This window comes from Emys orbicularis, chromosome 2 (assembly GCF_028017835.1).
Source record: "Emys orbicularis isolate rEmyOrb1 chromosome 2, rEmyOrb1.hap1, whole genome shotgun sequence".
Classification (NCBI taxonomy): domain Eukaryota; kingdom Metazoa; phylum Chordata; order Testudines; family Emydidae; genus Emys; species Emys orbicularis.
The window spans coordinates 96,635,300-96,707,388 of record NC_088684.1 but is presented as its reverse complement, the minus strand read 5'-3'; positions in this window follow the sequence as shown (position 1 = coordinate 96,707,388).

Sequence of the window (72,089 nt, the reverse complement as noted above, 5' to 3'; positions counted from 1 at the left end):
TTCAAGTAGGACTGAACTTTACACATGTAGGACCAGGTTGTAATACCTTTACTCAGACTGAATAGTACCTTACATGACAAGCAGTCCCATTGGACTTCAATGGGAGAACTTGTGGAGTAGGGTTTTGCAGGTTAGCTGATAATATTGGCTATCACTGCAGTGCTTAGAAGCCCCAGACATGGACCAGGACCCTATTGTGCTAAATGCTGTACAAAGACAGAACAAAAAAGAGTCCCTGCCCCAAAGGGCTGCCAATCCAAGTACAAGACAAGAGACAATAGGTGGATACAGACAGACAGGGAGTACAAGGAAACAGTGAGACAATATTGGTCAGCATGATAGATTGTCATCCCAGTGCTCTATAAGCCTTCTGTCTAAAGTCGATATTGAATCAGAAATAACCTCTCCAAGCTAATTTAAATCCCATTGCTAAACCAAAACCTTTTGGCAAAACTGAGTTATACTATTCATATCAAATAAAAACTCTACTTAGAGTTAAACAGAGGTAGTGCTTTTTCTGTCTTATTGGTCACTGGGAGGGGTGCACCATTCATCACTTGTCTGGCGCTGCCTCCTGATCACTCTGGGGATTAGCTCTCAAGGCTGACGCCCCTTCCCATAGTCGTACTCTGTCTCTCTCTCAGGTCTGCAGCTCCTCTCTCATCCCAGGAACTGCAGCATCCTCTTAATGACTCAGCCTTCTGGTTAGGTCACTCAGCGTTTTCCCCCTTCTGGGATATATCACAGCCTTTTCTTCAGCAATACTAGCCAGTCTTCCCTTTCACTGCCTCAGGTGCCACTCCTTCAGTGATTGGTAGGGGAATCCGGACCCGCCCTTTACTCCAGGTTCCAGTCCAGGGAACCCTATAACTAGCAGTTCTGGGCTTTCCTCTCCAAGGCCTCACTGCTCCTTCCCTGGCCTACTTCCTACTCTTCTGGTTCTCCTCCTTACTCTGGGTGTACAAGCTCCAAATCCTCCTCCCTCTTTCCAGGGAGTGACTGCCCTTTCCCAGCAGCAGCCCTTGTCTGTTGCCAGCTTCCTGGCTTTATAGGCCCCACCTACTCCTGCACAGCTGAACCTGGCTCTATCTCCAGGTGCAACCTGTGGAGTTAATAGGCCTATTTAGGCACCTGAACCCCATTACTGTCACCCATCTGGTTATTATGGAGATAATAACTCTTAAGCAGCTTTTATAAAGTCTTTTTTAGGAGGTGTATAATATAATAAAATGTAGCTCATAAACCAGAAATAATTTGGGGGAAAAAAATGCTAGAAAACAGTATAGGCGCCGTCTTCCTCTCTCCCGGGGGGTGGTTGACCCCCCCACCCCCCGCCCCAGGCCTCATCCCCACTCCATCCCTTTCCCCAAACCCCCACTCCTGCCCTCCTTCCCTGGCTCTTTCCGCCTCCTCCCCTGAGCACGCCCTGTCCTCCACTCCAGGAGGCTCTGGGAGGGAGGGGGAGGAATTGATCAGCGGGGCTGCCGGTGGGCGAGAGGTGCTAGGGGGAGGGAGGGAGCTTGGCTGCTGGTGGGTGCTAAGCACCTGCTAATTTTTTTTCCGTGGATGCTCCAGGTCTGGAGCACCCATGGAGTTGGTGCCTATGGGAAACACCCTTGTTAAAAATCAGACCACGCCTCTCCAGTGCATCAGATGCTAAGGCCGTTGAGTCCCAGAACACGTCTAAGTGCTTTTTCTCTATGACACTTAAAGGCACATATTGCCAAGAGGTAGAGATTTCAAACAATGGCCAGGAACAAGAGAGGTTAACATGGCACCCTGAGTCAGGACTGTCTAACAGGCGTGGTACAGGGAGGAAAGGGCCTCCAAAGAAAGAACATAAGAGGAGCCTCACAGAATGATCCTATTCCAAGTTTTCTACTATTTCTCTCCAGCTTCTGGAAAGACAGGTTTTCACTCAGGCTGTAAGAGCCATCTACCCACACCCTTATTTAACACATATATTTGATTTTGTTTCATGTTTAAGCCCTCATTTGAGCATACCTGTTTCTTTGCCTTGGTTATCTGTAAATTGGGTTTAATAATTGTCCACTCCCAATGTAATAGTCCTCACTGCTTTCAGCTCCTTAGATGAAAGATGCTGTTAATACAAATTCATTTTTTTTTAATTAGAAACTTTTGGGTGTGTTCTGCAGCAGTTTTTCAAGTAAGTCAGTCCACAGTGACTCACTGCTGTAATTTGGGAATGCTGAATGTCTGACATGTTGGATGAATACTCATCCCAGCATATTTGGAGTTTCAGATCAAGTAACTCTCTGCAGAGTTGCACTAATCTTAGATTTCCTTGTAGCTTTTCATATTTGCTCTATAACCTTTAATGGCTACACATGAATCCTACTGGGCTATTGGGAGTGGATGGGGATGCCAGCTGACAACTTCTTCCAATATATCTTCTTGATATGGAATTTATGTAGTTGTGTCAGTTAAAGGAAGTAAAATGTTTTGTTGCCAAGTCACAGCCGTGCTGCACCACTCTACACAACTTGCAGCTTCTAGAATGTGAGGCATAGTGCAAACAGTTTCGTTTACTGAAACAAGCCACTAGATGACACTTTCAACGAAACACATTAAAATCACAACCCAGGTATAGTCCGATGCCTCCTTTAATATCCCACATTGAGCTGTCATTTTGTATTCTTTCTCTTGAAAGGCTTCGTTGGATTCTTGATTACTCTGACTTTTCTATTGTTCCTGAATACATTAGAGATACTATGGAATTGCCTAAATGCACTCCACAGGTATTCTTGCTGTGATTGCACTGTCCTATTCTTCAATCCTTGGCCCGTCTTAATGTTGTAATGGGCAATTGAGAGCTATGAAAGTTTTCTGGACTCTAGCAGGAACACTACTTGACTTACCCAAGGCTCAGTATGTATCAGTCAGTCTAAAATGCCACATTATCAAAGTCCTGGGAGTTTCCAAAAATAATTGTTATACAAATATCTTTTAATGGGCAAAGGTAGGCTGGATGTGTCTTTTTGCCTAGGCAACAATATTTTTAATAGCAAGGCCATGATGGCGAGCCATCAAGCCTCTTCACTATTTTGTGACATAGATTCCAGTGCTCTCAGTTCCAGCAGAAGTCAGTGACTCACATCCATGCTGGAGATGCTCTGCACCTGACAGGATCAGACTGATAATCCGCTGCCGTTCTTCAGTTATAACTAACACTCTTTGAACCTGAGCAGTCCAGCCATTTCCTGCTGCTTATTTATTTTCCTCTATTTGTCAAAGCTTTCTTTTATGTATTTATGTATTTATTTTTATTTTATTTAGGCAAGTGAGTAGAGGTATTGTGGGGACTTTAATTAGTCTGTTCTTTAGGACTGCACGCAGCTGTACTATTTTTTTATAGTGCTCTTCAGTCATTAATTCTCTGGTGACAAAAAACAAAACCTTGTTGCAGATCAGAATATTTCCATCTATTTACAAGACTCTGGCTATCACTTCATTGCTGGGGAATCCCACCAATGCCAGATTTGCTGGTAGAAGGCCGGTGTCAGTCATGCTACTTTGAATCTGAGTATGCCACCGATAGTCAATTTTAATGTTCCTAAATTGGTCTGGTCATCCATTGCAAATGTAGCCCTCTTTTCCCCTGTTCACTGAATGGTTTTAAATCAGTTCTCATTTTGGTGACTAAATCATTTTTAAATACTAATTTAATCATTTATATGAATCCACATTAGCTAGAGGTGGTTGAAATATTTTTGGTCAAGATATTTTCCTACCAAAAAATGGGACTTCATCAGAAACAAGACCTTATGTGGGAAAATGTAGATTATAAAGAATTTTTGATTTTTAAAGGAAATTTCAAAATTTGTTATGAATACGAATTTTAGTTCTGGTGTGTTTTTTGAAAACCAATTTTTATACATTCAAAATGTCAGATTTTAGATTTTTGTTGTTTTCCTCTCTTCCTCTTTCCATTGTTCCTTTTTGCTGCTGAATTCAACATAATGAAGGCTATCTACATTTTTTTTTCTTATAACTTTTCAAAGTTCTCAAAATTTGGAAAGGTTATGAAGTGGCAAAAGGAAAAATGAAAACGAATTACAGACTTCCCAAACTATCACAGAGGTAGTACAAGGGAAATGAAAAAAAGAAAGGGGAAAGTTGGAGGGTGAAATGTAAATGTTTTTTGTTCTGTTGCAAAAAAAGGAAGGGGGGGGAAACAAAAATTTGAAGTTTTCAAAAAATATTTCATTTTCAAAACTGTAATGAAAAGTTGAATAGAAATGAAAAAAAATATTCAAATCAAATTGAGATTAAAATTTCCAATTTAGTTTCATTTCCAAAAGTAGAAAAAATATCAAACAACATTTTCACTGAATTTTTTTTTGGCAGAGAAAAAAATGGCTTGTCAGCCACCTGGGATATTAGCCTCTGGATTGTCTGTGAATTGTACACTTGGACGCTTTACTAATTGCCACTTGTTTGTGGTGTTTGAATGGCCACCTAATTCACATGATATTATTTCTGCCCTCTGGTTAAATGACTACAAGTTTTTAAATAGAAGAATGACAAATAATAAATAGAAGACAGCTTACATTGCAAAATCCGTCTGAGTCTTCAGATGACTGATCATTCATGCTACAATTAATGAAACATTTGGGATTCACATACATTTTCACAAATGCCCAGTGGCCATCCAAATGCTTGTGAACAACAAATATTACCCCACAAATAAGATCCACTTCCACCTGTGAAATTGTCAATTTCTCTATTCTTATTGACACACACTGGTGCTAAATCGTAGTTGTGGTGCAGATGAAGAAATCTTTCTTTTGCTTTGTCATGAAATCTATGAAAACTGGACCAGCAGAGCTGTTCTGAGCAGCCTGCTAAATACAAGCTGCTTCCATTCAGTATCACCAACAACGGGGCAACACTCCTCAGAGTATTTCTCTTTATGCTGAACTTGTTGTTCACTGATAAGATTGATCAGATTTAGATCGGTTTGACGGGGAAGGGTGTCAGAGCAGGATTAGCCACTGAGGGCTGAGTTTTCTTCAGTCTCTTAGGGTATGCTGATACTGCAAAGAAATATTCACAGCATGGAGTCTCAGAGTCTGGGTCAATTGTCTTGGGCTTGAGCTGTGGTGCTAAAAATAATAGCATAGATGTTCCTGCTTGGGCTGGAGCCCAGAGTTCAAGACCCTGCCCCCTTGCCAGGGTTCGGAGCTCAGGCTCCAGTCTAAGCCTGAACAGCTACACACTGCTAATTTTTAGCCTCACAGCCCAAGCCCTGTGAGCCCGAGTCAGTTCATTAGGCTCTGAGACTTGGTGCTGTGGGTTTTTCTGTGCAGTATAGAAATACCCTTAGCATCTAATTCAAATCCCACTGAAGTCAATTGGAGTCTTTCCACTGATTTCAATGGGCCTTGGATTTGGCCTTACTGAAGTTCTACAGATTTGCTGGGGACCTGAGGCTAAATCTTTGCATTGGTGAGAGCTAGCAGGGAATCCTTGTACCAAATTTAGATGACAATTGTCGCTCTCTATGGCAGGACAAACAGTAGTTGGGCCTTTGTTGAAACAATGACTGCATCCCTCTTTTCTGAAGGCTCTACAATAGATTCTGGTGGGCTAAATGCAGGACTATATATAGGATTTTTTAGCTGCTATCAGTCTGTTTCCAGATCCTGTTATAGCGCAGAAACCATATGGATATATCCAACAAGATCCAAACTATCTGCAAAACTTAGGAGTGCATGTTGAATTTGCATTAAATGAGTAATCAGCCATTTATATCATTGACCATGAGGTGGTGTTGAATTGACCTACAGAACTTGGCAGGAATAAGCAGCGCTAATCTTCATTGGCTTTCTTCTTTCCTTTTCTGAAAAATTAAAAACATAATGCTCTAAAGTCACATAATGAAGTTAGATGAATTGAAGAATCATGTTGCTTTAATGATTCACTAGATGAAAAGAAAAAAAATATATAGGCCTTAAAATTAAAAACGGGTGTAAGTTGGTGTCAGTGGATGATTGCTGTAGATTACACCAGATTTGATTTTTGTCTCATTAACAGTTTTTATAAGCTTTCTTTTGCTCTCAGCGAATGGTTACTAAAGATATTTTGTCAAAAAATCAGTATGTAACTTATAATTTAAATGTAATTAAGGATATAGTCCAAAGAGGAAAAAAATCAAAGCATTTTATTTAATTAGAAAGTTTAGTTACTTCAAGACCGATGTGGTTTATTGCGACTATTCTGTTAAGATAAGCTTTTACAAAAAAGTGATATATGGAATCATTTTATTTTAAATAGTGCCACTAGAATATCTGTTAGACCTAGTTGAGTCAGATTGCATAACTACTAAATGCAACATATCATGGGTGGACAGGCGGGAGATTTGTGAAGCATTCACAAACCAGCTTCCTTAATAGTGTATCTATTAAGTGTTTGAAGATATTTGACTAGTATAGAATGCAAACAAATACAAGTCTATGCATCAATTGCAAAGTATCTGATGAAGATGATCAATACTTGTGCTTACCTAACTTCCTTACCCTCCACCTATTGCTATGTGACAAAAGCCCTAATATGTCCAGGTTGGAGGGTGGAGCTTTGGCACTAGCAGCTCAGATACGTATATTCAGTGTTGAATATATGTATTTTATCACAAATATATGTAAGCGTTCAGTGTCACATACATGAATCCAGACCGCTTCTGGAACTTTGTGAACATCTAAATATTCTATTGGGCTCAAATATAGCTATATCAAGGTGAAGCCCTAGTATTAACATATTCTCAATTTTTGCTCCCTGTATTTGAATAGTGAAGGGTTGAGTTCTTTAAATTATACATGCACAATTTAAATATATATACACACACACACAGCCATCTTTGAAGGAACAGTGTAGTTTCCAGGTAGAAATTTACTCTCATTTCCAAAATCAGTTATATTATGGTTTATGATAAGAAAGTTTCCACAGGGGTATATTGCACTCTGAGCCTCCACTCTGGCAAGTAATGCCACACAGTAGGCTGTACTGTGTGCCTACATTCCACAGGAAATTCTTGATGTTATCTGGCTATGCTGATTCATTCCAATTTCTGTCCAGTAAATTCTTTGTTATAAGTAAAGGTGGGCACAAAGTGTTCTCAACTTGTGTGACTTATATCACCACATGATTTTCTACGCTCAGGTTTTCAGATTCATCATTGCACTGAAGTATCCCAGAGACCTGGGCCACTGGAGACATCTATGCTATTGGCAAAGAACCAAAATTCCTCCCTCACTTCAGCAGGACTCACTCTGGTAATGCTTGAAGTGAATATTACTCTGAGATGTTTATGAGCATCAGTGAATATGTGGGTGAGGCCTCACCCTAAACATGTTCTAGTTAATTGGCATTTTGTTGATGCAATATGCATACGCGTATTGTAGTTCTGAGTATAAATACTACTGACAGGAGATGAGGTTTACAGTCACAGATGAACTCAACCAGATCTTGGGGTATAGCATCGAACTTGCTAAGGAGCAATTGGACTGGGTGCTAGTCTGCTTAAGAAACTGGTCTGTGTGCAAGGAAAATGGAAGGTGAGTGCTTTGGAGCTTTGTTATCATGTGACTAACATCTGAAAGCAGAGGTGGCAGACAAGGCAAGCAGACTAATGAATCTGCCAGAAACATGGACAAAATCTGTGTAAACTACTGCATAAATTCAAGCCAAGAGATCATTTTTGTGGTTTAGATACTCTTTGTTGTGAATATTGTCATAAGAAGATAATATTTTCTGTGATAATTACTTTATATTTGAACTCAGTTTTTCCCCTTTAAAAAACAATAACAAAAAACAGCCCACCCCCTACAGATATCAAAAGTGATTTTAAACCTTGAGAATGATGGGAAATATGATGAGGAGATGGTGTGATGGCCATTTCTGAGAGGAATGAAAAGGCAAATTATAAAATAAACTACATGTAAAGCATAAAGTAAAAACAATTAATGTTCTGTGTTCCCAGTGATTTAGAGCTAAATTCCCATTGGCTGGAGAAAACCAATGGGAGGTATTAGAGTTGATTATCAGTGGCTCTCTTAGCTGACAGCAAGATACTGGCTTCCTTTAAAGAAACAATTGTTAGATCATTGCTCCAAACATGTTATCTGGCTATGCTGATTAACTCCAGTTATTGCCCTGTTTAGAATCTCCTACTTTTAGGGAGTTCACAGAAAAGGTTTTGGCAAGGCAGCTTAAATGGCATCCGGATTATCCTGGTTTCCGTGTCCCCAATTAAATTGGGCTTCTGCCTCAACGTCGTGTAGATGTGCTGGTTGTGTGTGGGTTGTCAGTCTCCATCAGTTGATAGATGAAGATCTATTAGTTGACTTTGATACTGCTAACCATGAGTTATAGATTCATCTACAACCCCTAGGAGGGGTTTACATGGCTCTAGTCTTTTCTCACTTAGAGATGCTTTTGGTTAGGGTTGACAATAGCTGTAAAGCTTTCCATAGAGTTCAATTCTGTCATTTTCTTAGTTCAACATGTGATGCTTTTAGGAGCAGAGGTGGGCTCTGTATATCCCGCAAAGGGAACTAACTTCATATGGGCATATGCCCTATCTCCTTCTACTGACCAGTTCCTCAACGCTTTTGAAGATTTGAAATATTTCTTGTTCTTTAACTAGTTCTTCAGAATTAAAATATATTGCTTTGATTAATTGCTATGCTCTCTATTTGTCTGTCCTCTTTTCCCCCTCCTGCAGGAAGCCTTGGCAACAGCTGTTAAATAATGAGTCCTCAGTGATATATTTTTTTTCTCATTGGGTTCATTCCTCTCTTTTCCTGCAGCTATTGCAACAGGAGATGTAGACCTGAACTGTCCTCACAACTGCAACAACCATAACACACATTTCTTTGGCACTGACAAACAGATAGTGAGGAGAGGCCAGGCCTTCAACTTTTATGTGAACTTCCAAAACCGGGAATGGGATGACTCCAGGGATACCATTTCCTTCACTGTGGAGACAGGTAATCACTTCCAAACTGCATGAAGATGTGTGGTCTTCTCCCAGTCCTCTGCTAATAAATAATCTTTCCCCATTCACCACCTGTGCTGATAGATACTTTCTCCAAGCCCCCTTGCATTTCATGTGGAGTTTTAATTCCCCCCCAACCGTGCTGTGCATTATTCACATAAATAAGAGACCTTATATCTTAGAAGCTTTACATTGCAAATGTCATTTCGACAAAGTATGTGTCTGTTGAATATGATTTGTCCATTTCTATTCAGACTTGTATTTTTCCTTTCCTGAAAAGGCCTCAGACCCTGTGAGTCAAATGGGACGAAGTGCAACTTCTCTTTAGGCAAATGTATAGATCACAGCTGCTGGAGTGCTTGCTACAAACCTCATCAAAAAAGGTGCATGAACATCACCCTGTTTCCACCAACCAATGCCAGTATTGGCCGCCACATTCTCAACATGCACGTCACATCTTGTAATCGCACATATGACCGGTGCCTAGGAGACTTTTACATCCTCTTTAATCCTTGGTGTGCTGGTAAGAAACCCATAGGAAATCTGTGGTAAGAGAAATGCTGGAGATATTTATTATTTTGCTTTTAGAAGGAGTTCGAAATTAACAAAATTATAAGGAACAGTTGCCTCAAGGGAGAGGGTGTTTGGGATAGTAAAAAATATTCTCAGAAGAGATGGACTTGAGATGCACAATTCAGGTTCAGATTGTGCATGTTCATTTTCTCTCCTGCAAGTGCTGGGATCTCCCAATCTAGATATTGAAGACTACAAAATCCAGAGAAGTTAGGAGCTCATTTTTTCATTTGGTCACTTAATGCCATTAGTTTTAAAGTATAATGTTTTTTCCCCCCACTTCTACAGCACTTTCCATCAGAATATTAAAGTGCCTCATGATACCACCGTGAAGTAAATTAGTCTGAGCTGGGAGGCCACTATCCTGTGGATAGAGCACAGGACAGGAGTCAGTAGGTTTGGGTAATGTTCCTGGCTGTTACTACTGACTCTGTGGGTACACCTGCACAACAATTAAACACCCATGGCTAGCCCATATCAATTGACTTGGGCTCATGGGGCTTGGCCATGCAGGGCTGTAAAATTGCTGTGTAGACTTTCAGGCTCAGACTGGATCCCAAGCCCTGGGACCCCATGATGGGGGGAGGGTCCTAGATCCTGGGGTCCAACCTGAGCCCGAATGTCAACACAGCAATTTTTAACCCCACAACCTGAGCCCCATGAGCCTGAGTCAGCTGACACAGACCAGTCACAGCCAGGCTGTGTAGACGTACCCTGTATGGTCTTAAGTGAGTCAGTAAGTGCCAAGTATTCAAAAACAGTCTGTAATTTTGCGTACCTTGGTTTTTAGGTGCCAAATTTAAACACACACTGTTTGAATTTCAGATGTGCTTAGTAACTGCAATGTCAGTGGAAGTCAGAAGTTCTCAGGATCTCTGAAATTCAGGTTGTACATATTTAAAGTTGGGTGAGACCTGTTAAAGGAAAAACGATTTGACAAAAATCAAGCTTCTAAATATACAGTGAGTTATTAAACAATTTATCCAAAACTCTAACAATATTTCCAAGGAGATGACACACTTAAAAATGTTGCTTAAGTTTAAGTTAAAAAAGACAGGATTTGTAAAGAAAGAGAGAAGGGAAAGAGAAAGTGAGTGGTAGAGAAATTAGAGTGATAGTTCTGTCTCTGCTTCTTTTCCAGATGACGCTGTGTATATGTACAATGAGGCCCACAGAAAAGAATATGTCCTGAATGAACAAGGAATGCTGTACGAGGGAGTTCACAAGCACATTACTTCTAGACCGTGGCACTTTGGACAGGTAAATGTCACACTGTGAGACTTGTTCAGAACTTGTAGAACCCAACAATAATTCAAAAGATGATGTTGACAGAGCCTAGCCAGACTGATCTTGCCTTTCTGTAGCACAGGTGCAATCCAAAATTTACATAAATATCTGGTATATTACAGAATTTCATGAGTTTTTCTTGTGCCAATCCAGACCATGCTCCAGTCTCAATACTTTAACATACAGTAAAAAAAAAAAAAAAAAAAAAAAATCCACCATGCAACCACTAGAGCAGAGAGACGTGTTAGCCCAATGGTGAGGGGCCAGGCGTTCACCTAGGAAACCCAGACTCTGCCTGATTCAGAATCTGTCTCCCCCACATCACAGGGAGTGTCCTAACCACTGGGCTATACAGTCAATCTGTCAATCTCTCCTATTGGACCTGTTCCACTTTATATCAATATTCATTGGGTCAGGGAGAGAAAATGACTCCAAGGCCTGGAGGTTAGCACACTTACCTAGTATGTGGGAGATCCAAGTTAAAGTCACTGCTTTGCCTCATTCAGATCAAGAATTTGAACCTTTCACATCCCAGGTGCGAGCCCTAACCATCTGGCTACTCTGGGTGGGTGTCTCTTTCTCTCTCTGATTTTCACAAAACAAATTCAAAAGGAAATAGCTACAGAACAAGAAACATTTTGAAATCTCAAAAGTTTTCACAGGATGGGAAAACCACTTCCCACCCAGCCCTAGCGAGGACTGCAGGATAGACACTCAACTCTGGGGAAAAGGTGACTTAACTTCACTTTGGCCCTACAGGGGTTGGGAAGGTTGTAGAGACTTCCCTGGAAGAAGTGGGGGGACATACCTCATATTAAGCCTCTGAATGAAAGGTGGAAATGATTCCATTGGCCAAGCAAGGAGTTACCCTTACACGTTCTAACAGGAATCCTTTCCTTTCTGCCAGTAGATATGAGATACAATGCAAAGCCATGGGCACTGGCCTTTAGAAAAAGGGGTCTGCTCACTTGCATGAAGAGATCACAGAATAAAAGGAAAACAAAAGGAAACTTATCAAAGCCAGCATTCTATAGTGTCTGTAACAGCCTTCTTTCCTTGTGCACATAGTTTGAAGATGGCATTTTGGATATCTGCCTGAAACTCCTGGATATGGGTGCAAATTACCATCATGACTCTGACCGAGAAAGTAGTTGGCGCAATGATCCTGTGCATGTCAGCATGGTGGTAAACCACATGGTAAGTGAATGGTTAATCACATATGACCTCTGAATGCATCAGCAGCAGTGAGCTATGTTGTAGGAGAAGAGTGAAACACACAGGAACCACACACACACATATACCGCGTATGGAGCTAAACAGGGAGGAATTTAACTAACCATGTAAATCAGAATTTCCACAGTTTCAATAGCTCAGTGCAGAATTTGTATCTTGGAAAAGTCTTAGGATGTAGAGAAGTGATCAGGTATTTAGATTTATTCTTGTCTGTTTTCCAGATCTGTGGCCATAGCAGTAACAGCATCATGAAGCTCCCACAGAACAATGATTACCTGCAGGGGGCTAAACCACTGTCATGGAATGGAAGTGTTCCCATCCTTCAGCAGTGGTATAAAGGGAGATGCAGGCCGGTCAGATATGGAGACTCTGCGTCTCTTGCATCAGTAATGTGCACAGGTAAGCTAGCCCCCCCAATTTGGTGGGGAATGATATATCCACACCTGTCAAGGAAAACAACCCTCCCCCAAAAGCCTATAGCAAGCAGCTCACCTGATCTGCATATCACCAGAAAAAAAAGTGGATCTATTTTTTGTTACAAAAATAAATTCACTATAAAGTGGCTGACTAGGGTGAGATCCAGCTTTGTCTCAGCAGTGATCAGAGCAGGAAGAAAAGCAGTACTCACCCTTCTGGCCCTGACTCCAGTCAGTACTATATGCTCCAGCGCTTGCTGAGCATTTTTCTCCAGTGATAAAAAGCAGAGTAAGAACAGTGTACTGTATGTGGTAGTATATCCTTCTAGCACAAGGTTGGATGATGAATCAGAAGAACAAGCAGTGACAATTACAATAAAATGCTTGTCTGTATCTCTTCCTAAAATCTGGGAGGCAAAGCAATGAGCTGCAAACTACAGTACTATCCTTTCCTATGAAAAGAGAGGATATTTTAGTGAGCTAAATATCCATTGCCAAGGTTATAAGTGATTACTTAGTGAGGTAAATCCGTTTCTAAGTTGGTTGATGGGGATGTTTTGTAACATAGTGAAATTGAATCTGTGCTTCATTTGCAATTAACATTATAGAGGACTCTTGATGTTTTCAAGATGTTTGATGTTAGTCAGACACCATTATTGTTGAGCCTACTAAAGGACCCAGGAAGAAAGCCTAACATCCTATTTCCTACTACTAGGTCCCCCTTTGCTACTTTGCCAACTCCAAAATGAAGTCCCCTAGAGAAGCTGACTTTGCACCATTAGTGTTATGTGCACTCAGTGTTTGTTGTTGGAGATTTTAGCTCAAACTATTTACATGCTATGTGTCAATTATAGGAGAAATTACTTGAAAAATAGGAAGGAAAGGAATTGGCTAATCTTATTCCAGATTATTCCAGGAAAGCATTCTTTATAGGGACTTTTGAGTAAGTGTTCTGGACTCTGGAGCACTTTTTCCCTTACAGTGATGAGGTGTTTGGGAATCCCAAGCCGTGTTGTCACAAACTTCTATTCTCCTCAACGTGCTGAGAACCCCCTTGTTGTCAATGAACTTTTTGACTGTACTGGCAAAACCCTGCGTGGCAAAGACAGTCTTTGGTAAGTGTGAAATCAACAATGAGTGAATGCTATTACTGATGTACAAGAACTCACATAAGCTGATCATGGACCATTTCTTTAGTGTTGCAAGACTGTTGCAATAATTCAGTTTCATGATGACACATTGCAAGAAGATATAATTATACACTAGTAGTACTTGCTTGACTGCTGAATCTACATGAGAATCAGATGCTTATAAAACATTCACCAGATTTGTAAGTACTTAATACTACCTGCAAATGAGGCCATCTATCTTGGAGTGGCTCCAAAAATACTGATTGGATCATGTGAAACAAATCCATCAGGGATCAGGGCCATCATCTTCCATCATGATCACCTAGTTGATAATCATTTCTTTGATAGCTGACTTCTTGAAGCTTCTTTTCATTGGTGTAGAGCACTATGGTTATAGTGTCTGGTCCCAATACAGCATTCACACAGCTAGATCACTATCACACACCAATGGTAGTTTTCATATTCCCACCCTACCCCTGTTCCTAGTCTGATTGGTCTAGAATTTTGACTTGTACCAAAGACTGGTCCCTGAGAGTTCTTTACAAAGTCTCTGAACTTTTACATGCTACAGGAGCTACCACTGCTGGAATGAATCTTGGATGGCCCGCAGAGATCTAAATCAAAGTTGTGGTGATTGGCAGTGTCTGGCTCCAACACCCCTGGAGACTGGTAGAGGTAAATGAACCCTATGTTTCTGTAAATGTCATTACTGTCCTATTCTTCAGGTTGTACAGTAGGCATGCTATGTTACATAATGTAGTAATATGGTTGACTTGATCTGTGTTAGGTTCAATATGCTGTGGTCCTACTTGGGTCAGAAGCATCAAAGATGGAGATCTGGACTTGGACTATGACGGCCATCATATATTCTCTCGGCTGAATGCAAGCTGTGTCGGCTGGCTTTCCCAAGGCTCTGTCTCAAAGACAAAACTATACTATGACACTTGGCCTTGTGGGCAATACATCAGCACCAAGTGCATTGGTAGTGACCTACGTGAGGATATCACCAGAGCTTACAAGTATGAATTAGGTATGGACCAAAGACTTTACTTGGATTCACAGGAATTTGAAATGCTGATCATAAGAAATATAAACAAACACATTCTGTTAATTGTGAAAGTTCCTAGTTTTAAAGTAAAACTTCTCCAGACTGATCTAGTTTTTGGAAAGTAACCTTATTCCAAAGGCTTCTAAATATAATTGATTTTTTAAAGATTGTGCTTAAAGTCATTCACTCCCACTATTTCCATTCATATTCTGGCCCTGCCTGTTCCTTAAGTGGGTAATAGAGATCAGGATTAGGTTTCTTAGGACCTCTGAAAGGCCCTAAATCATTCTTCAAGCAAGAGTTAACCTCTTCATTCTCACATGCTCATCAGTTAGCTACCTGACATATCTAGTATACCCTCATATTCATTTTTTTTGTCAGTATAAGTTATTACTGGGATATATTCACCATCCAACAGTATTTAAGGGATTATACAGCACAACACTTACAGGAGTGTGAAATGTGTTGGAGCTAACTGTAAAAATGAAACCCCTGGCTGACTGTCTGAAGGACAACAGGCGCAAAGTTAAGAAGCTGGACATTTACGAGAGTGTCTTCATATGGATATCTCTAGTGTTTAGACAGATATATGTAATGTGGTCTATTGTATACATTCTGGTCCTTGTAAAGCTGGTTCTGAGACTTACGCTGAATGCCTGTTTTATTATTTATTTACTCTACAGATATAAAATAAGGTAACAAACTGCAACTAAGCATGTTTTCCAAGTGATTTTCTTTCAGCATTCCTGTCTCCTTGAACTGCCATGTCTTGGAGAGGAGGTGCATTTTCTTTACGTTCTACACTTGACTGTACCAGATTAAGCTCTAAGGAGAGGAGAGAAGAAGAAGGAATGTAATCACTTTTGGGACTGAGGGAGTTATTATGATCTCTCGCATCTCCAACAGGTTAAATGTCCCATATCTTCTTCAACAGGTTCTCTGAAAGACAAAGAAGCATTTTACAGAGCTTATAGAAAAATTCATTCTGGATACTGTAATGCTCCCAATTCAGATATAGACAGAGAGGTAGCATCTCTCCGAAGCCCATTCCTAAGTGATGCTGGTATTGCTATGAGGCTTAAGATGGCTAATTGTCCTGTATATGGCCAAGATGTCTGTCTGCAATGGGTGCTTGAAAATTTACGTAAGGAGCCCAAGAACCTGAATTTCAACTTGTGTGCTCAGGTGATGACATGCAATGGATGTCCATTGGATCAGTTCTGGAAGGACAATATGAATGTCATTCTGGGTCCAAGGGAAGGTAAGAAACATTGGAGCTGTATAATTCACTCTTGTTGGTCCAAAGTCAACACTATCCTCAGGAGATAGGTCAATACTTGTGATCAGGATTAGTCAGAGGCCTATTAACAGCCCCAGGAGATTAAATTAATGGGGATCTCTTTCCTTTAATATTGATAGTTGGCTTGCTTTTGGTCTGATCCTCCAAAGATCAGCAAATTCACTGCGCGGCTTGTATACTTCTGGGTGGCTTGAAGGCCCTGCTTGGTATTTGGTTTAATTTCTACCAGAGCTAAATTCCAAAGGTTAGGGATATTGGTGAGCATTCAGAAGTTCATTACCATTAAATCTTCAGGTCCAGGTTTTAACTAAGGAACAGTTTTATGTTAAATACACTGATGTAGCTACAGTTCTCTGAAAGCTATGATAGCAGCCAAAGGTTTGAGGAAAGGTGTGTATATCTTTGACTAGAGGAGATTATGATATCTCTCAAGGGAAATGGGATGCCTTGAACATTCCAAGCATTACTACTAGATAAGCCATGGAATAAAGAAGACAGGAGGGATGTCACATCACAAACACTTAGCTTTTGCTTTCCAGAGACAACAAGCTCTCTCCATATACTATATGAATATCAAACCATCACCTCCTTAGTGTTTGGATTCATTTTTACTAACTTTAAATTCTCGAGATTGGGATATCACTGAGGATTAGGAAACATAGCACAATAAAATGTTCTGCTTTAAAGTTTTAATTAAGGAGGAACTTCCTGGTGAATGCAATGATATACTTAAAGATCCTTGAAACTGGCCACAGTGCTGAGGATAGTAGTGCATCTCCTTTAACCAGCAGATGTCATGTCTGCACTCTAAGACAATGGGATACCATGACATTCAACAAGCTGCTGTATAACCCGTATTGTTTAGTGCCAGTCAAATTACAGGATGGAAATGGCAGGAAATATCAGATGAGAGAAACAGATTAGTGATTAAAATAATTTTACTTTGCAGTGAAAACAATTCCACTACACATACCATTTGACCAGTATGGGTCTCATCTCTCTGACTACAACATTATGAGAGTAGTAGCTGTCTCAGAACCAGAATGTGGTGATGAAGTCCTGATGGTGAACAGAGATATTGTGATTAACAAGCCTCCTGTTGATATTAAGGTAAAGCACATTCCTTAGTTGCTCCACATACACATGGGACACCCACTGGTCTAAGAAACTCTTTTACACACACACACACACACACACACACACACACACACACACACACACACACACACAGCTATTCCTAGATCACCGTGCGTGATTGTAGTGCTGAAAAAATCGGAAGCAACAGAACTTTCTTTTTCATTTTACCAACAGAGAATTTGATTTTGAATCTAATAACAATTGACCCCATCTCATAGGAGAGATGTCTGCCAACTTTAAACCAGGAAGGGATTTTTAGGTGAATAACTCTCCCTTTTTAAATCTCCATTTATTTCCTTATTTATATTTCAGCTTTGTTAAAATCCTAGTCTAGTCTAAATGCTATTTTTTGGAGGGATGCAAGAACGTAAGAACAGCCATTCTGGATCAGACCGATGATCCATCTATCCCAGTATCCTGTCTCTGACAGTGGCCAGTACCAGAGCTTCAGGATACATTACAGGGCAATTCTGGAGAGAACCACTCCTGTTTTCCCCTTCCAGCTTCTGGTAGTCAGAGGTTTAGGGTTGCCCCAAGCATGAGGTTGCATCCATGATCATACTGGCTAATAGCCATTGATGGACCTATCATCCATGAACTCATCTAGGGTTTTTTTTTTTTTTTTTTTTTTTAACCCAGTTATATTTTTGGACTTCACAACATCTTATGGCAATGAGTTCCACAGGTTAATTGTATGTTGTGTGAAAAAGTACTTCTTATTTCTCTTAATCCTGCTGCCTGTTAATTTCATTGGGTGACCTCTGGTTTTTGTATTATCAGAGTAAATTACACTTCTCTATTCACATTTTCCACACCATTCATGATTTTATAGACCTCTATCACATACCCCCTTACTCGTCCCTTTTCTAAGCTGAGCAGCCCTAATCTTTTTAGCTCTCCTCGTATGGAAGCTGATTCATAAGAGAGTTCCTGTGTCTTTCATCAGCTCCTAGGTAAACCCAGGGTGCATGCTACGTGCACTGCAGAGATCTCCTTCTGCAATCCCCTCCAGGAGAACCTGAGGAACTGTGTACTGAACCTGGAAGGTTGTGGACTGTTCAAAGAGCCAACAACTATTGAGTAAGTTCAACAAATATTTAAACAGAATTCATCAGTTGAATATGACATTGGAAGATTTCAGTTGTTCTATTGCTGAATAGGACTTTGTCTCTCCACCAGTCCATGCCTTTGCTGTGAGACTGCATTGAGAGTCTAGTTGTCCTTGCAAATAATAGAGCATTTAGTGCTGGGAGAATATGCATATTGTTTCATTTTTTAAAGAAATAATTTAAAAATAGTTAAGAGCTACTGTCCATTGGAGGAAACACATTATTTCCTTTGAGAGAAATGCTAATTGGGTACCCATATGTTAGGCAGAGCCTCTATTAGTGGGGAGGGTACAATAATCCCTTTTAATCTGTGAAGAGGATCTCCCTAAATATACATTGCTAAACAGTCACTATACCCAACATTTTTTTCTTTAACCTACAATTCATTCAAAATTGGAAAAAGGCAGTGTCAGTCACCAGGGTACCTTATAAGCCCATAGTTTCTCCACTGGGGAAGGGTGGCACCTAGTACCTGCTGTGTTTGCCATCCTACCCCAAAAGGAGTTTAGCAACTGGTTAGTATCTGTTGCTATTTCTGGTTGTGAGGAAAAATTGACAAAGTTTGGGACTATTTAGTCTTGAAAAAAAACTATTAAGGTGCATTCTCATTGAAGTATGTACAACTCATCTAATAAAGCTCAATGAACTTGAGGTAGTCAGACAGACCAGAAATAGAAGACCTAAAGTGAAGTTAGAATGGAATATGCTATCTTTACAAAGAATTCAAGGGGCTGGTATTTCTCAGAATAGGTGGAATTGGCTTCCATTTACGGTGCTGAAGTGAAAAAGTATAAAGCATTGTTGAAACAAATTTTGGATGACTCTGTGGGATTAATAAAAGGGCACTGGTAAATTCTGGTAATAACCTTCCCCTGAATAAGAAGGAAAGGTCATGTTATTTCATTATATGATTTTTTTTTTTTTGCCTCCCTCCTCTGGCACAAAATTTTATAGTCTAGGATAGAGATGGCATATGGCAGAGTTATCACAAAAACAGATCGAACATAACAGGCATATAGCCAGTTTCTACTGCTGCATAAGTATAAGCTATGTATGTGACAAAGAACATTTTCCTTTCTATCTCTTCATTCAGTTTGGGAACACTGGCTGCTAATCACCAGGCACGAACCATAGTGGAGTTTACACCTTACAGGGAAGGCTGTCACCGGCTCCTGGCCAACTTCAGATGCCACAAGTTTGGCTACTGCAAAGGATATGCCAATGCTGTTGTGTGTGGCCCTGCCCCCCAAGTTGTGTGCGGCCCTGCCCCCCAGGTTGTGTGCGGCCCTGCCCCCCAGGTTGTGTGCGGCTCTGCCCCACAGGTTGTGTGCGGCTCTGCCCCCCAAGCCGTGTGCGGCTCTGCCCCACAGACTGTGTGTGGCTCTGCCCCCCAGATTGAGTGTAGCTCTGCCCCACAGGTTGTGTGCGACTCCGACCCCCAGTCTGCGTGCAACTATGTGTGCATCCCTGTGTGCAACTCTGGGTATGGCCCTGCGGGTGACTCTGGTGGCCCCCTCGTATATGATTATGTGTGCCTCCCTGTTGGCCACCCCATGTGCGAGTCTGTGTACCGTGCTGCGGCTGCCAGTGCCCCCTACTCCATGAGTGACAGTGTGTCCCGCTCTGTGTGTGACAATGTGTCCCGCCTCTTGGGAGTCCCGGTTTCTTTCTCTATGAGTGATCCCAGGTCCGCTCCAGCATCCCACCCCATGTCTGCCCAAGTGGTTCAAGGCATGTGTGGCTCTCTTCCCACTCCAGCATCCTACCCCGTGTGTGCCCCAGTGGTTCAAGGCATGTGTGGCTCTATGCCCACTCCCCCATCCTACGCCATGAGTCTCCAAATGCCTCCAGCTATGGGTGGCTCTGTGCCCGCTCCACCATCTTACGCCATGAGTCTCCAAATGCCTTCAGCTGTGTGTAGCTCTGGGCCCACTCCATCGTCCTACTCCACGAGTGTCCCAATGACTGAAGCTGCGTGTGGCTCCATGCCTGCTCCAGTGCCTCACCCCACGTGTGGCCCAATGTCTCAGTCTGTGTCTGGCTCTGTGTGTGCCCCAGTGTCTCGCTTTGCATCCCAATCTTTGAGCCCCCCAGTGGCCCACTCGGTGTGCGCCCCAGTGTCTCGCTTTGCAGCCCGCTCCGTGTGCGCCCCAGTGTCTCGCCCCGCAGCCCGCTCTGTGAGTGTCCCAACGGCCCGCTCTGTGTGTGGCTCCAAGTGGGGCCCTTCATGCAACACAGTGTCCCGCTCTGCGAGGGGCTTGGCCTCCCATACTATGTGGAACTCCACATGGGTCCCTGCATCCTACTCGGCACGGAGCTCCACATTGCGCTCTGCATATGGTACTCTGCCTCATACTGAGCCTCAGTCTGCATATGGCACTCTGTCCCGCTCTGTGCCCCTCTCTGCCTATGGCTCTCTGTGCCGCTCCGATGCTTACTCTACATATGGCCCCCTCTCCCGCCCTGCCACCACATCTACATATGGCCCCCTCTCCCGCCCTGCCACCACATCTACCTATGGCACACTCTCTCGCCCTGCCCCCCACTCTACGTATGACACTCTGTCCCACTCAGCGCCCCGCTCTAAATATAACACTCTGCCCCGTTCTGCCTGGGCTCTGACAAGGGCGCGCTAAGCTGTTCTGAATGCAAATATCTATAATCAAAAATAGACAAATGGAGATTGAAGCAACTAAATGAAGTTATGCAGGAAGATATTTTGAAGTAGTAATTGTATTCTTACAGTGAGAGGAATAGACAAGATAATAAAGAACAGGATTTGTGGTTCTGGCCATTTATACACACTTCTGAGGAGTGCCAGGATGCAGCATGCACCCAGCAACAGAGAAGTGCAATTGATACTGTGTTAGAACCACCTGGAATATGATACTTTCTTTATGACAAATGAGCATGCTCCCTGTCAGGACCGCTGGGTCTCATAATCACACAGCTCAGAATCCTCATCAGCCAATCAGGTTGCTTTCTTAGTCTAATGACTTTATAAAAGACATCCTCTCTCCCATTGATTTCTCAGCAGTATGCACTGCTCACCTAGTTGTGAGTCCTGCTGAGCTTCACTGCTCACACCAGATTTAAATCTCTTTCTCCATCTCCGTATCAACCTCAGGATTATTTAAGTAGATGTAACTCTGGTAGTATATCAGTAACAGAGACTGCCACCTCTTTTAAGTCTTGCTTAAGAGGCATTGGACCCTTAGCTGCTGATATTAGTATGTTACAGGTCAGCTTTAAATGCTGCCATCAGGCAATTAGAATTGTGGAGGTCACACCCAAACCCTCTCTGCCAAATTTGCCCCTGCTTCAAATAAACTCAGGTTAAAAGAGTTACTCTAGGGATATATTTGGATTCATAGGTCTGGCCATATTCCATTCCCAGTGTCAAAAATCCAGTGAGTCCAATTATAGAGGCTGCAACTTTAACTGCTTGGTCTTTGCAAGTGACCATATAGTTGTTGTACAGTATATTCTGGTATGGTCCTTTTCGTATATATTTTGGGTGTTCAGGCCTATGGGAGAATGCCCAGTTCTAGGCCCACATCATGGATTTCATGAGTACAGAATAAAGCATTATTGCTAAGACATTTCTGACACAGTGTTTGAATTGGGGAAAGAAAACAGCCACCGAAAAATTGAGGAAATCTTATACCACTACTACCTAAATCTCTCATTTCAGCACGGATCTCCTCCCACAGCTTTTGGGAATCTAAGGCTTATTCCCAAAGGTTTATTTCATCCTTATTTTCATTAGGATGAAAACTCCTCTAAGGGCTACTGTGGCATCTCCATTTATTTTCCTCTTAGCAAATCATTGAATTAGCTGAGGCACCTCCCACCTTCCCTCTTTTCCTCCTTGATGGTACAGCATGGAATATTTGCTAGGGATTTGGGCTCAAACAATGTTGCTGGTGCCATGGATGCTAGAGCACCTATTAGTTGCAATATTATGCTATGTAGCCCACCTCTCCATGTGTCATGATGAGATTTCAGTCATACTACGGGAATCTGAGAAGTTGTACCATCAACCCCTATGTATGAACAGGGTAAAGTATTTCAATGTCAGGGATATGGTACTGCGTGGAAAAGGTTATTTTGTGTTTGCCAGGAAAAAAGAGATCATTGCCTGGATATTGTATTGTGGTAGGCATGATTCACTGTCTCCAATGCAGTTTCCATTGTCTCCATTGGCTTTTTTACTGGAATTTTCTTCGCATGATGGACTATAAAAATACAAGTTAAAACCCAACAACTAGTAATTGTCTTTCTTTTCAGAGCTTTTCAAAGGGGGGAGGAAAAACTCTGCAGAGACTTTGGACTGTGGATTCTTTTTTTATCCCTCACAGCACCTGCCACAATCCTTTATTCCATTTCTTCCTCTAATCTTCTCTCCCAATTTGAACTCATGTCTCCTGAATAAAAGATCCTAATTTCCCATCACTGGAGGCTCCAGCCCCCACCATCCCTGAATTACCCAATCTGTCCTCAGTATAAAATGGATAGCTTCTTACATGGGCAATTAAACCAAATCCTATCTTCACAGTAAATCTCTCCACTCAGCCACTACACTAATTCTTTTCTGCTTCCATGGTCTTCAAGTGCCATGATCAATGGAACACATCACTACTGGAACAAAGCCTGGCTGAAAAACAGGAAGAGGGATTTAAAGGATACCAGCACTGTGTACTTAAGGTGGAGCAATTCTTAAGGAAGTACATTAAAAACATGTGACAGCTACATCATTATCTGACATGACTTCCATAACAACCAGTTATGATCCTGTGAACAGATGATTTGGACTTCAAATGAGGGATAAGTACCATGAAGTGAAATCTCTTTAGGAAACAAAGTTGCTCTTTCCTTGATGTCCATACCAATAAAGGTAAAGTAATACAATTAAAAAAGGTGTTTATTTTAATGTTCTAATTATGTTTTTAAAAGGTTTCAACATGGTGACAATATGTAAGAAAAAGGAGAAACATTAAACTGTTAAGTAGTGTTAAAATAATAAGCTTTGAGATATCTATAAAAGCTGCTTGGTAAACACAATCGCCTTTGCATGCCTCTACTCACGTAGTCATATTAGGGTATGTAAAACTCTCCAATTCGCAAATTCACGCAAGTATATTTACGAATATACTTACCCTCTGCAACCGCCATGGTTATTCAAATTTGAACAGCCACCTGCTGAACAAATGTTTCTGATTAAGCACTGTCCACCTCAATCCTCACTGTCCATTAGGATATCTAGAAACATTATTTTTCATCACAATTTAATTACAGAATATTTTATTCCAAGCTTTACCCAGTCAGAAACTATGCAACCCCACTTGAAATGAGTTGTAAGGAAATCTAATATAATACAGACACTTGTAACTGGTCAGTAGTCAGCTGGTTGACACTGTTAACTGCTGTGTTCCTGTTGCACTAGAATTTCCAGTTTGGTACACTGTGCCTGCTGAGGAGGCAGGCCCAGAAATCTGGAGCGTTTATGCAAATAAGACAATGCCCTCATTTTCATAATTTAATTTGCATCACTTCATTTGCATCAATAATTCTTCCCAAATATTCCCCCTTGACTTCCCTTTCACCACACCTCCCTCTCTCTGGTTGGCTCTCCACCTCAAATTTCCTCATGTGCATCCCTCAAATTTCCACATCCCATATATGGTTTTCTTCACCCTGCCTCTCTTCCTTGACTTTCTCCATGGCTCCACAAAAATGCACTCCCTGATCATAGAGATCCTGCCTAAAGTGTGGTTCCCCAACCCACGTATTGCCACTGAGACACAACTAGAGTAACTGCCTATGTAGTGCCACTCCATCCATCACACTCTACCACATGTTCTGTGGCTGGGACCATGTTGGGGGCTATGTTCTAGGTAGGTTCTCTATGGTTAAAACCCTGGAGGACAGCTAGGACTTTTTAAGATTCTCCATGGCTCGAATCATAGAGAAGAAGCCTAGATTGCCTCTGCCACATAGCTCCCAATGAGAAGGAGAGACAGAATCTGCAGCTAAGGGGGATGAGTCTCTGGTCATGAAGGAGATGTAACCACTCAGGCAGAGCTTCATCCAGTATTGGTAAAGCCCAGAGGGTTTTTTGCAAATGTGAAGTAATTAAAAATAATATGAGAACCAATCTATACTATGAAATAAAACAAAACAAAAATCTCTGGCACAATGCCACTCAGATTTTGCCTGGCCACCCCACCATCATGATGATGGAGGGGTGGCTGGGCCAAATTTGAGTGAGTAGAGCTGCGACGCCCCCGCATACTCAAAGTTGCAATGCACACAGTGAGGAGCCTGGCCCAGCCCACATTCAACCCTCTATGAGTGGCTGGTGGTGGTTGAATACAGGGCAAGCTTGCTTTCCACTCCCTCCCCTCGTGGTCTCCCACTCCTACAGGCAGGAAACCCCAGGGCTTCCCACCCTCCAGGGAGGATAAAATAAAACAAAATTCCTCTCTTTCTCTCTCTATATATATCTATCTATTGTGGCAAACCCAGGACAAACAGCTACAAAGGGGGTAGTAATCAGTCCCAGGGGGTTAAAAAGGCCTCTCCCAAGCCACTGAAGAGAGAGAACCATGGGGAAATAAGGTTCAGCTGGGCAAGGGGTTACCAGGGAACTAATTAGGTTCAGCTGGCTCCAACTGCTTGGGACCTTTTTAAACCCTCCCCGGTGTGGAAGGGGGGGGGAGAGAGAGTGAGAGAACCAGGGAAGCTGCCAGTAAGTTAGGAGCAGCAAGGCTCTGAACCCTTCCTGCAAGGAAGGCTGCACTCTGTCCCCAGAAGGGAAGATAAACAAGCACAAGGGGCTGACTGAGAAAAGGAATAGCCAAACCCTGCGCTACCTGCAAGGATTTGCCTTGCCCAAGCCTGTGTCTCCAAGGCTAAAAAGGACTGAGCCTGCTGAGGAGAAGAAGGTACTTTGCCACACTTGGTGTCAGAAGTGGGATGGAGTGAGGCGTTGTGGCAAGCCATCTCAGGGCAAGGTAAATCGCACACGCACACACACGCACACGCACACGCACACACACACAAAATGGAGGACGTAGTGAAGGCGTTGATTCAGGCCACTGCGGCCCAACAAGAGGCTACCAGAGTACAGATGACAGCCCAGCAAGAGTCAGTACGTGTCCAACAGGAGACATATCAATTGCTGATGAACCAGGCGGCCCAAGATCGAGCCACCCTGAATGATGTAGTGAACCAGTTGAAAGCCCTGACCGCGCTGACGCATGGGCCCCAGGGGACCCGGCCGCTACGCGCAAGCAACTATTTACAGAAGATGACAACGGATGACGATATAGAGGCGTATCTCCTTGCATTCGAGAGGACGGCACTGCGGGAGGCTTGGCCCCAAGATCAGTGGGCAGGCCTCCTGGCTCCATTTCTGTGTGTGGAGGCTCAGAAGGCCTATTTCGATATGACCATAGAAGCAGCTATGGATTACCCCCAGCTGAAGGCGGAAATCCTGGCGAGGTCAGGGGTGACGCCGGCCATAAGGGCCCAGCGCTTCCACGAGTGGAAGTACCGGGACGACAAAGCGCCGAGGTCCCAGCTATTTGACTTGATCCACCTCGCCCGGAAGTGGCTCCGCCCTGAGACCCATGGGCCGGAGAAGGTGGTGGAAATCCTGGTGTTGGACAGGTACATGAGGGGGTTGCCGCCGGGCGTACGAGGGTGGGTCCGCCAAAATTATCCCTCCTCGTATGATGAGCTAGTTGCCCTTGTAGAGAGACACTTAGCAGCCCAAGAACTTTCTCGGACCCCCGGGGAAGGAAGGCGCCAGAATCGGAGACCAGTCTCTGCACCGAGGCCCCGGTTTGCCCTAGCGCCAGGCCAGACAATGGAGGGGAGGAAGGAGGCAGAAGAGCAGCCCGTGGTCCCGGAGAGACTTGAGGACTGGGGGAGAAAGACTCGAGAGATAAAGCCCAGCAGCCCGAAAAATAGGGGGCTGCCCCGAGCGGGGTACCGATGTTATGCCTGTGGCGAAATGGGGCATATCGCTGCCCAATGCCCGAATCTAGGAGAGCCTATGCAATGCGAACTGGGAGATATATGGGGACCATGTGATCTAATAAGTCTAGTCGGGGTTGCGATGGTCCCTCATAGATACACTAGGCCAGTTAAGATGAATGGTATAAAGACCACAGCCTTAGTAGACTCGGGAAGTGCAATCACGTTAGTCTCAGGGAAGCTGGTCGGACAAGACCAACTATCCCGGACCAAACGCTTGGGAATATCCTGTGTGCATGGGGATGTCAACTATTATCCAACCATCCCCGTAAAAATAGAAGTTTTCGGAAGCCCCACTAGGTTGACGGTGGGAGTAGTTCCAAAACTCCCCTACCCTGTCCTTATCGGACGAGACTTCCCGGGGTTTGATAGCCTACTCCCTGGGGAGAAGCTAGAAGAAAATAATGACCCTGGGACCCAGGGCGTGGCCCAGATCGTTAACCCTCCCCCAACCTTCCATGAATTTAGTCAGGATTTGTTCTCCCCGCCGGGGAAGTCCAGGAAGACTAGGAGGGAACGGAGGGCGGATAAAAGGAGGGGGACAAGGGTCCTGACCCAGTGCCAGAAGTCTACGCTTGTAGGGGAAAGAAGGGGCTCGACTGACAGTGGGACTGGGTCGGCGATCAACAACCCTATCGCCGTACCTGGTTCCCCAGGGGCTTTCCCTGAGGGGGAGACGGAGGTAGACCCCCCCGAGTTTAGACAAATGGGGACTGCACGCGGGAATTTTGGTCAGGATCAGGCCAATGATCCCATATACCACAATATTCTCAAAGAAGTAGTCGAGGTAAATGGGGTACCCGTGGAGGGGAGAGTTAAGGGCGCGGGGCCATATTATATGATTAAGAATGACCTGCTATACAGAGTAGTCCGGGTCCAAGAGCAAGTCATACAACAACTCTTGGTCCCACGGAAGCATCAAAGAGCCGTAATGGAGCTGGCCCACAGCCATCTGTTCGGGGGCCATCTAGGGGTAGATAAGACCCTGGATCGGATTCTACAGAGGTTTTTTTGGCCTGGCGTTTATGCAGCGGTCCGACGATATTGCACATCCTGTCCAGAATGCCAGATACATGGGCCCCGACCCCACTTAAGGGCCCCTCTGGTACCTCTGCCAATTATCGAGGTCCCATTTGAGCGTATAGTTATGGACATAGTGGGGCCATTGGAAAAGTCAGCCCGGGGCCATCAATACATTCTGGTAGTACTAGATTATGCCACCCGATACCCCGAGGCCATACCCCTACGGAATACCACGTCCAAGACCATAGCCAAAGAATTAGTCCAGATTTTTTCCAGAGTAGGAATACCTAAGGAGATCCTGACGGACCAAGGGACCCCCTTTGTGTCTAAGCTGATGAAGGACCTGTGTACAATGCTCCACATACGGACCCTTAGAACATCGGTCTACCATCCCCAGACCGATGGCCTGGTCGAACGCTTTAATAGGACATTGAAGAACCTGTTAGGTAAAGTGATTAGTCGTGACGGGAAAGACTGGGACGCCCTGCTGCCTTACTTGCTGTTTGCCGTACGGGAGGTACCTCAGGCTTCCACTGGATTCTCCCCCTTCGAGCTGTTATACGGTCGCCACCCCAGGGGCATACTGGACCTGGCCAAAGAAGACTGGGAAGAACAGCCAAACCCTGGGAGAAATGTTGTTGAACATGTGTTGCAGATGAAAGACAGAATAGCCCAAGTCACCCCCCTTGTGCGCGAACACATGGAGAAGGCCCAAGGGGCACAACGGACAAACTACGATCGCCGAGCAACGACCCGGAAGTTCCAGGTGGGGGACCGGGTGATGGTGCTTATACCCACGGCCGAGAGCAAGCTCTTGGCCAGGTGGCAGGGGCCATACGAGGTAATAGAAGCGATAGGAGAAGTCAACTATAAGGTCCGACAGCCGGGCCGCCGGAAGCTGGAGCAGATCTACCATATAAATCTGCTGAAACCTTGGCACGATAGAGAAGCTCCGGTGGCTGCACTGGGGGTGCCATCCCCTAAAAGCAACCAGCCCGACCTGGTGGGGATATCCCTGGAGTTGACTCCAGAACAACGATCAGAAGTGATCAGCCTGATCAAACGCAACCAGGATGTGTTCTCCGAAAAGCCGGGCAGGACTACGGAGGTTCACCATCACATCCTCACGGAGCCTGGAGTGAAAGTGAACGTTAAGCCATACCGGATCCCAGAGGCCAAGAGAGAAGAGATTAGGACAGAGGTCAGGAAAATGCTGGCCTTAGGAGTCATTGAAGAATCTCATAGCCAATGGTCCAGCCCCGTGGTTTTAGTGCCTAAGCCGGACGGCAGTATGAGGTTCTGCAATGACTTCCGCAAACTCAATGAGGTGTCCCAATTTGATGCCTACCCTATACCCAGGATAGATGAGCTGATTGACAGATTGGGAAAGGCACGGTTTATGTCTACCCTTGACCTTACCAAGGGCTATTGGCAGATACCCCTGGCCAAGGCCGACAAGGAGAAGACCGCCTTTGCAACGCCAGAAGGTCTATATCAGTACACTGTTCTCCCCTTTGGGTTGCATGGGGCCCCCGCTACTTTCCAACGGCTAATGGACAAACTGTTGCGACCCCATGGGAAGTACGTGGCAGCCTATCTCGATGACGTCATCATATATAGCCCCGACTGGGAGACTCATGTGGAGAAGGTGGAAGTGGTCCTGGACACCCTCAGGAAGGCAGGGCTGACTGCCAATCCCTCCAAATGTTCGATCGGGTTAGCGGAGGCTAAGTACCTTGGGTATATAGTGGGGAGGGGCGTGGTGAAGCCCCAGCTCAACAAGTTAGAAGCTATACAGAAGTGGCCCCGACCACTCCGGAAGAAACAGGTCAGAGCATTCCTGGGACTAGTGGGGTACTATAGGCGGTTCATTCCCCACTTCGCCACCAGGGCATGCCCATTAACGGACCTAACAAAAGCTCGGGGCCCTGACATAGTAAAATGGTCTGCTGCGGCCGAGGGCGCTTTTGCGGATCTGAGGACGGCCCTCTGCACAGACCCCGTACTAGTAGCCCCAGACTGGGGGAAGGAGTTTATCCTACAAACCGACGCCTCTGAAGTAGGGCTGGGAGCGGTGCTTTCCCAAATGGTCGGAGATGATGAACATCCCGTCCTCTTCCTCAGTAGGAAGCTCCTACCTAGGGAACGGAAATACGCCGTGGTGGAGAAGGAATGCCTGACTGTGAAATGGGCCATAGAGAGCCTCCGCTACTATCTACTTGGACGGAGATTTACCCTTGTCACGGACCATGCCCCTTTGCAGTGGATGCACCAAAACAAGGACAAAAACGCGAGAGTAACAAGATGGTTCCTGTCGCTTCAACCCTTCCACTTCACAGTACGACATAGGTCTGGGACCCGACATGGCAATGCGGATGGCCTGTCGAGAGTGCACTGCTTTCCGACCCAAGTAGCCCAACCCCGTAGTGTTGAGCAGGGGGGGGGGGGATATGTGGCAAACCCAGGACAAACAGCTACAAAGGGGGTAGTAATCAGTCCCAGGGGGTTAAAAAGGCCTCTCCCAAGCCACTGAAGAGAGAGAACCATGGGGAAATAAGGTTCAGCTGGGCAAGGGGTTACCAGGGAACTAATTAGGTTCAGCTGGCTCCAACTGCTTGGGACCTTTTTAAACCCTCCCCGGCGTGGAAGGGGGGGGGGAGAGAGAGTGAGAGAACCAGGGAAGCTGCCAGTAAGTTAGGAGCAGCAAGGCTCTGAACCCTTCCTGCAAGGAAGGCTGCACTCTGTCCCCAGAAGGGAAGATAAACAAGCACAAGGGGCTGACTGAGGGAAGGAGTAGCCAAACCCTGGGCTACCTGCAAGGATTTGCCTTGCCCAAGCCTGTGTCTCCAAGGCTAAAAAGGACTGAGCCTGCTGAGGAGAAGAAGGTACTTTGCCACACTATCTATATCTATCTATCTATATAAAATATAAAAGAATTTCACTGGGTTCTAAGTATGGACCACCATGTGCAGGGAAAAGTCCAGAATTTGAAATGTCACCTTTCAATCATATATCTGCCTAAGGTCCCCTGCTGTGTTGATCAGATATCTTCTGTCTTGGTGACATGCCAGGTGAGAGCTGGTTCAAAAAACCCATAATATTTCACACACACCTTTTTTTGGTCAAAATTTAGAAGAAAAAAATATCATGACTTTTCCAATTTTGATTTTTTTCCAGTCAGCTCTACTGCATCTTGTGGAACAACTATTTACAAAATTAACATTAATCTCTTCTGTGAGCCAACCATGATGGGTATAAGGACTCCAGTCTGGAGGCGTAAGGGTCACCTGAGCATGACAACAGTTTTATTTGTCAGAAATCAGACAAGAAAAATCAGTCATGTACAAATAAGTTTTAGTCCTTCAGGAGTTTGTTTCCGCTCAACTGTAACTCAGATGCTTTTTCATTTTTTTTCCAAGTTTAAGCATATTTACTTGTTTCTGGGGTATGTGAAGGTGGGAAATAAAGATAATTTTCCCATGCAATTTTTAGTTAACAAATTTTTGCTATATTTTTTTATATTTATATATGTCAGAACAAATAGTAATATCTGAGCTTCCCCCAGTATAAAATTAAAATAGGGCTGCAATTTATTTTACAGTAGAGAGAATGAATTATTATGTCTGATACTTCTGATTCAGTTCTTAACTATGTTTAGCTGTGCACAGCATATTTGTGAATTAAGCCATTTTTTTTAAAGAAAGGGAGAGGATATAAAAATCGAACAGCAGGTCGACTGTTTCACAACTTAAATGCTCTGGGCTTTGGACTTCCTATGACACTTATAAGTGACACACCATAAAAAGCAATGTGTCTGAGTGAAATGTCATTTCTTTTTATATATCCATTACCCAGAAAAAATATTGAATTTTGTAATTTGATGAACCAATATCTTACTGAGTATTAGTTATAGAGTCAAATAAAATGCAATATGTTGTGTTAGGTGGGAAGATTAAATTACCAAAACACTGTATGTTTTATTTAATGTGGTTAAAAATATTTTGGACCACATACTATGAAACAGAAGTGTATAACAAATTAAATGAAAATACACGGACCCTAGGAAAAGATGCAGAAAATATTCAGATTGCAAAATATTATTTGCATTTCTGTTTTTTTACTATGCTTAATTCTGTGTTATTTATTGTATATTATTCTTCATATAATTCAACACAACTTTACCTAGATAACTATTTTAATTCTAATTGCATTTGTGGTTATTTTATAGAGTCCAAATAAACAACACTATATTGACACGCCTGCTTTGAGAAAAATACTTTAACTAGATAGAAGGTTCTAATGTAGACATGTGTTTCAGGTCCTTTCCACTTCACTGATTTCTTCCACTATTTTAGCTATGAGGAATTCATTCCATATCTACGGACATATTTTTGTATGTGTATCCTGAATGACAGTGTTAAGTACTAAGACTTTTTAACTGCCAGCAAAGTAGATTGTCATATTCACCCATGAAAGCTTATGCTCCAATACATCTGTTAGTCTTAAAGGTGCCACAGGACCCTCTGTTGCTTTTTACAGATTGTCATAATACAAATAAATATTTGCATATAGGGTAACATGCAGATCCTTTGCATAAAGCCAGAGTGAAAGTTTTGTGCATGGCTGATGAATAATCCCCACCCAAGCCAAAGATTGGGCGTGGTGCATATGCACAGCTGGGTCGGGGCTACTGCGACAGCCAATTGAGTATTGTAGCACCCACGATCCACGCTGATCTCCATTTGGACTTTGTAACCACTGGATTCATAGAGTCCATGAACGAACTGGCCACACCTCACTAACTTCCCAACCACACACCAGCTCTCCCTGCTTTGCATTCCCGAGGACTGATGACAACTCAGTGGAATTATTATGCATGCGGTGCTTCCCATGTATAATAATCTGCACATTTACTTCCTCCCACCATATAGCAAAACTGGGGCAGATCTACTGCATTCCTGCCTTGAGGCTTTTGTACATAAAATCTGCAGAGTCAGATATTTCCTCCATAATATTATATAAATAGGGTTTGGATGTCTTTAGACTCTCTGATAATGAGTGAAGTAGCCATTAATAGGTGCCTGTCTGTTTTAGCTATGACTACAGGGCCCATCACCTATAATCAATCTGAATAATGTGCATCTGTTCAAAAAATTTTGAATTAGTCACGCACTTGAATTGTTATCATGAAATAATATTTAGAAACAATTTCTCATCATGATATGTGGAAAAGAATTTAACTATCTTAATGATGTTAAATTACTTCATCCTATTTGGAATCTTTCTTTCTTTCTTTCTTTCCTTTCCTTTCCTTTCCTTTCCTCTCCTCATTTATGAGGTTAGTGTTCCAGTCACTTTTCATTGTTTCCTTTTGTCTGAATTCCAAGTCATCAGGCTTTAGAAAAGTCCAAAATTCCATACAGTGTCTCTAAATCTGTTATGGATAGTGAAATGTTTATATTCTATATACCGATGAAGATTCCCCCACAGTATATTCAGGGACCTACAGTATATTTAGCTTTTGCTAATACATCTTACTCATTATCTGCAGCTGGTTCTGGAACTTGACATAGTTCTAACAAAGTGTCTTATCCCTTACCTGCACCAGCCACTGCTATTCCAATCTTGATTCTCTGCTGAGCATAGCTTGATCTGGTCCTCTCTTTAATGTTTTGCACAGCTTCTAATTTTCTTTAGAAGCCTTATTTTTTTTTTTTTTTTGGTCTCGATCCTCTTATTATGCAGGTGGAACAGTTAGAATATAATTAGCTGGAAGCTTTTCATATGTAAATATCACCAAAGTTACTACAGCAGCTTTCACTGGGCATCTTGGAGCCTGTAATAAGGAAAGCGTACGCATAAAGATTATAGGGTGGAAAGAATACCCAGGCCTTTATATACTCCTTGATTCTTTCCTTTGAGCAGTTTCAGTCTATTATAAAACACTGTGAGTCATTAAGCTCCCGACTGCACATCATAAGAACATTACTGTCAATGTAGATTGGGTGGAGGGGCAAAAAGCAAGACACCTTCACTTGACAGGTGACTTAAAATAATCTGGAAGTTTTAGCCATTGAAAACAATGTCTAACCTTAAATGTGATTTATACAATAGAGATCTGAAAACATGGCTTCATTTCTCAAGAATCCATTCATTTTATATAATGTATATGTTTTCCTCTTTGGTGGAACCTTTTTCATTAGCTGAATATTTGGTCTTGCACGTATGTTCTATTAGTTTATTGTTTATGTGGGACCAACATAAAAATCAAAGGGGAAAGGAACAATCTCTAATAAAGATCTAAAATTTCTACTATTTGCTTCTCAATATGATATAAAAAAATATTTCCGTGTCAATACATTTCACACTTGGAACTGTATGGAACAAATTGCTAACATGTTTAGTCATGTTGGATGGCTTTCATGATACACCCTGTCCCCCACTGCCTAATTTAGGGCTCAATCCTGCTCCCACTGAAGTCTATGGCCAAACTCCCATTCAGTTTATTAGGGTATGATGAGGTCCCTGTTTTTTTTTTTTTTTTTAAGCAATTGGACTAAATGTGGTAGGAAGCAGATGCTTATCCATAATAGTAAGATGTTAAAACTTGAAAAAGCATATGCAAAGTAGGATATTAATTAACTACATTTCAGTATCTTTTGCTTTAGTTATATATCATGCAACATAAGTTTTTAATCCAATGTCTCTCTGAGACATGAAAAAGGTTTATGGGCACAAAATTATTCTAATTGCTGACCAAAGTCCTTGAAAATTGGGATTACATGGAGGGCTGGCAGAGACATCAGCATTCATAGTTATAATAAGTTGGATCCTTGATATATTGCTATATGAAATAAATTTCATTTGCAGTTAACCATAGACTCATTCATATAATATTGGCACTAACCTAATCCAGAGTAACCTATATGTAGTAAGTGTTTCTCTGAAAATGACTTACATTGTAGAGATTGTGTACAATCTGGTTTTATGATGGCACAACTGTCCAAAAATAAAAAGATTTTGGCTTCTGGTTGAAAGGCAGAGTAACCTGATCTTCAGTTAACATTTTGTATTATCTCCCACAATGGCTTTATTATTTGGTGGTGATCAGAATTTTAGCTTTATTCAGAACAGGCTATTACTTTTTTATTGCCGGTTTGGGTCACCATTGCTGCTTATTGGAGAAAGGATAGTTCTGATGCACTGGACAGATGGCATATAAAAATCTGGAAAGAATTAGACACAGGAAAAATGACCAGTCTCAAGAATAACTCATATGACAGAAGCAACAGAGGGTCCTGTGGCACCTTTAAGACTAACAGAAGTATTGGGAGCATAAGCTTTCGTGGGTAAGAACCTCACTTCTTCAGATGAAAGTAATGGAAATCTCCAGAGACAGGTATAAATCAGTATGGAGATAACGAGGTTAGTTCAATCAGGGAGGGTGAGGTGCTCTGCTAGCAGTTGAGGTGTGAACACCAAGGGAGGAGAAACTGCTTCTGTAGTTGGATAGCCATTCACAGTCTTTGTTTAATCCTGATCTGGTGGTGTCAAATTTGCAAATGAACTGGAGCTCAGCAGTTTCTCTTTGGAGTCTGGTCCTGAAGTTTTTTTGCTGTAAGATGGCTACCTTTACATCTGCTATTGTGTGGCCAGGGAGGTTGAAGTGTTCTCCTACAGGTTTTTGTATATTGCCATTCCTGATATCTGACTTGTGTCCATTTATCCTCTTGCGTAGTGACTGTCCAGTTTGGCCAATGTACATAGCAGAGGGGCATTGCTGGCATATGATGGCATATATAACATTGGTGGACATGCAGGTGAATGAGCCGGTGATGTTGTAGCTGATCTGGTTAGGTCCTGTGATGGTGTTGCTGGTGTAGATATGTGGGCAGAGTTGGCTTCGAGGTTTGTTGCATGGGTTGGTTCCTGAGTTAGAGTTGTTATGGTGCGGTGCGTGGTTGCTGGTGAGAATATGCTTAAGGTTGGCGGGTTGTCTGTGGGCGAGGACTGGCCTGCCTCCCAAGGTCTATGAAAGTGAGGGATCATTGTCCAGGATGGGTTGTAGATCACTGATGATGCGTTGGAGAGGTTTAAGCTGAGGACTGTAGGTGATGGCCAGTGGAGTTCTGTTGGTTTCTTTTTGGGGCCTGTCTTGTAGCAGGAGGCTTCTGGGTACACGTCTAGCTCTGTTGATTTGTTTCTTTATTTCCTTGTGTGGGTATCGTAGTTTTGAGAATGCTTGGTGAAGATCTTGTAGGTGTTGGTCTCTGTCAGAGGGGTTGGAGCAGATGCGATTGTACCTCAGTGCTTGGCTGTAGACGATGGATCGTGTGGTGTGTCTGGGGTGGAAGCTGGAGGCATGAAGGTAGGTGTAGCGGTCGGTGGGTTTTCGGTATAGGGTGGTGTTAACGTGGCCATCGCTTATTTGTACGGTGGTGTCTAGGAAGTGGACCTCCCGTATAGATTGGTCCAGGCTGAGGTTGATGGTGGGGTGGAAGCTGTTGAAATCATGGTGGAATTCTTCCAGGGTCTCCTTCCCATGGGTCCAGATGATGAAGATGTCATCAATGTAGCGTAGGTAGAGAAGGGGCGTGAGTGGACGAGAGCTGAGGAAGCGTTGTTCCAGGTCAGCCATAAAAATGTTGGCATATTGTGGGGCCATGCGGGTGCCCATAGCGGTGCCACTGGTCTGGAGGTATATATTGTCACCAAATTTGAAATAATTGTGCGTGAGGATAAAGTCACAGAGCTCAGCAATAAGTTGTGCTGTGTCATCATCAGGGATACTGTTCCTGACAGCTTGTATTCCATCTGTGTGTGGGATGTTTGTGTAGAGAGCCTCTACATCCATGGTGGCTAGGATGGTGTTTTCTGGGAGGTCACCAATGCATTGTAGTTTTCTCAGGAAATCTGTGGTGTCACGGAGATAGCTGGGAGTGCTGGTGGCGTAGGGTCTGAGTAGGGAGTCCACATATCCAGACAGTCCTTCAGTGAGAGTGCCAATGCCCGAGATGATGGGGCGTCCAGGATTTCCAGGTTTGTGGATCTTGGTAGTAGATAGAATAACCCCGGTCGGGGCTCTAAGGGTATGTTGATTTGTTCCTGTGTTAGTGTAGGGAGTGTCCTGAGTAGATGGTGCAGTTTCTTAGTGTATTCCTCAGTGGGATCTGAGGAAAGTGGCCTGTAGAATTTGGTATTGGAGAGTTGTCTGGCAGCCCCCTTCTGGTAGTCAGACCTGTTCATGATGACAACAGCACCTCCTTTATCAGCCTCTTTGATGATAATGTCAGGGTGGTTTCTGAGGCTGTGGATGGCATTGCATTCTGCATGACTTAGGTTATGAGGCAAGCGATGTTGTTTTTCCACAATTTCTGCCTGTGCACGTCGGCAGAAGCATTCTATGTATAGGTCCAGACTGTCATTTCGACCCTCAGGAGGAGTCCATGTGGAGTTCTTCTTCCTGTGTTGTTGGTGGGAGGGTATCTGTGTATCAGTGCGCTGTTCAGTGTTATCTTGAAAGTATTCTTTGAGTCGGAGGCGGCAAAAGTAGGCTTCCAGATCACCGCAGAACTGTATCATGTTCGTGGGGGTGCTGGGGCAAAAAGAGAGTCCCCGAGATAGGACAGACTCTTCTGCTGGGTTGAGTGTGTAGCTGGATAAATTGACGATATTGCTGGGTGGGTTAGGGGTACCCCTGTTGTGGCCCCATGTGGCAGGTAGGATTTTAGACAGCTTACGGTCCTTTTTCCTTTGTAGAGAGGTGAAGTGTGTAATGTAGATCTCCTGTCTTATTTTAGTAAAGTCCATTTGTGTGGAGGGTTGGTTATTTATGAAAGTCTCCAGGTTGGAGAGCTCTTTCTTGATGTTTTTCTGTTTGCTGTATAGGATACTGATCAGGTGGTTCCTCAGTTTCTTTGATAGTGTATGGCATAATCTCTCACTGTGGTCTGTGCAGTATGTAGATAGCAATGGATTTTTCACCTTCAGTCCATTTGGTATGATGTCCATCCGTTTGCATTTGGAAAGGAAGATGATATCTGTCTGTATTTGTGCAAGTTTCTTCATGAGGTTGATAGATTTCCATTCCATACGGCTAAATGCAGTGCCTTGCATGGTGTCAAGTATCAGAGGGGTAGCCGTGTTAGTCTAAAACTGTAAAAAGCAACAGAGGGTCCTGTGGCACCTTTAAGACTAACAGAAGTATTGGGAGCATAAGCTTTCGTGGGTAAGAACCTCACTTCTTCAGATGCAAGAAATGGAAATCTCCAGAGGCAGGTATAAATCAGTATATATGACAGAGATTTGGATACTTGTCTCTCTCTCTATTTCTTATGCTGAAAATAGAAGCTGAGTTACCTACCAACATCTTTAATTAACTTTTCCCCGTATAAAGACTTTATAGATTTCCAGCTGCCTTGTTTGACTTAAATTTTTTAACCTAAGATGTATATTTTACAATTGTATTTCACTGTGTTTGTGTGTTCTGAATGCCTATAACCCATATGATCAACTTCTTTTTATCACTTTATCGTGATATCCTCAGACTTTGGGCCAGATTCTGATACTTTTATTTATATATGGAGTCCCTTACATAGTCCCACTGAAGTTAAAGGGAATAATTGTAGACTAATGAGTTACTCAGCTTAAATCTGGTTATCAGAATCTGGTCCTGTGATTTTTGCAGAAACCTACAGTATGAGTATGTGAAAACAGAGGTTATGATGGAAATTTTTAATGCAACCTTAACTGTAGCTGTCATTATCAGCAAATTTATGTTTGTGCATGCATATTTCTATAAATATGTAGATGTAAATTAGTGTATACACGTGTGATAAAATGCTCAATAGACTAACACAAATTGCATTTTTCAGCTGTCCTGTTGTATCTGGAACTTTAATAAATTTCCTCTTCATTCAGAGTTAGAGCTTTAATCTTTGCAACAGAATCTATATGGAATTATAAACTTTCCCTATTTAAAAAGCTCTTAATTTCCATTGTGTCCTACTCTGTGCTGTGGAGAAGTTTAATGAGTTGTAACACCTTAATCATTCCATTTGGATTGATCCACTTTCTTAGTTGTCAGTTTAATAGTTTGGGATATTATGGAATTTCGCAACCTAAATCACAAGGAGAAAGCTGTACCCTTCTTCAAGGGTATACTAGAAAAACTTTTCATTGGGTATGCGAGCATATAATTAGCCATTTGCTTGTTTTATTGTGAAAAATATATAGCAACATTAAAGAATCTGCCTGAGAAATGCTCAGATTTGCAATGTACAGGTAAATAGTTGGCATGACCCAAATCCATTCTCTACTGTGACAAGAGGTATGGGACTACTGGTGTGGGGGCAGGGGGAAGTATTGGTGAATATTTATTTGGATAGTAAGTGTGAAGTCACTTTGATAGTATTCACAAGCCATTTTTTCTGTAAAAAATCATACAAGTAATATTTTTGTTTACCGTAACATTTGTAGGGAGAGAAAGTTTTATGATTATTCACACAGGTAGGGGTTTGCTCCAGACACATTTGCAAAGCCATCTTGGAATATCTCTCTTTTCCCTCATAAAAGTTTCACTTATCCATTCAGAAAGAAAAAAAAAAAACACTGTATGATTAAGGTGACCAGCATGCACTGTAAATAATGAATAGTCATATGATTAGCTTGGAAATGACGCATGGAATGAAATATATGGGTGAAAAAGTTTCATGCATTTCTAAATAGACAATTCTCTGGTCCTCCACTGGGTAATGAGCACCTGGGGAATGCTGAATGCCTATCAGCTCCCCAAGAGAGTGTATACCTTGGACAGGCTCTGTACTTGTGAACCTTTCACTGAGGACTATTTGCACAGGCCACATATTGTGCCCATTGTCTTCATGGTGAGAATGCCCTGTGGACCATGCTTTGTGCCTAACACATTACTGCATGAGTCGTGCATTGTCCACGCACTACTGAGGAACACTGCATGTACCTACCTACATTCCATTGGAGAATACCACATTGGGCCATACTCTAGACATGATACTCTCCTCTGGATACATGAGCAACTTTATGCCCACTTGCTGTTACAAAGCCCACATTAGCTGTGCTTTTCTTTTTGTCCGCTTTCCACTGGAGAGCAATGCATGAACCATTCTCTGTCTGCGTACCACGATGGATTGCTGCAAATTTACTCACTCTCCAGCTTAGAATACTGCATATTGCATACTATGAACCCACATTCTATTAAGGAACACCACATGAGGAAGCTCTGTGCCTGCACTCACAGCTTGGGAACACTGCATGAGCCAGATGAACAGCTGACTTCTGGGGTTTTTATCAGGTTAATTCCTTACTCTGGACATTGGCTAATTGAAAGAATCTGAAATAAGTGCAACGTTTCAGGACCATAAGACTCTTAACACTGTGATTGCTGCTAACCTATAAAACCATCTGATCTATATTTTAGTACAGCCATCATTCCATTTTTACAGAATTCAGTCAAGAAACACACTAGGTCAAAATGTCCTGTGAAATAATCAGATATTTGTCAGCATGAAGACTCTCCCAGGTATGTTTGAAGTTAAAATTACTCTTTCTGACTTATTTCTGAGCATCAGTGTTTAGGGTGAAGTCTTACCCTAAATATTTCCATTTTATGGACAGGATACGCTTTGAGAGCCTTTTATTTTGAAGTATAAATACTATGAAGAGGAGAAGATTTGGCTGACTCAGAAGACATCAAACAAACCTGGGTGGAGATCATTATCCTCACTGGCAAAACAGCTTGAACCTGTTGCAAATCCACTTTTGAGCTGCTATGCACTGCAAATGAAAGGTGAATGGTTGGGAAATTTGATGTGACAGAATTAGAAGCAGAAGATGGGAAGGTGGGAGAGAGATGAAGGTGGGGGGAAAAAGTCAAACATCTGTCAAAAATATGAGCAAAATCTATGTACATTGCTGCCTGAATACAGTAACTCCTCGCTTAACGTTGTAGTTATGTTCCTGAAAAATGTGGCTTTAAGCAAAACGATGTTAAGCGAATCCAATTTCCCCATAAGAATTAATGTAAATGGGGGGGTTAGGTTCCAGGGAAATTTGTTTCACTAGACAAAAAACTATATATTATATAGATATACACACAGTATACGTTTTAAACAAACAATTTAATACTGTTCACAGCTATGATGATTGTGAAGCTTGGTTGAGGTGGTGAAGTTAGAGGGTGAAAGAGGGAGGGATATTTCCCAGGGAATGCCTTGCTGCTAAATGATGAACTAGCACTCGGCTGAGCCCTCAAGGGTTAACACATTGTTGTTAATGTAGCCTCACACACGAGGCAGCACGAACATGAGGGAGGGGAGACAGCATAGCAGACAGAGACAGACACACACCTTGTGTGTGGGAGAGAGAGAGAGATGCACACTGCCCCTTTAAGTAAGCTGACCCACTCTTAAGTGCATTGTCTTTTTAAGTGGATCAGGAAGTTGAGACAGCAGCTGCTGCCCCAAGCTCTCTCTGTCTCTCTCCGTCCGTGTCCCCTCCCTGCTCTATATGGAGAAGGGGTAAGTGGGGTACAGAAGCAAGGGGGAGGGGGGCACCCTGACATTATGCTCCTCCCTTCCCCCCTGCACAGCAAGCAGGAGTCTCTGGGAGCAGCTCCAAGGCAGAGGGCAGGAGGAGCACATGGCAGTGGGGGGAGGGACAGCTGAACTGCTGATTGCTAGCCTGCTGGGAGGCTGCAGCACAGGGAACTTAGTGGAGTGAGGCGCTGATAAGGGGAACCGATGGGGGGCTGCTGGTCCATCCTGGTTACAAGCCCCCACCAGCTAGCTGCAACGGGCTGCTCTTCCTGCAAGCAGTGGACAAAGCAGGCGGCTGTCAAACGACGTTAGCATTCCACAACTTTAAATGAGCATGTTCCCTAATTGATCAGCAATCTAACAACTAAACAACGTTAACCGGGATGACTTTAAGTGAGGAGTTACTGTACAAGGCAAAATGTATATTTTTCAGACTTGCATTTCTTTTTGTATATATTTTTGTGCATTATTTTGTATATATTTTGTCATAAGAAAAGCATAGGGCCTCATTCTCACAGACACTAAGTTAAAACAATTTAAATGGACCTAAAAGTGTGTTTAAGTATAATTTAAATCAGTGGTTCTCAACCAGGAGTCCGGTGCGAGCAGGTTTCTGGGGGTCCTCCAAGCAGGGCCAGCGTTAGACTCGCTGGGGCCCAGGGCAGAAAGCCAAAGCCCCGCTGCATGAGGCTGAAGCCCAGGGCCCTGTGCCCTGCCACCTGGCGTTGAAGCCAAAGCCTGGGCAACTTAACTTTGCGGGGGTCCTGAGGTATAGGGGTATATTGCCTTGCTTGCTACCTGATAACGCCGGCCCTGTCTTTTATATGCAGAAAACCAGTTGTTGTGGCACAGGTAGGACGTAGAGTTTTTAATATCATGTTGGGGGAGGGGGGGGTTCCTCAGAAAGGAAAAGGTTGAGAACCCTGATTTAAACCCACTATGAGGCCCCTTTACACAGGCACAGGTGTACAGAGAGAATCTGGCATATAATATATACCTTATATTTGAAATTAGCTTTTTCATTAAAAAAATCAGAATTATAAAGAGCAACAGGGGATGGATTGAGAGGGGGCTGAAAAATAGTGATTAATCCCAATACACTGAGATTGTGGACAAGGAGTGGCATAACAGTCATTAAACCTAATGCAACAGTGGGAGTGAAGTAAGCTCCTTGGTGCCAAAGTGATTAGAGAAGCATGGAGTGGGGTGATACGAGAGCAATGAAACCCAAAGCTACAGGGAAGAATGGAGAAGAGATGACAAAACAACTAGGGCAGGAAGGGGAAGAAAATAATAAAATAAACGATGTATTTAAAGCATAGAATTTATACAGAGTGTTCCATGTTTCCACCTAATGGGCAAGAGGTGTGTTCTTTGAATACTCAATGTTTAGTAATGAGACAGAGGGACTGGAGACTCCTTATGCAGAGTGAGGGACTGAATCAACAAGAAGGCTGCTAACAAGGTAGCTTGAGGGGCTCTGGGACCCAGCTGGGAGTTCTGGAATTAGCTTGGTTCTCGCAGTGCATGAAAAATTAAGTTTATATACTAAATTGTGGATGATTTGCATGCATAAATCAGTTTAATCTAAACGTGTATAAACCAAGATTCTAAAGTAGTTTCATGAAACATAGAGACCAAATTAAATTTGTCAGTTTACTTGTTAATAAAGATGTGTGTAAATCTGACATTAACATAAGTTTATACAACTTTACTGGCTGAGATCAAAGAGGTTTATCTGAGTCTGTAAATGACAAGTGCCCTTAAATTGCAGTATGGCAATATACACCTCCGAATTATGGATATTCCCAACCTCCCTCCTCAAATCTGTCTCTGAATCTCTCCTCCCTCTGAGGAAGGAGAGGGGTCAGCTGATCTCACAGCCCACATCCCCTTCACCCTTCCTCTGGATACTTTTGGAGAACATTCGGGTAGGTCCAGGGTTTAGGGAAAACAGGAGTGGGATGGGCCAAGAAATGGGCAGGGTGGAGCTATGAAGGACACACATTCACCTTCTGGCCTCACAGAGCTTAGCTCGCAATGCTAACATACCTTCTAGGTGCTGGTGGCAACTATGTCCATGGGGAATCTTTGGTAGTGATGCTCCCATTGAGTTGTGCTGCCAGAGATCAGGGTAGAGGGCAAACACAAAGACATAGAGCTCACTGTCACTTCATGAGACTATTCACTCATCAAACTGTAAAATTTCCCTCTTTTTTGGATGTTTAATGGAAAAAGTAGATGTCATCAGGAAACCTGTGACACCTTCCTGATTCTTCAGGCAGATCTGCCTCAGCCCCAGCATAGTTTAGAACAGCCTGGTGACTGCTGTAACCTATATCAGCTGACAGTGTCTGCAAGGAACAATATACCAGGTAGGACTAGCCAGAATTGGAGCTGAGCAAATAATGGATTCTTTAGAGTCTGGTGGCTGAACTGAAAAATCAGGGGGAAAACAACCATTTTTTGTCAACCTGACATGGATTTTTGGGGAGTTTTCTTGCTGGCATGAAAAAGCAAACAATAATAATTATTATTTCAGGTTGAGCAAACCTTTTGTTTTGTTCTTAGGGTGGATTTTTTATTATTTTTGTTTTTGTTAATAAATGTAGTAAAATTGCAAAACAATGTCATTTCAAAATGAAACATTGAAACATTTTATTTTTGATAATGTCAAAACGAAACGTTTTGACTTAAAAACACAATTTCCAGCCAAAACTATTCCCTGAATTTGACCCAAATTTGTGAATAGTTTTGGTGGACCCAAAACTGCATGTTTCAGCAAATATTCATCCAAAACATTTACCTATGGCTGGAATGCAGTGCTCTTGAGCCTTTTCCCTGAGACGCTTCCCACATACCCCCATACCAGCCCCAGGGGTAGAGAGGAGGTTGGATATGTGAGTGCTGCCTGAGATCTCCCACATATTAAGGGAATTCACCGCTGGCTAGTTGAACTGATTTCTGTCTCTGCTGTGATTCCAGATTGGTGCAAAAGGTCTGTAATACACAAGAAAATCTGTTCCTTTGTTTCTTCATGGTGCACTAAAGATTCCTAAAGAACGTGTATGTAAAATTGTGTGAGAGTTTTTCAAGTTTTCTGTTAGTGTGGTGCATTGGAGTGGAAGAATATATTTAAGAATGGAATTGAAAAGGTTAATCCGTTTGATTATATGGAATGTGTTTATTTTATCTGTTGGTTTATATAAATGCATCTGAGATCTTGAAAGTTAGCATATTTAGCTGTATTAACTATACACCTCTACCTCGATATAACGCTGTCCTCAGGAGCCAAAAAATCTTACCGCGTTATAGATGAAAGCGCGTTATATCGAACTTGCTTTGATCCACCAGAGTGTGCAGCCCCGCCCCCCCAGAGCGCTGCTTTACCACATTATATCCGAATTCGTGTTATATCAGGTTGCATTATATCGGGGTAGAGGTGTATTGTGTAGCAGCTAGTTTAAGTAGTTTGTTGTAGTGAGCACTCCTAATTGTATACCTTATAATTTTAGTATATTGGAAACAGATCCCTGAAATTGGGATTTTCTAATCTTCTAGCAATTTATTATTTTGATCTTTGTAGGAACTGTTGTAAATTTTTGTGGGCTAGTGGGCTGGTCGGGCAGTGTGAGTCAGGGCTTGTTGATAGTGAAGCAAGAAGGATTTTAAGACAGTGGGGAATTGGCTAGCTCTCATAACTGTTAATTTTCAGATTTTTTTTAACATCCTTTCAATCTTGCATATATTATATACACATACTACTCAATTTCTGATATAAAGAAGAAATATATAAGCTTCCTTTTTTAATGCAGGGATAGCTTCTATCCATGAATATGGAGGTGCCAAGAAAGGGACGTAAGCTCTGGACTTTACCAGACAGGTTTATTAAACCAAATGCAACATATAAGTTTTCATCTGGAAGTCATGAATTACAGCAGGTGGAGAGAGGCAGGTGGCTCATTCCATGGGGAAGAGAAGAGAAAATCCTTGATCTGATTTAACCTCACACTGATATCTAGTCAGCAGCCCTGGCCAGTCTATTGTGTCATTGTATAGTTTCATAGCTGTGCTAAATACTTGAACCCCAGCCTTTTAAAAAAAGATTTTCTCAGAGTGAGAATCTATAACTTTAATTAGTTCCTCTGTGTTACTGTATATATGCTCCAGTGTACGTTTCCTTCTGTGCCCCAAGGAGTCTTGGCAGCAGCTGTTAAATGCCACATTCTCAATATCTTATCTTTACTCATTGAAGTAATTTCTTTCTTTTCCTGCACCTCTGGAGGTGAGAGATCTTAACGTGAACTGTCCTCACAACTGCAACAATCATAACACTAAAAAGGTAGGACGGAGAGGCCAGGCCTTCAACATTTATATGCACTTGCATAACAAGGAGTGGGATGATGGCAAAGTTAAGATCACATTCACCATGGAGACAGATTATACCCACTCATCACCAATCACCCCTCACAGGACCTGATCAAAGTTCATTGAAATCATTGGGATTCTTTCCATGGTCTTTAACGGGCTTTGGACCAGGCCCAGAGAGGGTGAATCTCTCTCCTTCTCCCCACTGTCCCACACTGAATATGAATAACTTTCCTCTATGCTTGTCTCTTCGTTCTTACACAGAAATGTCAAATCCCTAATTCCTCCTCACTCCCACTCATAGAATCATAGAAGATTAGGGTTGGAAAAGACCTCAGGAGGTCATCTAGTTCAACCCCCTGCTCAAAGCAGGACCAACTAAATCATCCCAGCCAGAGCTTTGTCAAGCTGGGCCTTAAAAACATCTAAGGATGGAGATTCCACCCTCCTAGTGAAATAGTTTTTCCTAATGTCCAATTTGCAAATTAATTCCAATTCAGCAGTCTCTTGTTGGAGTCTGTTTTTGAAGGTTTTTTGTTGTAATATTGCGACTTTTAAACAGAACACCACTAGTGATCACCTTCAGCCCCGAACTAAAACCTCTCCAGCGCATCATCAAGGATCTACAACCTATCCTGAAGGACGATCCATCACTCTCACAGATCTTGGGAAACAGGCCAGTCCTTGCTTACAGACAGCCCCCAATCCTGAAGCAAATACTCACCAGCAACCACACACCACGCAACAAAAACACTGACCCAGGAACCTATCCTTGCAACAAAGCCCATTGCCAACTCTGTCCACATATCTATTCAGGGGACACCATCATAGGACCTAATCACATCAGCCAAACTATCAGAGGCTCGTTCACCTGCACATCTACCAATGATATATATGCCATCATGTGCCAGAAATGCCCCTCTGCCATGTACATTGGCCAAACCGGACAGTGTCTACGTAAAAGAATAAATGGACACAAATCAGACGTCAAGAATTATAACATTCAAAAACCAGTTGGAGAACACTTCAATCTAACCTGGCCACTCGATTACAGGCCTAAAAGTTGCAATATTACAACAAAAAACCTTCAAAAACAGACTCCAACGAGAGACTGCTGAATTGGAATTAATTTGCAAATTGGACACCATTAAATTAGGCTTGAACAAAGACTGGGAGTGGATGGGCCATTACACAAAGTAAAACTATTTCCCCATGCTTATTCCCCCCCCCCCCAGTTCCTCATATCTCCTTGTCAATTGCTGGAAATGGGCCATTTTCACTACCACTACAAACAGTTTTTCTTTTCTCTCCTGCTGATAAAAGCTTACCTTAACTGATCACTCTCCTTATAGTGTGTATAGTAACACCCATTGTTTCATGTTCTCTGTGTATATATCTTCCTACTGTATTTTCCACTACATGCATCCGACGAAGTAGGCTGTAGCCCATGAAAGCTTATGCTCAAATAAATTTGTTAGTCTCTAAGATGCCACAAGAACTTCTGTTCTTTTTGCGGATACAGACTAACACGGCTGCTACTCTGAAACCTATCAGGTATTACAGTAATGATAGAATAGTATATATTCTACAGAATAGGGATATATTCATATAGATAGAATAGGATTAACAGTTTCCCCCCCTAAATCATGTAGGTTTCTCCACACCACAATAGCTATGTACAGACAAAAATGTGAACTCTCTACATTCTAAGTTACAAATAGCCTGTTAATACCATTTTCTGATGAAAATTTTAATAATTAACAGGTAGGGCTGGCCAGAAAAGAAGAATTCTGCCTAGGACAAATTTTTGAGGTTTCAGAATGGTTTTTTTGTTCCACACTGGGGAAAAAAGTGAGACCTTTCAAATATGTTCATTAAAAAAATAGGTGAGAAAGAGAGTGCCCAAGCCCAGAACAGCCAATAGCCCAGTAGTTAGGAAAAGAAGGGAAGTGAACCTGGGTCTTGCACAACCCAGCTAAGTTCCCTATCCACCAAGATACAGCATTAGTTTTTCTGGATTTGACCAGAAGTTTCATCCTGTACCAAGAAATCTCCCTGACAAAAGTGTCATTGAAATTGATACATTTCCATGAAAAGCTTCAGTTTCAAGGAATCGGCGTTTTCTGAGAGGAAAAAACAAATTTTGTTGAAGAATTCCCAACCAGCTCATATAAAAGGCAAGAACCATGTTGAATAGCAGAGGGGGAGAGGTTTAAGATTTGCATTATAAAGTAAATATATAATGGCATGTGATGCATAATATTCATATTGTGTCCAACAGGGTTATTCTGTCTTTGAAACCAGAGTGCAAGTTGCATCATAATATCTTTTGGACCCTCTAAGTCAGGGGTGGCCAACCTGTGGCTCCAGAGCCACATGCGGCTCTTCAGAAGTTAATATACGGCTCCTTGAATAGGCACCGACTCTGGGGCTGAAACTACAAGCTTCAACTTTCCAGTGTGTTGGGGGGTGCTCACTGCTCAACCTCTGGCTGTCACAGGCCCTGCCCCCACTCCACCCCCTTCCCGTCCCCTCCCCTCAGCCTGCGTGCCCTCGCTCCTCCCCCTCCCCCCTCAGAGCCTCCTGCACACGATGAAACAGCTGATCGGCGTGGCTGCCGGTGGGTGGGAGGTGCTGGGAGCGGGGTGGGGGAGCTGATGGGGGGGCTGCTGATGTATTACTGTGGCTCTTTGGCAATGTACATTGGTAAATTCTGGCTCCTTCTCAGACTCAGGTTGGTCACCCCTGCTCTAAGTAATTTCAGGAACCTGTACGTGTTGGATTATTGTCAATTAATTAATAAATGCTGGGTTCTTACAAAAGCAGGCTAATTATTTCTTGAAGGTTAATCCTTTTTTTTTTTTTAATTTATTCAACTGTTTAAAATACAATTACAGGCACCCAAAGCACTAGATGGTGCCTGATCTCATAAATTGAAAATCACAACAGAAACAGAAGACTGACCATAAACATACTGACCTCAGCCTAGAGTCACTCAGCAGCATTAACAAGATGGAAAAAAGATAGACTAAGCAGCATGCCCAGAAAGTTAACAAATCTCAGCTCAGGTGGACCCACAATGGGGAGCAAGTTACCAAATCAAGGACCCCTCACAGGCAACTCCCTGCCAGCACCTCCCTCTGAGGGAACCCCAGATTCTGCATCTCACTGATCTCAGCTGTGACAGTATGATGATCGTTCAGGTAATAAGATTTAAAGCTGTATAGGGATTTATTGGTTAAAACCAAAACTTTGAATTCCACCCAGTAGCTTATTGGAATTACCAGACAGATCTGGTGCTTTATGTTCACAAGTTGTTTGAAAAAAGGCTTCATTTTTTAAAATGACATGACAAACAGTTTGAGAACAAATTTCAACCTAGGGCCTGTTCATGAAAGTTCTTTTTAACAATTCACTTTATTTTTTCATGTTATGTGATTGGTCATGTAAGTTGAATGGTTTTGTTTCTGCTTCTTGACTGAAACTTGTAACCAGAAAAATAGTGAATAATGAGTACTCTCATTAGCACATCGATACCCAGGTGTCTGTATAAATAATAGCAATTCCCCAAACACTTGTATAAACAAAAACCTGTTTCTTGGAATGTTGATGAATAGCAAATAGAAAATGGCACAGACAAGGTCTAAATGAATGTCCATTCAGATTTTCAAATAGATTTGGCACACACCATTTTTGCAATATTGACCAGCTTTAGTAGTTACTAGATAATTAAAGTACACCGCTACCTCGATATAACGTGACCCGATATAACACGTATTTGGATATAACGCGGTAAAGCAGTGCTCCAGGGGGTCGGGGCTGCGCACTCCAGTGGATCAAAGCAAGTTCAATATAACGCGGTTTCACCTATAACACGGTAAGATTTTTTGGCTCCCGAGGACAGCGTTATATTGAGGTAGAGGTGTATATTGTATTTCTGTAATATCTGGTGCAGATCCCAAATAATGTGGAAGAATTAAAACCTGGAAACTGAGTTTCTTTGGGAATATGTGATCTGATTTTAATCACCCCTTTTCTGTTCCCTAAAGAATAACAGCTCAGAGGAGGTCACTCTTAATATCCTACAGTACCTCAAGTTAAAGGTATAGAAGACCAGAAAAAGAAAGATGTGGGGCGGGGAGAGAAATAGACAGGGTTGAGAAAGCAAGAGAGAAAACACTGGAAATCTAAGGTTTGATAGCTCTGTCTCTTCTTCTTTTCTAGATGTTGTATATCTGGACAACCAGTCCCACAGAGAAGAGTATGAACATGGGATTGTGTATCAGGGTGTTCATAAGCACATTAAGTCTCATCCATGGCATTTTGGACAGATGAATACAACACTGTGAGGCTTATTAGATAAGTTGGGTTTGGATCACCCTGGCTCCCAATTCATATTGCACCCTGGGCTGCATGCTTTGAATGGAGCTGCAGCACACCTAAAATGTCCCCCAACAAGTGGCAACACACTTCTCAACTATTTTTAGAAATTCTTTTATAAATTTATATTTTTCTAACTATTTTATTGAGCCCAATGTCTTCCTCCCAGACCTTCCACTGCATGCACATTTCCTCTGGGAGGAAGACTGCCCAGTATAACGGTATCAGTCCAGGATTGAGCAGCCAAGATCACCCACCTCTTTCTCTGGAGATGAATCTGCTGTCTCTGTAGCACTCTTGCTTCCTGCAGAAACATGATGCACTCTGGGATGTAAATACCAGAGAATTCTAAGATTGTGGTGTAAAACAAACAAAAGGAAGTATTTCTTCACACAACGAGCAGTCAACCTGTGGAACTCTTTGCCAGAGGATGTTGTGAAGGCCAAGACTATAACAGAGTTCAAAAAAGAACTAGATAAATTCATGGAGGATAGGTCCATCAATGGCTATTAGCCAGGATAGGCAGGGATGGTGTCCCTAGCCTCTGTTTGCCAGAAACTGGGAATGAACAACAGGGAATGGATCACTTGATGAATACCTGTTCATTCGCTGTGGAGCACCTGGCATTGGCCACTGGCAGAAGACAGGATACTGGGCTAGATGGACCTTTGGTGTGACCCAGTATGGCCGTTCTTATGAGTGGATCAGCAGAGAGATTATTCTGCCATTCTTCAACTCGACCCATGGTGATATGCACTCTTCTCATTTCCTCTTACTGACCAACTCCCCCTCAATCTTTCCCTGATTTGTGACCTCCCCTCTTTGTCCCTCCCATTTCCAGTTCTCTTTCTCTCTGACTCTAGACCCACTCTGTTTTCCTTTTACCCCACACTTGTCTCAGACCTCCTGGTCTGAGGGACCTTCTAGTAGCTAGCTGCTAGCATGGGAAGGGAGACTCAGCAGATGTGCTGCCTTTAGCCCCATTTTTATTAGTAGTAGTATTATTGTAGTGTCTAGGAGCCCTAGTCATGGACTAGGATGGCATTCTGCTACGTGCTGTACAAATACAGAACAAAATATGGTCCCTGCCCCAAGGATCTTATAGTCTAAAAGAGACAACAGATGGAAAAGGCTTCCCTTGACTTCAGGGGGCTTTGCATTCTTTATTTTTGTTTTGTTCACATTTTAAAAATTATATTCGATCTGCATAGGATGTAAAAAAAAAACCTCAATTTTTTTTCCTTTGTAGGAAATGCTGATAACCCCACTGTGTGCATTGTATTTGCTGTGTATGCACCTGTTAGTGCAGAGAAAGAACTAACTGAATCCATGCCATGTGTACTTGGACTAACAGACAAAATAATTTAAGTTGTTATTAGAGAGAAAGAGGTCTCACTGAACCTGCAAAAAGGGTTCTGCTGCTTGTTAATTAAACCAGTAGCCAAAATATCCAAATAAGATTTTCTTTGTCCTCCACTAAAAACTCATTCAGCTAACTCAGTCATTAGTGACATACCGCATTACCTTATTACCCTGTAACTTCCTGCTTAAGGAGAGCCGCAACAGTGAATACTTGATGATTGGGATCTTCCACAAGGAGGGGCTGAGAGTGGATACTTGTTGCCCCATCTCTCTCTGTAGAACTGTGGACATTTGGTGTTTGCAACACCTTCAAGAAGGACAGTTGTGGATAGTCATTGGTTTCTATCCCTCCAAAGGATGCTTTCAAGCTACTAATTTATTTAAGGCCAGATCCAAAGCCCTTTGGGGAGTTTCCATTGATTCCGGTAGGCTTTGAATCAGGCCCCTAATTTATAAACACGACTAACCCTTTTCTCTCCGGCTCCTCATTCAGCTTGGGAACATTGGCTATTGGCCACGAGGGCCAAGCCCTAGTGAAGTTTACACCCTACCCACATGGCTACCACTAGCTCCTGGCCATCTTTGGCTGTCACTAGTTTGGTCACTGCAAAGGTTATGGCAATATCGATGTGAGCACTGCACCAATTACTTTGGAACAAGGAGGTACAGAATTAAGAATAAACTGTCAGAGGCCACAGCAACACAATTAACATGTGAAAAGATATTTTGAAGTAGTCACTGTGTTATCACGTGGTGAAGAGCCAGAGACAAGGTGGGTGAGGTAATATCTTTTATTGGACCAACTTCTGTTGAGAGAATATCATGGGACCTACACTGCATACAACATATTGTGAAGATCCAGCAGACAATAACAGTTCTTTGCATGAAAGGCCAGAGCTACAGCTCAGATCTGTGGGGAAATAGAATACATTCAGCAACATAGAAACATGTCTGGTACTATAACAACAAACCTGGAATGTGACATGGTGATAATGACAAATGAGCCTATACAGAGCCAGGTCCATAGGGCCTCGTACACTGTAATCACAAAGAATCCTCATCAGCCAACTGGATTGCTCCCTTGATTCAAGCTGTTTTATGAATCATACCCTCTCACGCTTACTCTCCCTTTGATTTCTCAGCCCATTCAGTTGATGCCTCAACATGATCGGAAAACTAATAACCCCCATGTAGTATGCATTGCTCTGCTGCTTCAGGTTGTTGCTCTTGCTGTGTTTTGAGTGCCAAACTTGAAGCCAACTCAACATGAAGGGTATTAACAGCAGACCCTATGAAGTACTATGACCTTGGTATTAAAGCAGTGATAGTAACTACAACCTTCCTTCACCCACTGGAGACACGGTTTCTCCACTCAGCTTTCCATGATACAGTGCTCATCTTTTTTATTGGAGAGTTAAAATTCTAAGGACACACAAAATGTGTGTATGGTGCAAATTTTAATGAAAAATATAATTTGCTTTCATTGACCTTGGCATATGGCCTCTTTATATATGACCCTGTGATTATAGTGTTTCTCTCAGTGTTTAGGCCTATAGAATAATTCCTATTTCTAGGTCTATGCCAAGGACTTCATGAACTAGAATGAATCAGCTAAGATAGGATAACTTCTACAGGGAATCCAGGTCATACCACTATCATGGCAATAACTTCTGTAAAGTCTAGTGATGGGACTCCTCTTTTATTTTCCCCATTAGCTTGCCAAATTCTCTCCTGAATTTCATCTTAACTATTCACACATCACATCCTTCTCAGTGCTGCCCTGGATATAATGGGGCACTCTGTTCCTGCATTCTTTCTCTCTTTAACAGAGGATGAGATATGCCTGTTTATTTTATTTGAATCATCTCCACAGTTTTGTGGTGAGACAATATTTCTGCTTGTCCTGAAAATTCAAGAGCATCCATTATTGTTACAACTCTGTAATTTACCTTTCCATGTATTATGATGTAATTTCACTGACAGACTGCAAAGTGGGTGAGAGGCACCATTTGTGGATGTGCATACGTCAGGGCAGGTGAATATAAGGCTTGTGGAAGAGAATGAGTAGAACAGGTCCTTTATGCCGCCCACAAATCAGATAACATTGACAAGAGCTGTGCATGAGCTATGGCCTTTCATTTACTGGAGCCTCCATTTATTCTCTGGGCTCCGTTACTGAACTTTTGTTTGCATGAAAAAAGTATTAAAGTGAGAGTTAAATGAAATAGTAATAATAAAAAAAATCTATAATACACGTAATTCTTTTTAGAGCTTTTCAAAAGTGGGAGGAAAATTTCTCTAGGGACTTGGGATTCTCATTCAAGATTGCCTGTTGTATAACTCTTTTCCTGCATCTCTTCCTCCTTCCCTTACGCTCCTCTCCCAAAATGAAATAAGCTTCCTGAATGAAAAAGAGCTCACCTACCAGATCAGGCCCTGCAGGTGAGCTCATACAAAATGGCTGGAGGGAAGGATGATGATCTGCCTCAAAAGTTTCAGACCAGAGGGTAGGGTACTCAGCTGGGATGTCGGAGACAGTGGGAGTACCCCTTGTCTGATGAGGAGAAGGGATCTGAACAGCGTTCTGCCATTACTCAGCTGAGTGCCCTAACTGTTGACCAATGAGATTTATTGTTGTGAAGCTTTCTCAGTCCTTCCTGGTGAAGCTGTTCCACCTTGGATAAATAATGAAAGTCATGGGACCAGAGTGCGAGAGGGAGTATAAGCATGAGAATGACTCTACAGCCTGTTGGTTAGAGCACTGAGATGTGGGAGACCCAGAATCCTACTCCAATGATTCTATAATTTTAAAAGTTCTATGTCAGATTTTCTAGCTTGCTGAGGCTACTTTAGCTCATGGAAGCAGTGAAAAGTGGCCTTTAAGAGATGTCTAGCACAGAATTCCCCCTGAGCAGGGAGCTCTCTGCTGGTGGAAAGCTGGAGAAGGTGGCACAGCTACCTCCTATATCAGCTGCCCCCTCTCCTGGCATAATGGAAAAGAGGGGACCTTCTGGAAGCAGGGCAGGGATGGGTATGGTGGAGCAGAGCTCTGCTACACTGGGTTCTCTCTATCAAAAGTCAAACCTGCTTTTGTGCATCTCTAACTTGCACCAGAGCTGGATGGTTTCAGATCATGGAGCTACAAGTGGCTCCCTATTGCCACCCATATCTGCTCCATCCCAGGTCTGTGTTTGAATGAGGTGGAAGATTGAACCCTCCATAATTTTAATCTGAAAAAACAAAAACATGCTGAAACAACTAGGTAGTGGGAGAAACATACTCATTTAGTCCCATCATAGAGTATATTGCAACATCTTTGATCTTGAATTTACAAGAGGATCATTATCTGAGGTTGGGTACTGAGCTGTCACTGGAATTCCTCACATCTCTTTGCCTTCCAGGCATATTTAACTACTATTATCTTAGCCAGAGAGGGGTCAATCTTAAAACTACAGATTCAGTATTGCTTCTGTATATGGACTATATTATAAAGGATAATATACCTGCTATCTCTTCATAAATGGGTGCAATGACTGGGCTGTGGTTGGAGCAGATCCCTAGTGGTCAGAGCAGAGGGTCAGACCCAAACACAGTGTCAGCTACCAAGGTGAAGGTCAGAGCCGGAGTCAAGTGCCACGCCAGGGATCAGAGCCTGGGACAATGTCGGGTTCTAAGCCAAAGGTCAGAGCTGGAGACAACATTGGGTGCCAGGCCAGGGGTCAGAGCCAGAGACAGCATCAGGGGTAGGGCAGAGGAGTAGAAGCCTGGAGTGAGGTAGGACAACAGGAAGTGAGAGTAGATGGAGGTCTGGAATGAAAGGCCAGGGACCAGGAGCACATGGGGAAGCTGGAGCTAGGAGCAGGCAGGAATGCAGGTCTCAGGAGTCAGGTAAGCAGCAGCGGTCCGTAGTGGCAGCCAGGCAAGGATTCCTCAAGTTGCTAAGAGAACTTCCTGCTGTTACTTCCTGTTTCCCCCAGTTGGAACTTTTGGGGTTGGAGCCCTCTGCTAGCTAGCCCTTCCCTGGTCCCTTCCCTAGTTTCTCAGGTGACCTGCTGGGTGGCAGTTGTGACCTGCCCATGGGCCCAGGATTTGAGGCCTATGATCCCTCACATCAGATGTCTGACAAAAATCAGTATTGTTGGTAAGTTGAGTGCATTTTATTAGATACTATGAAGAGTTGCTGTTAAGAGTATTTCTAGACTTCAAGAAAAATGTGTGAATATAGTTAGTATTTTTAGTAAGAATGAGATTTTTATTGAACTTATCTGTCCTCCTCACTAGTACTTTCTTCTGTCCCCTAAAATGACACTCCCCTGAAGACAAAAATGATTGCAACTGTCTTTTCTATTTATGGAGAGCTATAGCATTTCTCTTTGCTGGCGCTGAAATAACACAGCATAAGAGGATGCATTCCCCCCCCCCCCAAATAGTAGGTGATGGATTTTGATGGACTGAAATGATTTTTGATGAATCAATTTAAAATGTATCAGCCATCAGCACTCTCACCCCATTTTTCAAATGCAAATCATTTTGACTGTTTGGTCAGTGTTAAAGATGCCCCCAAACCGCAAAATGTGGATAGGGATCCAGCTATTGAGGCAGATTCCCAGCTGTACTTGAAATCAATGGAGCTATGACAATTTGCACCAGTTGAGGATCTGCCCCATAAACTTCCCCTAAGTTTAGGGTTGCTCAGTTTTGGGGGTCTGATTTGGGCTCATTATGAAGGTAGAACTGAGCTTTAAAGTGTCGGATCCTGATCAATGTCCATATTTTTCACATGTTCAGAGTGATTGGCAAGTCCTGGACCATGATGCAGGCCAACCTCTACATCAAGGATCGGCAACCTTTGGCCCATGGCCCATCAGGAAAATCTGCTGGTTTGTTTATCTGCAGTGTCCGCGAATTCGGCCAATTGCAGCTTCCACGGGCGGCAGTTCACCATTCCCGGCCAATGGGGGCTGCGGGAAGTGGCAGCCAGCATGTCCCTCGGATCCCGCCGCTTCCCGCAGCCCCCATTGGCCTGGAGCGGCGAACCGCGGCCAGTGGGAGCTGCGATCGGCCGAACCTGTGGACATTGCAGGTAAACAAACCGTCCCGGCCCGCCAGCGGATTTCCCTGATGGGACGTGTGGCAAAGATTGCCGATACCTGCTCTACATAATATTAACAATGCAGAACACATAGAGATAGCACTTTACATCTTCAAAGTACTGCACAAATATTAACTGATTATTGTTATAGTTTCTCACTCTGGGACCTTAATGACTGTATTAATAATAATAATAAAAAAAGAATAAAGAAGACACTCTTCATTTTGTTACCACAGATTTTAATAACACTGAAAGCTTTTAAAAATCCTTTCCCCCCTTTTGAATGTTGCCTATGTTCTACTCAGGTATATAAACCTATAATGTAGTCTGGAATATTGATAAAAAGAAACAAAAGTACCTTACACAGAAGAAGAATTTCAGCATGACTTCTGATTTCATATCTGATTCAGAATTTGATGTCTATGCGTAAGTTTGATACACGGTGTCTGGGTATGGTAATTCTAATTCCAATACAGTAGGGGCATAGAAACAAGCCCTGTTTTGTTCTTTGAGTAAAGGTTTGCATAGAACCAATTGTTGTAGGGATAATAGTTACAATCTCCCAGAATGAAGGCTAAATCAACAGAAAAATGGAATGCAACAGTAAAAGTAACAGACCAAGAAGCAACTATAAAGCCATCTGCCTGCTGAGCTCGCCAAGATGCCAGATGCTACCTCTAGTAGACTGTCTTCTATAGCTTGGCATCTGGATATTTCTGTGTGAGGAGGTGAAACATCTGATAGTTATTTGCTCTGTTCGTGTTTGTTTTAGCCATGATGGTTTCAGGGTAAAACAGGTTTCAACAGACGTGACTGCACAGGAAAGAAGTTAGATTAAAACTTTGAGGGAATAAAATACAATCAGAAAATATTAACATTTTAATGCACACATTATTAGTAACTCACTTGGAAGGAAGTTTACCTTACTGCTGGGTATTTACAGTAAGTCTCCATGGCAGATACACACGATACAACATTGTTTATATCTAAACATAGGTTGGTTAAATTATAAATGCAGCATATCTTGGAGGGTAGGCAGTCAGGCAAAAAATTAAAAAAAACACATTTTGCTATTTATGTGATTTATGGAACAGATTAGGAGAGCATAGCCAGATTGAGAGAAGCAATTAAAATATTCCACCTTGGTGGTGGTGGTGGTGGGGGGGGGGGGAAATGTAAAACAAATCAACCTAAAATAAACACAGAAAAATAAATAACAAATCTAAAATATAAATCCTACCCTAAACTGAGTTTTTACCCTATAAAGGGAAGAGACTCCATGAAGTCCATGGGGACTTTGCTATTTCTATTAATATATTAGGAGGATCTCAGATACTATGGCGAAGAGTGTCAGTACAAAACATTAAAATAGACCAATAGCTAGATAGATAGCAAGTAAGGTAAATATGTAATTAATGCATCATAATCCCAAGGCCGAGATTTGCAAACGTGACTAGTGATTTTGTGTGCCTAAATGTTTTTTAATTTAATTCACCTTTAAAGAACCTGCTTTTCTGAAAGTGCGGAGTCCCCCACTCTCTGTCAGTTCTCTTTTGTTGAAATTTCAAAAATCTCCATCATGCAGCCACTCTGAAAGGCTGAGAGGAGAGTTATGAATTTCTCCACTGGCATAAGAACAAGAATCAGAACCTCGATTACTGTTGTTGTTCTTTGTTGTTATCCACTGAAAGCACTTGCAAGGCCTTGCTGAGAATGGTACCATGACATCTATAAGCTTTTGGCAAGACTCGTACAGCTTTCAGGCTGCAAGAACTTCAATATCAAATACTTCAAAATACGTTGAATTGTGACACAAATTATGGAGATTACACAAAGCCAGTGCCAACAGTAGAAATATAGTAAAAACACTTTCAGGTTGTGCTGCTAAGCTTGTGGCATGTTTTGCATAGTCTCAGTTTTGTAGTTAAATTTCTGGGTAATAAACAGCTGGTACAGAATTTGCTCACAACTGTCGGAAAAATCGGGGGTTAGTTTATATTACTATTCAGTTGCTCCCCTCTCCCTCTCCCTTCCTTCCCCCACCTGTCCTGTTTTTATCTACTGAAGGTTCTCATTTGACTTTACTAATCATGCTCCAACTAGAGAAGGGAGAATGAAGTCCTTTGTAAGACTGACAGAGAGGCAGGGAAACATGACAACCTGCTTGCTGCATTATGTCTGACCAAACAATTGGACTTAAGGTAGAGGCCAGAGATATAAGGGAAAAGTATCTGGATATAGAAAATTTGTCTATGGCTGGAGCAGGGGCCATGAGAAGGAGGAAATGTGTCCGGCACATGGAGGAGTGCATGTGAACAATGGGTAGGTGCGTGTGTGCAACACAGCTCAGAATGACTTGCTTGCCTCACAGAAGGTGCTGTGTATGTTTTGGGTGAAAGCAAGTTATGGCGGAGGGCAGGGCATGCAGAAGTGTTGCTGTTAAAAAGTGTGTCATTAAACAAAAAAGAATAAGCAACTGACCTTTTAAAATTACAGCAATTTGCTGAAAGTTGAGTGGTACTATTACAGCATTTTCAGTTTGAAATCAACCTTAGAGGTAAGCCCCTCATCTGGTTGATCAGGGAATGTGTAAAAGGTGTGTTGCTTGTCAGCAATAACTCATAAGCATTTTAGAGCAGGTACCATGTATTTAAACCCTATGAAACAATGATAGACAAATATCACAGACCTTTTCAAAGCAAAGCCTCAGAAAAGAACTCTGGGTCTGAACAGAGAATTGACAGGAATTTGTGCACCAGCAGAATCATACTGGTTCCGGAAAACAATATCCCTATTACCTGGCTTATATTTTATGTTGTTTTTATGCAGTGGATGTAGGTTGCCAATCTTGGTTGGACATATTCCTGAAGGTTTCATCACATGACAGAATCTTCTAATTAAAGATTAATCGTTAATTCCTGGAGACTCCAGGACAATCCTGGAGGGTTAAGTGGATGATTGTGTCAGTTCCAGGGATCTGAGTACTTTAAACAGGGCTTTTATTCTCAGTACAATGTCAGTGGTGCTATAATAAACAGATTTACGCAGCAGTGTGGGCTGAACAAAAGTTTAAATACCTATATTGTTTTATTGTGAACTAAAAGTATATCCTGTAGTATATTACTCTTACTGATAAACAGACCAGTTTCAGGATAAACCCTTTATTATGAACAGGAACTAGATACAGAATGAGGTAACAAAACTATCCACTACTCACTGTAGTTGCAGCCTGTGACTGCCCTCTCCTGGACTTTTATTTCTGCCCCAGCAGGAAGGTTTTCAGGAAACAAAGGACTTCAACAAGAATTTGTAGGAACTGTGGCATCTCTACACTCCTGGGAGGACTTACTCTATAGCACATATCCAGGCCCTTAAGTTTAAGGGTCAAACATTAATACAACAAGCTTCCCTCATGTGCAGTCCACAGTAAATGCAACAAGGAGCAACTTGCTTCAGACAAGTCCATGAAAAGAAAAGAAAATCCCAGTGTTATGCTCAGGCCAAATATTCATTCCCCTTTAGCTCTTTCCTTATGGTTTCTGTATAGTTCCTTCCTTCATGAAGGATTAGATCACATGCCTGCTGCTAGGGAAACTCATCAGCATTGTTTTCAAAGAACACCTGCTAATTCACCCAGGCTTATTAATAGTGACTGGTTTGGGGGAGGTGTCTTAACTCTATTCCTTCCACAGCTTATGGCTGGATCTCTTTCCCTCATGAAAGAAACTTAACTGTCAATGCACCTTAGTGGCTGTCCTATCTCTTAGGTCTTTGGACACTAGTCAGGGGTTTGTTTTTCTCCTTGGATAGAAGAACAAGAAGTAACAAACTACTTTGCTTTCAAGGCACAACATACATGATCAGGGGTTTTTGGTTGATTTGTTTCTTTTTCAGATGTAGTATTTGCCGAACACCCCAGCAAGTTTTCCTTCAAGTAAAAAGGTTTCAGTGAAATAACATTTCCAGTAAAGGCAATTTTTTCAATCTAATTGCTGTGCTCCTGTGGGCATTATATTAGCTTCTTCTCTTCAATTATTTAGTAGGTTTATAAATAATTGTCAGTAGTTTGGACATGTGTTTCTCAAATATTTCTCAGCCAAATCCTCCAGTGACTCATTACTTCAATAACTGGTTCAGAGGAATCAGAAGCTTAAATGTTGAGGTTGGATGTCATCACCATCCTGGAAGCTATCTATGTCAGGTATAGTTTAATGAAGGTGTCCTAATCCTTCAGGGCAACACCTGTGATCCTTATTTATGAGAGGAAAGAAATAAGCTTCCTGTTTTAAAGGAATCATGCACTTCACACTATTTCCCTCCCCCCCCCCCCCCCAACACAGATATACATATACAGTTTGCAAAGAGGGAAATCTTATCAGGCTAAATAGGAAAGAGGATGCACTGAAAAAAATGGCTGTAGATAGAATACTAAAATAATATATTCTAACTGTGGGGATTTGGGTGTTCAACATCAATCTTAATTACTGTGGGCTTCACACCATACCAAGGTAGGTACAGAACACAGCATTACACATTTACTGCATATGGGTGTGATGGAACAGAGAAACCTCACACCAGCAGGAAAATGGTTAAAAAGAGCCTATGGGCCCAGCTAGCCCTACCCTGCCATACCTGCAGCCAATGCCAGGCCTGGAGGGTCGGGAGAAAAGGACAGAATCTGGCTTAGTTGGGGGCTGACTGGTGAAGAGGCAGTTCTGCCTCTCTGTATATGAGGGGAGCTTCACTACAAGCCGACAGCCAGGATGGCCAATTGTGGAAGCACTGCATCCCTGACTGAGAGAGAGGGGCTGTTAAGGAGACTGGGGAGCACCCAGCACTGAGTGAACTTTACTCTTTGACTATAAGGACATTGTGGGAGTAGGCCCCCTCCAACTTTACATCCACTCCTGCCCAGAGGCACTTGAGACCATGGCAGGATGCCGCAAAAGGTTCACAAGGGGCACCACTCCAGGTGAGACACTACAGCCTGTTTGGACTCTAGTGGCTACACTGAAACAGAAGGGACAAAGGTAGGAAGCAGCCCAGGGCTGTGTTGCTTCATGCAGGGCCCTAGGCTGGGAACCAACGGAGAGAGTGAGAGCCCAGGTCTCCCTATTACACCCCTTAAGGGCTGACACCCAATAAAAGTGGAGGCCAGAAAATTCCCAGCCTAAGGTCAGGACCCAGGCACCTCTGCCACCTGGTCAGGGAAGCAAGGGGCTGGACATCAAGTGCGCCAGCTACTACGCCACCTTGCCCTCCAAGCACCCTAACACAACAGGCAAAACTCTGCAATTTTTAGTCCTTATTCAGGCAAAATTCCTTGTTGAAATCAGTGGGTGAAATCATGTGGAAGGACTGCAGGGCTTAACTCTGTATTTAACTGTGCTCTGTATACAGACTAATTGTACAAGAGACTGCTTGCTTTGGAATTATTCCTGAGTGAAAATGGGTATTTTTGGTAGCCATGGTAATAAAGCTTGATGTTCAACGCCTTAATTCCCACAGCTAGACTATATTATTTAAGTATTCTATCATCTAGAGCCATTTTTTCACTGCATCAATCCTACTTAATCTAATAAGGTTTGCCTGCTTTGCACATGGCATGTTTTCACCATTCCCCTTTGTATTCACTATTTATGAACACGTGCCTTTGTTCACGCAAGTGTTTGAGGAGTGGCTGTGTTCCATACAAATACCCATATTTATATGTTTTTGCCATTTCATGCTATGAAGTGCCTTTATTTTAGCTAGTGGGGGGTCTCTGTTCTCCTGCTAGACTGGTGAAACATAAGCAGTCTATGCTGCCAGTAGGTAGCTCCCTGTGGGAATCCATCATGGAACTCACCTCCAAACAGCAGGAGACCAAGCCTGGTTTGAATGAGTCTTTTATGCTAGAAGACCTGCTCCATCCCCTAAGGAACATGGTAAAACAAGTGGAGCCACATGGAGATGCTGATGCATATAGAAGGCATCAGTACAGGGGAGGAGCAAGTCTTCCATGAGGCTGTTCTCATGCAGTATCAGGTAAGAAAGCTGATCAGGCACTGAGGTATACGTCCAATTTATAGACTAAGGCAGCATGAGCTTTTTGGTGTGAAGGGCTTGAGACCTCAACTGATGTCAACTTAAAAAGAGAGGTGATTACCCACAAAGTGAAAAACAATGTGGCATTATTCCCTGAGGTATAAACTCTGATAGCAATCAAAAGGGAGTAAAGAATAGTAGGGTACTGTATAATGAAGAGAGCTCTGCGCTCGCAGAAGTGATATAAAGTGAAATTGACAAGAGTTTCATGTCAGAGATGGTTGCACTGATGTATTTTTTGATCTCTCTCTCGGCTGTCAGTTTCCTCCTCCTCCTCTCACCAGCTGTTGCTAGCCTCAATCACTTCTCCATATTTTCTCCTAGTTCCAGGCCCCAACTTGATACTAATACCCTAATGCTTACCGGGTTTTATTTTAAAGTTTTCAGCAAAAAGGCTCTAAGCATCATCATCATTTTATGGGCAATCTTTTCCCCATTAGTACAGGAAGAATGATTGTTTTATTTTAGCCTGTCTTTCTCATTTCACTATTTATTTATTTCGGTCTCCAGTTCTCCGTCTCTTCCAATGGCATAACTTTATAAATTATTGTGAGAATCAAGGTCCAGACAACCCACGGGGAGAAAAAGGGGTCTGAACCCCAAAAGAATAAACAACGGAATCAATTGATTGTATACAGTATTATTGTATTAGAACATAAGAATGGCCATACTGGGTCAGACCAAAGGTCCATCCAGCCCAGTATCCTGTCTACCGACAGTGACCAATTCCAGGTGTCCCACAGGGAGTGAACCTAACAGGTAATAATCAAGTGATCTCTCTCCTGCCATCCATCTCCACTCTCTGACAAACAGAGGCTAGGGACACCATTCCTTACCTATCCTGGCTAATAGCCATTAATGGACTTAACCTCCATGAATTTATCTAGTTCTCTTTTAAACCCTGTTATAGTCCTAGCCTTCATAACCTCCTTAGGCAAGGAGTTCCACAGGTTGACTGCTCTGTGTGAAGAAGAACTTCCTTTTATTTGTTTTAAACCTGCTGCCCATTAATTTCATTTGGTGGCCCCTAGTTCTTATATTATGGGAACAAGTAAATAACTTTTCCATATTTACTTTCTCCACATCACTCATGATTTTATATACCTCTATCATATCCCCCCTTAGTCTCCTCCTTTCCTAGCTGAAAAGTCCTAGCTTCTTTAATCTCTCCTGATATGGGACCCGTTCCAAACCCCTAATCATTTTAATTGTGCTTCTCTGAACCTTTTCTAATGCCAGTATATCTTTTTTGAGATGAGACCACATCTGTATGCAGTATTCAAGATGTGGGCATACCATGGATTTATATAAGGGCAATAAGATATTCTCCATTTTATTCTCTATCCCTTTTTAAATGATTCCTAACATCCTGTTTGCTTTTTTGACCGCCTCTGCATACTGCGTGGATGTCTTCAGAGAACTATCTACGATGACTCCAAGATCTCTTTCCTATTAGTTGTAGCTAAATTAGCCCCCATCATATTGTATGTATAGTTGGGGTTATTTTTTCCAATGTGCATTACTTTACATTTATCCACATTAAACTTCATTTGCCATTTTGTTGCCCAATCACTTAGTTTTGTGAGATCTTTTTGAAGTTCTTCACAGTCTGCTTTGGTCTTAACTATCTTTAGCAGTTTAGTATAATCTGCAAACTTTGCCACCTCACTGTTTACCCCTTTCTCCAGATCATTTATGAATAAGTTGAATAGGATTGGTCCTAGGACTGACCCTTGGGGAACACCACTAGTTACTCCTCTCTGTTCTGAAAATTTACCATTTATTCTTACCCTTTGTTCCCTGTCTTTTAACCAGTTCTCAATCCATGAAAGGATCTTCCCTCTTATCCAATGACAACTTAATTTACGTAAGAGCCTTTGGTGAGGAACCTTGTCAAAGGCTTTCTGGAAATCTAAGTACACTATGTCCACTGGATCCCCCTTGTCTACATGTTTGTTGACCCCTTCAAAGAACTCTAATAGATTAGTAAGACATGATTTCCCTTTACAGAAACCATGTTGACTTTTGACCAACAATTTATGTTCTTCTATGTGTCTGACAATTTTATTCTTTACTACTGTTTCAACTAATTTGCCCGGTACTGACGTTAGACTTACCGGTAATTGCAGGGATCACTTCTATAGCCCTTTTTAAATATTGGTGTTACATTAGCTATCTTCCAGTCATTGGGTACAGAAGCTGATTTAAAAGACAGATTACAAGCCATAGTTAATAGTTCCACAATTTCACATTTGAGTTCTTTCAGAACTCTTGGGTGAATGCCATCTGGTCCCGGTGACTTGTTACTGTTAAGTTTATCAATTAATTCCAAAACCTCCTCTAGTGACACTTCAAGCTGTGACAATTCCTCAGATTTGTCACCTACAAAGGACGGCTCAGGTTTGGGAATCTCCCTAACATCCTCAGCCGTGAAGACTGAAGCAAATAATTCATTTAGTTTCTCCGCAATGACTTTATCATCTTTAAGTGCTCCTTTTGTATCTCGATTGTCCAGGGCCGCACTGGTTGGTTAGCAAGCTTCCTGCTTCTGATGTACTTAAAAAAACATTTTGTTATTACCTTTTGAGTTTTGAAGTGTAATCGTGAATGAAGTGTATCATGTAAGGCCTAATGAAGTGCATTGCGTAAGGCCTTTTATGAAAGCTGGTGACACACTAGTGATTAGTATCATTGTGAAATGTACATATTAACACTATATCAGGAATTTATGGATATTTAAAGTTTGTGATCAAACAAAAGGAGAAACAGATTTTCTCCCAGACAGGAACGAAGGTTCTGAGCTACTGCCTATGGTTCAGCCAATGGCTGACCCTCCTGAAGCATTGTAAGAGAGGAGATGTGACACTGGGAGTCCCACAGTGCCAATTGGCAGAGGGCCCACCCTGTATCTCGTCAGGCCTGATACCCCCCAACACACTATTGTCATAATATGTATCTAAAAGGTGTCATGCAAGGTATCATATGTAAACTGGTGCCACGCTGGTCCTTAAAATCACTTCATAGTGTGTATAAAGGTTGTGTACAAAGAGATGTGTGTATGCTGGAAATACATTTTTTAAATGTGTTTTGCGGGGGGGCACAGTTTATAATCCCAGCCTGCTCTAGGGAAAGGAATGTGTATTTACCTGACCGGCTTAGTTACAGGCAAAAGACAATGAAAGTACATTTATATATAAAGTAAACACAGCTATCAAACTAACAAACTGCAGAGAAGACAGTTTAGATATCACACTGGGGGACAGAATCTGCAACCCATGACTTCCTGGCTCTTGAGGCACAGATAATGGACTTTGGGTAATATAAAAGGAAGAAAAAGGCATTTTGGTAATCCATCAGTTAGGGAACAACACTGTTTGATTCCGGAGGGCTGGAGATGCTGATAACTTGATCTGAGTAAGGAAACTGCTTAGGCAAAGATTGTAACCTGCTAAGATTAAGTTTTAACCACCAGAAAGTGTGTGTTATTCACACCTGGCCCTTTTGCGCTTCTCTTAAATCTCTATTCTTTAATAACTTATTCTTGTTTTATTACAAAACCGTCTCAGTGCTGTATATTGAAGTGAAGTGTGAGTCTTCATCTAACGTGTGCTTTGTATTTTTGGAGACAGCAAACGTAATAATTTCTGTGTGTCCAGTGAGAGGGACTGAACAATGCAGGGAGACGTGTTTGGGGAACTGGGGTTCACTGATTAAACCTTGCCTTTCAGGTAACAGACTCTGAGTCATGAGGAGATTGCTGAGGAGGCAGACAGTCTGAAATGGCAGGGAACTGACATACAGTCTAATAGCCAGTAAAACTCTCCCTTGCTGAGGCAGAGAAGCAACACACTGACTCACACTTCTAGGTGCCTGAGCAAGACGTCACAATTACAAACAATATTCCTCTTGCAGAAAGAAAGATAATTACCAGGGGAGGAGACTCCATCATGAAGAAAGGAATGCAAGGAAAAGCAAAGCCAAGGTTTGACAACTTGAATAGAGGGGTACAGACACAAAAATTACTCATATCTTTCCCCACTTCCCCCTACACTCTCACACAAATATGCTCTCTTTATATTTGGCCTGGTCCACACTAACCCCCCACTTCGGACTAAGGTACGCAAATTCAGCTACGTTAATAACGTTAATAACGTAGCTGAATTCGAAGTACCTTAGTTCGAACTTACCGCGGGTCCAGACACGGCAGGCAGGCTCCCCCGTCGATGCCGCATACTCCTCTCGCCGAGCTGGAGTACCGGTGTCGACGGCGAGCACTTCCGGGATCGATTTATCGCGTCTAGACAAGACGCGATAAATCGATCCCAGAAGATCGATTGCCTGCCGCCGAACCAGGAAGTAAGTGTAGACGTATCCTTGGTGTGAAAATGCTTTAAACCCTTTGATTCTCTCATCAACACAATGCTATTTATTTAGATATATTACAGGTGTCTTGCACTAATTAAAATAAAATATAGTTCATTCAAAACTGTGAAAATCATAACACATAATTCAAGGTCATAAGTAACACTAAAACTGCTACTATCAATAACAAGAATCTGTCAACCATCAGAATTCCTCAACAAAATCACCATATACCCATCTCATCAACCTGCCTCTTCTCCAGCAGATAAGTGAGACCAGCTTCTCTTTTGACACTCCCACATAACAGGAAATTTAGAAGGGAGAGGTGTTGTTTTTAATTCAGGAGTCTCTGTGTAAAAAGCTATGACTGCAGACACATTGCACAATGCCTTGTACCAGGGAGATGTCTTGCTGGCTCGTGTTCTTCTGCCATACAAGGAAAGATTAAGCATTTCACGTATTCTGGTTGCCATTGCTGTAGACAGATGATTACCATGCTGAACAAAAGCAGTTTTATTACCATTCTATCAGTAGACACATATTCTGAGAACTGGTTAGTGTAAACTTTTATTGTAATTGTCTTACAGAAGTTTGGTGGTGGTGTTTTTTAGTGACAAAATAATTATAAACAAAATATTGGCTTAAGAAATGCATGGGAACATAGACTGAAGCTATTATCTGCTTTTCAGTTTCATACAGAAAAGCTTTTCTTAGTGTGATAGCTTCACTGCTTATAAGGCTGAGTTAATTTTCTCACATTCTCCCTAGTTGGTCTTAAAAGGTACAGTAAACAGACATGAAACTGAAAGAAGATTCAGGTCCCTCCAGGAATTCTGAACCCTTGAGTGGGCTCATATTCCCCCCATGCAAATTGCTGGCATACTTAGTTTTTATGCCCTTATTAGGGCAGGTTGTTTTTGTAAGCAGAGGGATGCTGTAATTAGCACGCTAAGCCTGAAATTTTCACTTTCTTGTGCTTGTGACTCAGGTAGGAAAACTTCCTTCTCCAGTTGTGCTGTGTTTGCTTAGGGGAGATTTTCACCCCTTCATAATACATTTTCCTATTACAGATAGAAATAACTCATTAAGTGCCAGGGTAATTTCTATTCCTAAAACATCTTTGTCGTTGCTGGTACCATAACAATTGACAGTAGAACAACCTTTAAAATAAATTCCGTATTAAATAAACACCTGTTAGTTAAAAATCAACCTGGAGATCTCACTGAACAGTTTGGCAACAGATGCTGCTGCCAACATTGGATGCAGACTGCTTGAGAGAAACTCAAATACTATTGAACTGTACAGATGCTCCCCGACTTACGCAAGCATTCCATTCCCGAATGCCTTGCGTAACTCGAATTTTGCGTAAGTCAGAAACATATTCCTGACCATTACACACAGAACCCCCCGCTCCCCCAAAAAACCCCAACCAAACAAAAAAAAAACCCTCCTATTTCTAGCTTACGGAACTTTTTCCGTAAGTGCGGATTTGCGTAAGTTAGGTTTGCGTAACCCAGGGGGCGTCTGTATTACTTATGAATCTGACTACTTTATAAGTTTACATGAAGAAAATAGCTTAAAAATAAGACAAATAGCAGCTATACATGAGGGATTGGAAAAAAAATTTGGATTAAAAAATACAGAGACCCAAACATCTCCCACTGTTTGAACCAGACAGAACGAAAAAGGCTGCAGAGGTTCTCAAGTGTTAGCTGGCTTTTCTTTTGTGTTTTAAACTGTGCACTTCTGCATTTAAAGGGTTTTAGTCAATGGGAGAAGAAGTTCAGAAATACAGTAAGAGAAATTATTCTTGTGATAGTTCTCAGCTATCTAGAACTAGGAGGTGTTGCAAATCTCCTGAGAGAGTCTGATACAATGAGATTTATAAATAAGTTTGGATAAACATACATACATACACAAAATGCATTGCTGAACCTTCTAATGTCTGATTGCTGAATAATAGAGTAAATCCTTATACGAGCTGAGCTCCCGTTGACTAGATAGTGAGTTCACTGGGAGCTTTCTCTGAGAAAAGACTTGGGGATTTGGCACTTTTTAATTAAGTTGTAAGTTCTTTGGGGGAGGGAATGTCTTTTTGTTTTGTGGTTGTACAATGCCTAGCACAACAGGGCCCTGGGCCATGACTGGAGTTCTGAGGTGCTGTCACAAAAGAAATAAATAATAATAAAAAACTCTGAAGTTTCCTTTAAGAAGCTAAAGCAAACATAGAGACTTACTGAAAATAAGAGTTCAGCAAAGCTCTTTCATGTTTGATATCCTAAAATCCCTATACTTCCCTTCAGTTTTCCTAAACACGTAAATGTTTTTAGGAAACAAAGTTTTGCCTGAAAAGCAATTGCTTTTATATATATATATATATATATAAATAAAAAGAACCACGTACCTGTCAACTCTGAGGGAAAAAACCATGCTAAGTTTTAAACTATATTTTATTCCTGAAGCAGCTAAGCATTAGCTTGTCATCTTAGCTTGGCTGAGCCCCCGCTACGGCTCAGTGCTGACAGCATCGGTACCCGTGGGACTAACAGAAATTTCCATTTGCTGACAGTATGTCTCCATCCACCTGGATGGCATCCCTTCACTTACAATTGATTGGATGGAATTTATTGGCATAACTTTGGGACTGAGGATGTTAAAAAGCTTCACAAGACATATAAATGCTAAAGACCTGATTCTGTTCTTATTCTGCATGCTATATTTATATTTCATTAATACCAAGAAGCCCAATTGGGATTAGGGTCCTTGTGTGCCAAATGCTGAACAAAGTGCGCATAAAGACATGGGCTCTGCCCCAAAGAGCTTACAATCAAGAACATAGGGATTTCTGTACTGGATCAGACCAGTGATCCATCTAGCTGGCTGGTGCTAGAGGTTAAAAAGGAAGGTTCAAGAAATTTGGTAGTGGACAATTATGGAATAACCACCACACAGGAGATGCCAATGGGAATAAAACTGGTATAAAATGGAATCAGACCCTAAATTTCTCTCAGTAGAGAAATTCAAAGTGAAATGGGTCATTTCTCCCTGGGTCTGAATGGTAATTAAAACATAGTTCACTCTTTTCACTTTAAAGCCACATGACTTTACCCGTGCTTGCTTGATTCTTTTCTTATCTCCTCTTTACCACTAATTTCTTCCCAGTTACTTTTTGTGTCTCTTTTACCTACAAAGATCCTGTGATTTCATTAGTCTCTCCTTACCCAGATTTTTCTCCAGCTTGTTTCCCAACCATTTCTGTTTTTCAGCTGCTCTTTTTGGTAGAACTCTCTGGTCTGGCTCTTGCGGGTCCCCAGCTGTAACATCAGCAAGAATCTCAGTCCCGTCACTGGCATCCAGCTAATCAGTTCATAAAAATGAAACTCCAATGTCATCTGAAGGATCTTTCCAGGTAGAGAGATTCTGTGCTGCCAGAAAGTGGGCTGGAGTGGGGGTACATAGTTCTGGAGACACAGAGCTGGTTCAGAGGATGGTCTTATTCATCCATGAGGATCTGTGGGGCTTGGGGCATGACCTACAGTTCATTGCATGGGGGCATAGAGAACAGCTAATTGTTTACAGAATTTACCTTCTCCTAAGCCCACCTGAAGGGTTTCTATGCCCACAGGTAATCTATCCTCATGCGAGCACCTCTATTTATCTCATACTGAGTTTTCCTTTAGGAGATGGAGCAGCCTGCCAAAATAAGGCACGGCCTTCAATTTTGATTGCAGTGAGGAAGGGATCACTTCCAAATGAAATGGACAAAACAACTTCGCATTCATATGAGTTTGTTTTTAACTGTTTCTAAATAATATGTTTGTAATTGAAAACATTCTTCTCCCAGTTTTCACCTTAATTGCAACATTAGCTTTCCCCTTGCAACAATGTGCAATAATCCTATAATGTAAACCATTTATTAAAAGACAGTCACTTCCATGTTTTATTTTTTTTAACATAACATAACACAGGGCAACTCAAGGGACTTTCCCATGTTCTGAATATATTTCTTACACTCTCCCCCCAGTATGAAGTTAGGAGAGAGACTGCCGTACAACAAGAGCCTTATTAACTGGAGTGTGTTTGTTTGTTTTGTAAAGTGAATGATATGAAAGGGCTCAGTAAAATGCTTGTTAACCTGAGTGTATTTTAGCAGCTGTTATAATTAAGATTTATGCAGTTTTTCAGGACAGAAATAATTACATCAGCAATAAATTCAATAATAACTAGGAGAGAGTTAATTTGTGAATTTTGGAAAATAAGAGAACAGACCCCCCCCGCCAAAAACAAAGGAGAATGCCTCTCAAAATATACTTTGTTAGATGTGGTTTAGTTATAATTGTGTGAGTAAGTGTTCTGTAGTATTCCCACATATATTAATCAATGGAGTGAACTTTCCTTTAAATTAAAGAAAATTTACTCCCTTGATTAATATAAGCCTTATACACACTACAGAACAAAATATTACAATTACAAACCTGGAGCATGAAAAAAGTCTGAAAGGGATGAGGTAAGATAAGTTAAATAATTATTCTATTACACTTATCTGTTATCCTTTTAGGTAAAGACAATATTTCACATTTTACATTTCACAAACTTTAGCTCTGACCTACTTACATTTCAATATCTCCATTGCTAATATACACATGCCATGGATTATGTAAAGCATGTAATTAATTTTGGTTATGCTGAAGTGTTTAACTGCTTTAGTTAGAAGCCAAGTTTGCTTGTAGAAGCACAAAACTTTAAAGCATATATAACTAGTTCTTCAGCTGTTATAAATTGACATCTGTCCATTGAAGTCACTGTGATTTCCAAACTTCCCCACCTCTGTGGCTGGACAGGGGTGCATTTTTAATACTTAACATTCCATGAATATTAAACTTAGCATTTACTACACACTGCATGACACTATACTCTTTCCCAGATCTTGACAAACATTACCTAAGCAAATTCCACCCTAATCGTGGAAGGATAAGTATAACATCTCCCCCATTTTACAGATCAGGAAACTGAAGCACACAGAGGTGAAATAAAGGGTTTTGCAAAGGGCATTCCATATTTGCATCATTCTGTATTTGCAGCAGGCACATTGTTCAAATTCCAGTTCCACTCAAAGGCCCCAAACATGTTGGGTCCCATTGTGCTAGATAATGTACAGACACATAATAAAAGGCAGATCCTACCCTGAAGAGTTTATCATCTAAGGAAATTTCCCAAATCAGGAAAGCGTCTGCTTTAATGCATACCATTCCTGAATTGGGGCCTAAGAGAACAGAAATGTGGATAAGATCCTGACCTTTATTTCCTTGCCCCAGCTCATGGTACATGGTATTTATATTGGGCAACAATATTATCTTGTAAATATCTAACATAGATGCCTTATTTACATCAGAGGAATGTACAGACACTGGAAAATCCATAGCTGGACTAACAGATTTTAAAAGTCTTTTTTTACTGCTCATTTGCTCTCCTTTCTGTTATTGAGCAGATGATGCCACTGATTTTGTTGTGGCAACAGATGTCAGTATATTCTTGGCATAATTTTTGCTTGA